This window comes from Lolium perenne, chromosome 4, assembly GCF_019359855.2.
Source record: "Lolium perenne isolate Kyuss_39 chromosome 4, Kyuss_2.0, whole genome shotgun sequence".
Classification (NCBI taxonomy): domain Eukaryota; kingdom Viridiplantae; phylum Streptophyta; class Magnoliopsida; order Poales; family Poaceae; genus Lolium; species Lolium perenne.
The window spans coordinates 256,853,533-256,925,012 of NC_067247.2; the positions used below are offsets into that span (position 1 = coordinate 256,853,533).

Sequence of the window (71,480 nt, forward strand, 5' to 3'; positions counted from 1 at the left end):
ATATAGTTTCAAGGGAGGAACCTGATAAATTTGTCGATGAAGAAGGGGATGCCTTGGGCATCCCCAAGCTTAGATGCTTGAGTCTTCTTGAAATATGCAGGGATGAACCACCGGGGCATCCCCAAGCTTAGAGCTTTCACTCTTCTTGATCACATTGTATCATCCTCCTCTCTTGACCCTTGAAAACTTCCTCCACACCAAACTCGGAACAAACTCATTAGAAGGTTAGTGCATAATCAAAAATTCACATGTTCAGAGGTGACACAATCATTCTTAACACTTCTGGACATTGCACAAAGCTTCTGAAAGTTAATGGAACAAAGAAATCCATCAAACATAGCAAAAGAGGCAATGCGAAATAAAAGGCAGAATCTGTCAAAACAGAACAGTCCGTAAAGACGAATTTTAAAGTGGCACGAGACTTGCTCAGATGAAAATGCCCAAATTGAATGAAAGTTGCGTACATATCTGAGGATCACTCATGTAAATTGGCAGATTTTTCTGAGTTACCTACAGAGAATTAGGCCCAGATTCGTGACAGGCAGAAATCTGTTTCTGCGCAGTAATCTAAATCTAGTATCAACCCTACTATCAAAGACTTTACTTGGCACAACAATGCAATAAAATAAAGATAAGGAGAGGTTGCTACAGTAGTAACAACTTCCAAGACTCAAATATAAAACAAAAGTACTGTAGCAAAATAAACACATGGGTTATCTCCCAAGAAGTTCTTTCTTTATAGCCATTAAGATGGGCTCAGCAGTTTTAATGATCCACTCGCAAGAAATAAGAGTTGAAGCAAAAGAGAGTATCAAAAAGCAAATTCAAAACAAATTTAAGCCTAACATGCTTCCTATGAAAAGTAATCTTGTAAATAAACAAGTTCATGAAGAGCAAAGTAACAAGCATAGGAAGATAGAACAAGTGTAGCTTCGAAAATTTCAGCACATAGAGAGGTGTTTTAGTAACATGAAAATTTCTACAACCATATTTTCCTCTCTCATAATAACTTTCAGTAGCAACATGAGCAAACTCAACAATATAACTATCACATAAAGCATTCTTATCATGAGTCTCATGCATAAAATAATTACTACTCCCAACATAAGCATAATCAATTTTATTAGTTATAGTGGGAGAAAATTCAACAAAGTAGCTATCATTATTATTCTCATCATCAAATATAGGAGGCATATTGTAATCATAATCAAATTTATCCTCCATAACAGGCGGTACTAAAAGACCAATATCATTATAATCATCATAAATAGGAGGCAAAGTATCATCAAAGTAAATTTTCTCCTCAATGCTTGGGGGACTAAAAATATCATGCTCATCAAAGCCAGCTTCCCCAAGCTTAGAATTTTCCATATCATTAGCAACAATGGTGTTCAAAGCATTCATACTAATATGTTCCATAGGTTTTTTAATTTTCGCATCAAACCATCCATGTCTTAAATCAGGAAATAGAATAAGAAGCTCATTGTTGTCCATTATGCCTAACTAGTGTAAACAAGAAACAAAAGGATGCAATTGCAGGATCTAAAGGAAATAGCTTCGAGCACACACACAACGGCAACAGAAAAGTACTTAGTTACCTGGGACCGGAGTATGAGTGCCTTTTACCTTTCCTCCCCGGCAACGGCGCCAGAAAAGTGCTTGATGTCTACGGGTGCTTCTATTCTTGTAGACAGTGTTGGGCCTCCAAGAGCAGAGGTTTGTAGAACAGCAGCAAGTTTCCCTTAAGTGGATCACCCAAGGTTTATCGAACTCAGGGAGGAAGAGGTCAAAGATATCCCTCTCATGCAACCATGCAACCACAAAGCAAGAAGTCTCTTGTGTCCCCAACACACCTAATAGGTGCACTAGTTCGGCGAAGAGATAGTGAAATACAAGTGGTATGAATGAATATGAGCAGTAGTAACGGCGCCAGAAAAGTGCTTGTCAAGGCGTGCGCTTGATGGTAGTAATATTGCAGGAAGTAAAGATGCAAGAAAACAAGAAACAAGCAGCGATAGCGTATTTAGGAACAAGGCCTAGGGATCATACTTTCACTAGTGGACACTCTCAACATTGATCACATAATGTAATAAATAGATAGATGCTAGACTCTACACCCTCTTGTTGGATGATGAACACCACTAACTGTGTAGGATTACACGAACCCTCAATGCCGGAGTTAACAAGCTCCACAATATTCAATGTTCATATTTAAATAACCTTAGAGTGCATGACAGATCAACATAACCAAACCAAGTACTAACATAGCATGCACACTGTCACCTTCACACTACGAAAGGAGGAATAGATCACATCAATACTATCATAGCAATAGTTAACTTCATAATCTACAAGAGATCACAATCATAGCCTACGCCAAGTACTACACGATGCACACACTGTCACCATTACACCGTGCAGGAGGAATAAACTACTTTAATAACATCACTAGAGTAGCACACAGATAAATTGTGACACAAAACACATTGCAATCATAAAGAGATATAAATAAGCACTTCACTATGCCATTCATAACAGCGAATACGTATTCTGTGAAATATAGCCTAAGATACCCACATGGTGCACACACTGTCACCTTTACACACGTGGGACAAGGAGTCTCCGGAGATCACATAAGTAAAATCCACTTGACTAGCATAATGACATCTAGATTACAAGCATCATCATATGAATCTCAATCATGTAAGGCAGCTCATGAGATTATTGTATTGAAGTACATAGGAGAGAGATGAACCACATAGCTACCGGTACAGCCCCGAGCCTCGATGGAGAACTACTCCCTCCTCATGGGAGACATCAGCGTTGATGAAGATGGCGGTGGTGTCGATGGAGAAGCCTTCCGGGGGCACTTCCCCGTCCCGGCGGCGTGCCGGAACAGAGACTCCTGTCCCCCAGATCTTGGCTTCGCGATGGCGGCGGCTCTGGAAGGTTTTCTCTGGTTTCATCGAACGTGATAGGGTTTTCGCGACGGAGACCTTAAATAGGCGGAAGGGCAACGCGGGGGGCCACACGAGGGCCCCACACGCCAGGGCCGCGCGGCCAAGGGCCAGGCCGCGCCGCCCTGTTGTGTCGGCGCCTCGTGGCCCCACTTCCTTTCCCCCTCGGTCTTCTGGAAGCTTCGTGCAAAAATAGGACCCTGGGCGTTGATTTCGTCCAATTCCGAGAATATTTCCTTACTAGGATTTCTGAAACCAAAAACAGCAGAAAAACAAAGAATCGGCTCTTCGGCATCTCGTTAATAGGTTAGTGCCGGAAAATGCATAAATACGACATATAATGTGTATAAAACATGTAGATATCATCAATAATGTGGCATGGAACATAAGAAATTATCGATACGTCGGAGACATGTCATGGTGCTGCCGCTATTCTGAGCTGGTGTCGATTTTTGTCCGTGATCGCAGGAGGAGGTGGTAGGTGGATCTCACTCCTAGGCCCCTGGGGGTTTCTATTTGCTGCTGGAGCATTGGCTATCCCTGCTACTCGCAGCATTGCTTGAAAATTACGGCAGTCCTTCTGCAGATGTCCTGACTGCCTTCTTCCATTGTTGTCGAGATAAAAATGCATCTGGCATGGCCCGTTCATTATATCTTCGGGAGTTACAAAAGGTCTCTGAAACCTTGACCCGTTATTTTGCCTGTTATTCCGAGAATCATCTCTATTGTCGCCTCGCTGCTCGTTACTTCTTTGATATTCATCTCTATTGTTTCCTCCATTGTTTCCCCGAAAACCAGCCTATATTTGGCCGGGAGCATCGTAACTCGAGAATTGCCGAGGAAATCGCCTTCTATTTTGAAAGTTTCGGCTACGGTCCTCCTCTGGTGACCTGTGTCGCTTATTGTGAACAACATCCTCTCTGTCTGCCCACCTGTTTGCTATCTCCATCAATGCTGACACTGTCCTTGGGTTAGTTCTCCCCAAGTCTTCGACAAAATCTCCTCGCCGAATTCCTGCCACAAACGCATCTATTGCTCTCTCGTCAGATATATTCTCTGCCGAGTTTTTGATGATGTTCCACCTTTGGATGTATTTTCTCATCGATTCATCATGTTTTTGTCGATACGATCTCAACTCTTCTAGTGATGCCGGTTTTTTGCAGGTTGATCGGAAGTTCTTGACGAACACATCCTCAAAACTGTCCCAGCTGTCGATGGATCCCGGAGGAAGCTTCTTTATCCAGGATCTTGCGGCTCCGCTCAGGTGTATTTGAATACTCTGCATGGCTGTTGCCCTGGTGCCACCTATCAATTTCACCGTCTCTAGGTAATCAACTAGCCAATCCTCAGGATCTTGCAGGCCATCGAATTTATTGAAACTATCGGGTAACTTGAATCCTGACGGGACTCGAGTTTTTCGAACTCGCCTCGTAAAACACGGGAGTCCACACATATCTTCTTCGGCAACTTCTGGTGAATGCCGATGTTCCCTTCTATCTTGTCGCGCTCTATCTACCCTGGCCTGAGTCGCTGTGTCTCTAACTCCACTTGCTCTCGGTGGATCTTGCCTTACTGTGGTAGGTCGCGGACTATTTTGCCTTGCAGTTCCTTCGGGGGTGTAGCTGCGAACGCTGCTCCCATGGCTCCACATCCTGCCATGGCCATGTTATACAACGCTTCTCTTGGATCTCCGGGAGGTGGCCTGGACGCTAGGATGAAAGCTTGCGTTGCCATGTATCCTGCTTCCGGTGTTTTTGGAATAATATGCCCCCTCGTGTCGATTGACATGAAAGACATATCGAGGTTTTGAATTAAAGTCTCTCTTTCTGCTTCAGGTATATTTTGCAGCCGAGATCTTGCTCTCCTTCGAGCTTCTCTGTGGCTATCTCCCGAAGTTCTTGAATGTTGGCTTAATTCGGCCCTTCGCCTGCTTGACGCGGAAGCTGCTTCCTGCCTCCTATCCAACTCGATTTTCTGCTTCTCGAGCTCCCTTCTGGTACGTGCGAGCCTATATTGATACACTTGTAACTCCTCAGGTGTCGCCGTAATGGTCATTGGTTCTGTACCATCGATAGCTCTTGCGACTCGATCCCACACTGCCTGCGGAAATCGTACCATCTCTCGTGTTCCTGGTCCGATATATTTTGTTCCCAAACCTCGCGTGAGATCTGCGGGATCGACATATGGATTTCCCGCATCGCCGAAAGCCTCCGACGTCGCTGGTTCTGACCGGCTTGGTTCTCCGATTGCGTAGATCTGATGATATTTTGGATTCTGAACTTTGTCGGGTTTGGTGACACCATCATTGAGATTGGTGAAGACCTTGCCCACAATAGTGGATCTGTCGACGAAGGTGAAGCTGTCGATATTGCTCGAGTCATTGCTTATATCAGAGTCCGCAGATGACTCGAAAGACATGTCGCTGAAGATCTTGGCGAGTTTTTCACTTGCCCTGGTGCTGATGAAGCGTGGCGACGAAATTTCTCCTTTGCTTGACTCTGTTGACGATGGTGAGTCCGAAATATCGGGATCGACCGCCGATAATCCCGACGAGATCGGAATTTCAAGACGATATGATCCTTCCTTCTCGACGCGGAAGTGGAACTTCCCAAACGTCATCTCCATGGGCTCCTCCAGATACGCATATGCATCCAAACGGGAGGGCAGGTGAGGAACAAAATCAACGAGACCAGTTTCGATCTGTTTACCTTTGTCCATGGTGTTGCTTGCTACCGACGAAGTCGACGATCTTGAACGTGCCATCGGGATCAGCTCCTTGTCGCCTCTAGATCCCACAGACGGCGCCAATTGACAAGGTATTAACTTGTCAATGCCTACAGATTGTAGACTAGGGTTTTCAGGGAAGTAGAGGGCAAGTAGATCTCGAGGGTTCAGCCGGAAAAGTACTCGACTGCTAGAAAACTAGGGTTGTGTTGACAATGAAATCGATCCTCTCTTTCTCCGTCGACTCCCCCTTATATAGGAGGCGGAGCCGAGGGTTTCGTGATGTACAAGTTACAAAGATCGGGAGACTCTTTGAGTTTGTCCCATAATAGTTACAAGTCATTATTCCTAATACAACTCTATCTTTCCAAACTATCACTTAACTGGGCTTCCCGGCTTCATAAACTTCGGGTCGTGGGCCTTCAGTAAACCCCGGGTACCATCTTTGGCAGGCCCATTGGGGATGCCTATGTCACTGCCAGAGTTGGCTTGCTAGAACTTGTCTTGGCCTTCTTTAGAGGGGGTTCTATGAAGCCCTCATCACTGTAAGCGTATGAACCAGGCAAAATGAGAACTAAATTACAAGAGAAAATCTTGGAGCTGGAGCAGTGGGAAACACTCACAGATCAAATAGATCATCTTCATCGGCAAACCCGCCAGAAGACCTTTTTGAGGGCTGCACGTTCGCCTTCTCCATAGCTGCATCAACAAAGGCAGCACGATCGGCATCATCGACATGGATCGACTCCGCCGTATCACTTGTATCATTAGCAAGGGATTTAGGATCTATGGAAAAAAGCTTCGGGATTCATCGGATCATTGTCTTCATCTTCTGGATTTACATTTTCTTCAGTACGGGATTCTACGGGAATGGAGGAATTTCTCTTTTCAAGATTGTCATTCGACATGTCTTGCAAATGTTCGGTAGCTAACCGGACCTATCGAAAGAGTTAAGTAAGGTTAATGAAAAGTATAAATTTGAGAGCAATAAGATAATGCAAATATAAAGGAGAAATTACCTCGTTCGGCAGATGGTCGGCATCAAAAGGCGATTGAAGGGATAGAAGCGGAATCGAATCTTCTTGACTAAAATGAGTCAAGCGCCTAACTTCATCAAGCAATTCTTTCTCGGACAATTCGGCGACGTTCACTCTGTTCTCGTCCTTGGAGCTTGAATACAACCACATCGGGTGGGCTCTAGACATAACTGGCTGGACTCGATGTTTCAGGAAAACGGCGGCTATCTCAGTGCCTATCATGGTTTGGCCATCGGATTCCTTGATTCGAAGAACTCTATCAAATAATTTATCGACTCCTGGTTTCTCTTCGGGTGACAGAATATTCTTCCAAGATCTCTTGGGCATAGCCTCGAGGACATCGGCAAATCGTGGTAGTTGCATGTCGACTGCTGATGAATCTTTGATACAGAACCACTTCAGCCTCCATCCTTGAACGGATTTCCTCATTGGAAAATTGAAGTAGTTAACTTCCTTGCGGACAACGAATCCAACTCCGCCGGTGACAAAGGACCCATTGCTACAGCTGTATCTTTTCACAAAGAAGATCTTTTTCCATCAACCAAAATGAGGTTCGATGCCCAGAAAAGCCTCACATCAGGTGATAAAGATAGCGAGATGAAGGATCGAGTTGGGGGTTAATTGCCACAACTGGATCTCATAAACATGAAGGAGACGCCGGAGGAATTCATGAGAAGGAAGGGAACGACAACGATATAGGAAAGACAAGAACATCACCGTAAAACCGGCGGGGGGATTGGGGCATGAAGCCGCACCTGGGAGAATGACGTTCCCCTCGTCGGCTGAAATTATACCGAGGCTCAGAGCCCTCTTCTCGGCACGCTTGGTAGTTGTGGAAGCTGGCCAATCACCAGGCACAGGACCAGCCATGGAACTCTCCGGCGCGGGCGGCATAGGAGCTGGGGCGGAGGCATCCGATGCACTCTTCCTTGGTGCGCTGGATGAAGCTTTAGTGGCGGCGCCGCTGGCCGCAGCACCGGCGGTGAGGGTAAGATTCCTCTTCTTCACCATTGTCGGGAAGATCTGAGGAAGATCTAATGAACGACAGCGGCGGTGGAGCAACGGTTTTGAGTAAGAAGGATGAGCGAGGAAGAAGGGCTACGAGAAGAAAGGGTGGAAAGGATAAAATATGCCCTCTGCGGTTATAAACTAAAGGAAGTTTGAGATTAGGTCACAATGTGTCACTGTCTCTAATTTACTAAGGGATCTTTTCCATCGCTGTGCGCGGAAATCGAGAAGATGTTTTGGTTACTGCACAAACACTGGTCATTTCCCAAACTGAACTTCGCAGAAGTAGGGTGGGCCTGTTAGGTCATGTCCTCTCAGTCAGACCGCAGCAGTGGTTACATCATCAGTGATGTCACAAGAAGTATCGACTTCGCGTGAAGCATCTGAAGAAAATTAAAAACTATCGAGTAGATCAGTCCGAGTCTACGCACGAATGCAAGCATCCATACTTAGACTCGGGGGTTAATTCCATCGGGAGCGCTGAACGCGCATCCGATAGAATTTGGTCTCGAATACTTTTTGCACTAGTAATTGCACCAGAAGCATCCGAAGAAAACTGGAATGTTTGAGTGGTTTGGACTGAGTCTGCACTCGGTTGCAAGCATCCGCGCCCAGACTCGGGGGCTACTCCCATCGGGAGTGCTGAATGCACACCCGATAAAAGCTATGGACTCGAAGATTTTTCGCGCGGTCCAGAATCATGCCCGGGGACTTGATTCTGTGTAGGGTAACGTTGTTTTGCCTAACCGTTAAAACCGGGCACATTACTCGATATCCTTTACGTACTAAATCTTGCTTGAAAGTAATAAAGACCGATATAAGGAAATATATCGGATGACCATAACAGTTTGCAGAAAGCTTCGGCAGAGAGAACATCCGAGTAGTACAACTTGAGTCTACACACGGTTGCAAGCATCCGTGCCTTGACTCGGGGGCTACTCCCATCAGGAGCGCTGAACGCGCAGCCGATAAAGAAGATGCTACTATTGCAAGAAAGTCAAGATTTTTTCGGCAAGAACGAAGATTCGAGCAGAAGACACGTTTTTAGTCCCTACCCGAAGTTTCTCCGGCCAGTCACTCGGGGGCTACTGATGTGGGCATTACCCTTCGGGTAACTAGTATTGTACTACCTCTTACGGCCCAGCCAGGGGCCCATGAAGGCACTCGACGACCAGGTGGGCCGTAGCGTCGGTTCCGAAGAAGGATTCTTGAAGGACAAGGCAAGAAGATGAAGAATACAAGGAAAGTTTAGATCTAGTGCTCTTTCTAACCTAGTCGTACCCAGACAGTACTCTCGAGACTTGGCTCCCAATATAAGGGTCAGGAGAGGGGCTGCCGAGGGACACACGCAATCATAGTAATCATAGCCACCGCAAGTCTAGGGCTAGGTCATTACAGAACTTAGTCTCTCGACGAGATCACAGCCGAAACCTTCGGCACCCCATTGTAACCCGATATTTTCATAATCAAGATCAGACGAGCAGGACGTAAGGGTTTTACCTCATCGAGGGCCCCGAACCTGGGTAAATCGCTCTCCCCGCTTGTTTGATAACCGATGTCTTGTGTCAGCCTACAGGATTCCATCTACCCTAAGCCCCATACGGAGGGCATTGCCGGGGAGTACCCTCGACAACTGGGTTTGCCAGTCATTCGGTATGCAGGACTTCAACGATGAAGCCGGATACAAGCAATTTTGTTACTTCTTCTCCGATGATCTTCCTCCTGTCTTCAGCGAATTGGCATAAAGGTTGCTTCACCGGCTTACCGTCCTTCCGGACATTCAGAGAGTGCTCATCCAACTCTCTCCGTACACCCACCAAGTCATCAGTAGACAAGTCGAAGATGTTCCGATTCTCACGGAGGAAGTTGACAAGCGCGCTTTCCTATGCTTCACTCAAGCCGACACCGATACGAACGGTGCGCTCTGGGTAAGCTGGATCCAACACGATGTCCTTTGTCTCCTTTGGTGGCTTGAAAGCTGGTCCGCCAAGTTGGCCGCTCATTGCCGCTAAGTTCAGCTGGGATGATTGAGCCAGCACAACATCAATTTGAATCCTCCTTTTTTCTTCCGCTATGACCATCGATTCGGCAAGATTTGATCCGGCAGAAGCAGTTTCCAGCGAGACCTTATAGTTTCCCACCACAGTTAAGGGACCGTTAGGTGCCGGCATCTTCATATTTAGGTAAGCCGTATGAATTGGCCATGAACTTAGCAAATGCCGGCCTCCCAAGAAGAGCATGGTAAGGGCTGTCGAGATCAACCACCTCGAACAGAATGTTTTCAACGCGGTAATTGTCTTGACCACCAAACATCACATCAACCCGAACTTTGCCCATCGGGGAGCAGGAAAATCCCGGAACTATGCCATGGAACGTCGTGTGAGTTGGCTCCAGCATGTTTGGAGTTATGCCGAGCGTATGCATGGTGTGCCGGTACATGATGTTGATGCTGCTACCATTGTCCACCAGCACTTTGCTGAACTAGACTCGCGATGATGGTCCGTGCATGATCGGATCCACCACCAGAGCATATCCGCCCGGATTAGGCATCACTTTCGGATGATCTTTAAACGACCAGGTGACCTCTTGATCTAACCACAACATATATTTTGGCACTGCCGTTATCACTGCGTTCACTTCCATGGAACGTCGATGCACACTTTGCCGGTCTCTTGGCTCAGTTACGAATACCACGCAACACAAGTCCGGATCGTGATAAACATTCCGGCCCTGTGGTGTCGGAGGCGGAGCATGATTATTGCCCTGCGCCACCTGATGAACTCCTTCTTGCTGTTGCAGCCGGTTCTGCTGAGCGAAAACCAGTTGCGCATTTGCCCCGGTGAACGGTGGCGGCGATGGCAATGTTTCGAAACCTTGGTCTCTACCTTCCTTCATCGCACCTCTCGCCATCAACCTCTTGGTCCAGGAGCAATCTTTCGTCAAGTGATTTGCCGGTGTAGTTGGGTTCGACGTGTGCCAACGGCACGGCCGATCCATGGCGGATTCCATGGTATATTTTGGCTGATCATGCCAAGCTTTTTTCTCAACCCACAGCTTCTTTTGGCCAGCCCAGGGCTGCGTTCCGGTCTTTTTTCCTTTGGCTCCCGCCGACTTCTGCGTTATCTTGCACATCAGCCACTTGTTGCATTCCGTATCTTCTATCCGGAAAATCTTCCCTTTTTTTATGGTGATTGTTCCGGTACTGATCTTGGAGCGGCGGGATTCTTGGCAACGGATCACCCGCAATTGCCGGTTGCATTGGATCTCCCAACGCATATCTATCAGCCACGCGGATCATTTCTGTCAAAGTGGTTGGCATGTTTCTCTGTAACTTTTGCCACAACAGTGAGCCTCTCCAGCACCCATTGCAGAACCAAGCAATTGCTTGAGCTTCTATCACGCCCTCATAGGAGTTTCTTGTCAAATTCCACCGGGTCAAATAATCCTGGTCTTTTTCATTCTCGCGCTGCTGGCACATGGCGAGCTGCTGCGGTCTGTTTGGCCTCCGGTATGTACTGCTGAAGTTGCTTACGAATGCCTCTTCGAAATCAAGCCAGCCATTTATGCTTCCCTTTGGAAAATTGTTTAGCCAAATGCGTGCCGGTCCTACCAGCACTGACAGTATGTATCTTACCGCCCAGCTACCGGTTTCCTCCGCCAGCTGCGGTTCCTCCACCTCCAGCGACATACACCGCTGTAACATAATCTGCGAGCCAATCTTCTGGCTTGGTGGTGCCGTCATATGTTCTTGTATCTCGGGGCAACTGAAAGTTACGCACCGGCGGTTTCTCCCTCATGATCCGGGGCCAAAACATTGCGGACCCGGTGGACCCTCAGATTCAATCATTTCGGACAAGTACACTCTGTCCAGTTTGTGTCGCGCGTCTCGGTCCGGCAAGCATCTTTCTCCGACACGTACTCCCAAAGGATTCCGGTAGTATCCGGCTCTTTCCAATCCGGAATCAGCTTCATCATATCGGTTAGGCACACCGGCATTTCCTCTCGGATGCCTTGGTGGTGGCATTTCATTGTCGGCATACGCTACTCTGGCAGCTCGATAATATTGCCCGATTTCGCCCTTTCCGGCATAACCGTGGCCTGCCCCTTGGCTTTTTCTGCTGGCATCATATTGCCCGCCTTTTTGTTTCCCGGCCAAAACCAGATCATACACAATCATTTGTTGTGCATTCGTATCTTTTTCTTTTCTTCTGTCAGGATGGGGAGACGATGCCTGCCCATGCGACTTGCTTCCGACATTCTTTGCCGAACGAACTGTTTGAGATGCCGCGGCTGCTTTGTTGTTCCGGGCCATCTCAGCATTTTGTGCCTCAATTATATCAAGTAACTCTTTTACCCGAGCTTGCTGTTTTACTATAGCATCACCTGATAACGACTCACATGCCTCTACAGCAGCTCTAGCAGCTTTCAAAGTTTTATCCGGACGGCTGTACTTATGTTTCTCTACCGGTCCCAAAGATACCGACGCGCTTTTACCGAAAAGAACTTCCCGGCGCAGATCCTGGTCTAAGTTACGACCTCTAAGCCGGTTGCCAGCTACCCTAGCGGGGTTTGCGCTAACTGAAGCAAAGCCATGCGTTGCGTTATACTCACGGAGGGTTAGGTTGAGCTCCTGCTGGGCTCGGATGACATCTGCCGCACCGGTGAGCAGCGTTTGCCGGTGCGCTTCCAGCTCAACTTGCGTGGCCGTGACATCGGCGTTGTGTGCGATGGGCGTGGCCAACATGCTCATGGCAGCTTGGAGAGGAGTTGCCGCCGGTGGCACACTGGAGGTGCCGGCGATGATCTCGTCGCGCTCGGTCGGTGGCTTTGCCGTGCGCCCGAACTTGGTTTGCCCAGCGTCCTCTTCTGCGGCTCCTTTGCCAGCGCCTCCTGCGCCGACCATCATCACCTCGACGCTGCCGGCGGCGCGGTCGGTGCGCGTCCCGCGGGCAGCTGCAGATCTTGGTGGATCCAGCGCCACCAGCACCAGCGATGGGTACCGGGGCTCCGGCACAGTGCCGAGGTAGACACGGTGCGAGCCGAACTCGATGATGCGGCCGTTCTTGGGGAAGCGGCCGCCATTGGCGAAGCAGCCGTTGTTGTCGTTGACAAAATCCAGCGAGCCGAGGCGCTGGACGAGGCCAAACACCACACGCTCGCCGGAGACAGTCAGGAGACCCGCCCGGATATGAACTCCAGCAAGCGCAGCTGCTGGCCCCACGGTGGGCGCCAACTGTCGTCGTGGTGGAACGGCAGATGCCATGGGATGTACGCTTGAGGATCCGGGTGAGGGGAAGGTTAAGAGGAAAAGAGAGATCGAACTCAAGATTGTATTGATTCTCAAGAACTTAGCCAAAATGGCCAGAGGTTGAAGAAGGTACGGACTACAAGGTGAGAACCTACAGCACAAGGGCCGATTCTCTACTGAACGATCGATCCCCGCCCAGGGGTGCCCCTCCTCTCCTTATATAGGGGAGAGGTGGCTTACAAGGGAAGAAACCCTAATGGCATCTTTGATGACCTAAGCTACTTTATAAAGCTTCTCTGGCTCCAGGGATGACGCTTCTGTCTTTAATCAGAGGCTGATGACCTCCTCCGGTTTCTTTTACGTCATCCTTAGCTCTGGCGTCAGGGCTTCGATTAAAGCTGAAGTGCTTCGCTCATGTCGTCCTTTAGTCCTTGAGGGAATCTTTGACCGGGGTGCCGACATGCTACAGTTGAGCCTGTGCCGGATCTCCGGTATCTTCACATGTGAGCTCCAGCTTCTTTGCCTTTATGGCTCAATCTCTTCTGTACTCTGGCACTCCGGCATACCCCTCCTGGTATACCGGGCTGTACTAACTTAGCACAGTTAAGCCTAACTCTGAGGATCCGGATTAATCTATAATCCAGTATACAAATGAGATGTTATGGCATATTTGCTATAGTCTTGGCCTACCGGAGGCCATCCCCCCGACATTTATTTATGGTTAAGCCTTGTTTACTGTCATATTTTTTCACTGATATAGCTAAATCTGTAGTGTTGTTACTTAAGTGGTTTGCCTCCACTTGTTCTTGTGATTCAACCGATGACAGGTTCTGGGAACCTTGCTGACAGTTATTTATCCATGTTGCTTACATCCCCTTGCAACAAGATCACCATTGTGGCTTTCTATTTCTTGTTTCTTTGATTTGCAAAGTCTCTAGTCTGAAATAGATTACATGATTTCTTCCTGGCCTTCTGTTGGGGGGATGACCCCCGGTATGCCAAAGGCATGCCAAACCGGATGGTTTGAGCCATCAGGATACCGGTTAAATGTTCATACCGGAGCATAAGATAGGCGTTTGGCTGAGCAGGGCTAAGCCGGTGTCCTCAGGGGAGGGATACCGGAACCGGATAGAAAAGGTACCGGGCTACCGGAAAGAAGAGCATGTCGGCAAGACTGGTCAAAGATCCTCTCCAGAGCTAGAAGACAAAGATGAGCTAAGCAAAGTAGCTTTAAACGAAGGGCTGACGATAAAGAAGAGGATGACGAAGAAAGAAGCCGGAGGACGTCAGCCTCCCTGATTAAAGAGGGTGATCTGGGCCAGAAAACCGCTGGGCCTCGATGGTTCAGATGCCCATGGCTTTGCTTCTGTTAGCGCGCATGCTGCTAGGATGCCGGAAAACCGGCTAAAAGCTCGCAACCTAGATCAGGATTTGCGCAAAGAAATTCTTACCGGCAAAAGTACCTCTGCATCTGTTAGCATCGTGGAAAAACCTAAGTACAGTAGCCCGGATAAAACTATAAAAGCTGCTAAAGCTGCAGTAGAGCTATGCGAGTCGCTTTCCGGAGATGCTTTGGCAAAACAGCAAGAGCGTGTTAGAGAGCTGCTGGAAACTATTGAGCAGCAGAATGCTGAGCAGCTGGCTAAGCTGAACAAAGCCGCGGCCTCAAAATCCGTGCGATCAACAAGGAATGCCGGTAGCAAGTCCCATGGGCAGGCTTCGTCCCCCCATCCGGACAGAAGAAGAGAAAAAGAAGTGAATGCACAGCAGATGACTGTGTACGATCCGGTTCTTGCCGGAAAGCAACAAGCCGGGCAACACGATGCCGGTAGGAAAAGCCAAGGGGCAGGTCGAGGCTACGCCAGAGGAGGCTATGCCGGAAACAATCATGCCGGTAGATATGAGACCGGGCAAAATTATCGAGCTGCAAGGGCAGCGTACGATGAGGAGGAAATGGATCCCCCGAGGTACCGGCAGGCAAAGGCCGCGGTACCGGAATGTTATGATGAAGCTGATTCTGCAAGACCGGCAGCATTCCGGAACCCATTGGGAGAACGCTTGGGAGAGAGATACTTACCGGAACGGGATGCGAGACACCGTCTGGATAGAGTGTACTTGTCAGAAATGATCGAGGAGGAAGGTCCCCTAGGCCCAAGGTGCTTTGGCCCAAGGATCATGAAAGAAAAACCACCAGTTCGCAACTTTATGTTGCCCCGTGACACAAAAACATACGATGGCACTACAAAGCCGGAAGACTGGCTCGCGGATTACGTGACCGCGGTATATGTCGCAGGCGGTGGAGGGCCGTGAGAATCATACCATCGTTTTTGGTTGGACCGGCAAGAATCTGGCTAAACAACTTGCCGGCAGGAAGCATAAATGGCTGGCTGGATTTTGAGGAGGCTTTTGTGAGCAATTTCAGCAGCACTTATCAAAGGCCAAACAGGCCGCAGCAACTCGCTCTGTGCATACAGCGCGCGAACGAAACAGACCGGGATTACCTGGCCCGGTGGAACACTACAAGGAACTCCTGTGAAGGGGTAATCGAGGCACAGGCCATTGCTTGGTTTAGCAGTGGGTGCAGAAGAGGTTCACCGTTGTGGCAAAAGCTGCAGCGGAACATGCCGACAACATTGGCAGAGATGATACGTGTGGCGGATAGCTATGCGTTGGCAGACCCAACGCAACCGGCAGTGCAACCTGAGCCGGAACAGCTGCGCCAAGAGCAACACCGGGATAACCGGAATAATAAAAGAAGAGAAGATTTTCCGGATCGAAGGTACGGTCCGCAGCAAGTTGCTGCTGTGCAGGAAAACTCTGAGGCTAGCGGCAATCAGAGGCAAAGAACCGGATCGCAGCCGTGGGCGGGTCCTAAGAAGCAATGGGTGGAAAAGAAACCCTTGGTCCAGAAAAGAAACTGGCAAGAACCCGCAAAGTACACCATGGAAGCTGCCATGGACCAACCTTGCCGGTGGCACACACCGAATCCGGCACACCCGTCAAACCACCTGACGAAGGATTGTACCTGGACCAAGTACTTGATGCAAAAAGGAATGGTAAAAGATGCACAACCACCACAAGACATGCCGCGGCAACAACAGCTACCGCCACCACCGCCACTTACCGGGGCAAATGCCTTACCGGTGCAGCCAAACCGGCAGCAGTACCAGCAAGTTAACCGGGTGGAGCAAAACGATGATCAACCACCTCCACCGGCACCTTTAGGCCGGAATGTTTACGAGGGCCCGCATATGTGCTGTGTTGTCTTTGTCACTGAGCCAATAGACAGGCAAAGCATGCACCGCCGCTCCATGGAGGTCAATGCTGTGATGCCGGCAGTCCCCAAATACATGCTGTGGTCAGATCAGGAAATTACCTGGTCATTTAAGGATCACCCCAGAATCATGCCGAATCCGGGTGGATATGCTCTTGTTGTGGACCCAATCATGAAAGGGCCGCAAACTCGAGTAAAATTCAGCAAGGTGCTGATAGACAACGGCAGCAGCATAAACATCATGTACAAGCATACCATGCATACGCTGGGCATAACAGAAAACATGCTTCAGCCAACGCGCACAACTTTCCACGGGATCGTTCCGGGCTTGTCCTGTGCTCCGGTAGGAAAAGTTCGGGTGGACGTAGCATTTGGAGGACGTGACAATTGCCGGGTTGAAAATATTGAGTTTGAGGTGGTGGACCTAGACAGTCCTTACCATGCGTTGTTGGGAAGACCAGCATTGGCAGCTTTCATGGCCACAACTCATACAGCGTACCTCAAGATGAAGATGCCGGCACCTCGTGGACCCTTGACTGTGGTGGGAAACTATAAGGTCTCACTGGAAACTGCATCTGCCGGGTCAAACTTAGCGGAATCGCTGGTGATCGCGGAGGAAAAGAAAAGGATGCAAACAGCGGTTGCGCTGGCTCAGTCCTCACAGTTGAGCTTAGCGGCAATGAGTGGAAACTTGGGCTCACCGGCATTCAAGCCGACAAATGAAACAAAGGACATTGTGCTGGATCCGGCTTACCCAGAGCGCACCGTTCGCATCGGTGCCGGACTTGATCAAGCATAGGAAAACGCGCTCGTCAGCTTCCTCCGTGAGAATCGGAATATCTTTGCCTGGTCAACTGATGACTTGGTAGGTGTTCCGAGGGAGCTGGCTGAGCACTCTTTAAACGTCCGGAAGGATGCCAAGCCGGTGCGACAACCCTTGCGCCGGTTCGCTGAAGATAGAAGGAAAATCATAGGAGAGGAGGTGACAAAACTGCTCGTTGCCGGATTCATTGTGGAGGTCATGCACACAGAGTGGCTGGCCAATCCGGTAATGGTCGAGAAGAAAAAAGATGAGAACCTGGAGGCAAAAGCTCCAAAGGTATGGCGCATGTGCATTGACTACACCAACCTAAACAAAGCTTGCCCAAGAGATCATTTCCCTTTGCCACGAATCGATCAAGTGATTGATTCAACTGCTGGGTGTGAGTTGTTGTCCTTCCTGGATGCGTATTCCGGTTTCCATCAAATTCCCTTGAAAAAGGAAGATCAAATAAAAACTGCGTTCATTACCCCGCATGGGGCTTACTGCTATGTGACTATGCCTTTTGGTTTGCGCAACGCTGGTGCAACGTACCAGCGCTGTATGCAAAAATGCTTGTTTGATCAAATTGGAAAGAATGTGCAAGTCTATGTAGACGACATTGTGATAAAAACTAAGGTAAAGAACACCTTAATCGATGACATCCGGCAAACATTCGATAACCTAAGACGGTTCCGGATGAAACTTAATCCGGCAAAATGTACCTTCGGTGTCCCTGCCGGCAAGTTGCTCGGTTTCCTGGTGTCAAGCCGGGGCATTGAAGTCAATCCGGTAAAAATCCGGGCAATAGAAAGAATGACTATCCCTCGAGAACTAAAAGATGTGCAAAAATTTACCGGTAGCTTGGCATCGCTAAGCCGGTTCATAAGCAGGTTGGGAGAAAAAGCTCTGCCACTCTATGCTCTCATGAAAAAATCTGACACGTTCGTCTGGACCCCTCAGGCAGACGCAGCGTTTAAGGAGCTAAAAACAATGCTAGCCACAACACCTATACTGGCTTCACCTCTAGAAAGAGAGCCTATGCTATTATACATAGCGGCAACAAACCGGGTTGTGAGCGTAGTGGTTGTGGTTGAAAGAGAAGAGGAAGAAAAAACCGTCCAGAGGCCGGTATACTACCTGAGCGAGGTGCTCTCCCTCTCAAAACAAAACTACCCTCATTTCCAAAAAATGACTTATGGCGTGTACATGGCCGCCACAAAGCTCAAGCATTATTTTGAAGAACATCCTATGAAAGTGGTGAGTGAAGCACCAATCTCCGATATCATGTGCAACAAAGACGCCAGCGGCCGGATTGCAAAATGGGCAATCCAGATATCACCATACGTGCCGGTATATGAAAGAAGAGATGCCATAAAATCACAGGCTTTGGCTGACTTCCTTGTCGATTGGGCGGAGATGCAATACAAACCGCCAGATCAGAGGATAGAATACTGGAAAATGCACTTTGATGGATCCAAACTCAAAGAGGGTCTAGGTGCCGGTGTGGTGCTTACCTCGCCAAAAGGAGATCACCTCCGGTATGTTTTGCAAGTGCATTTCAGGGCATCAAATAACGTCGCTGAATATGAGGCCTTGATCCATGGATTAAAGGTCGCAAAAGAAATCGGCGCACACCGGATCATTTGCTATGGAGATTCAGATCTTGTGGTACAGCAGTGTTCCGGGGATTGGGATGCGAAAGATGCCAACATGGCCTCGTACCGGTTTCACGTACAGAAGATTGCCGGATTCTTCGAAGGGTGTGAGTTTCACCATGTGCCGCGCGCAGAAAATGAAGCCGCGGATGCTTTGTCCAAGCTGGGCTCATCTAGGCAAGAAATTCCTCCCGGAATAGCTTTGGCTCACTTAAGAGTACCATCGATCAAACCAAGCCCGGAATCGGAATCAATTTTCGTACCGGAATCGCATGTAGTGCCCATGGATATCGATGAAGGAAACTCGGGGACTGCTCCGGCAAGCTCGGGGACTGCTCCGGCAAGCTCGGGGACTGCTGTACCCATAACGGAAGAAATGATGCTGGTAGATAGCATGGAGATAGATGCACCGGTGTTTTTGGTTCGAGAGACACCATCGTGGGTTAAACCTATCAAGGAATTCCTGATCAACGGCACCTTGCCGGATGACGAAAATGAATCAAGGAGAATTCAAAGAAGGTCTAAAGCGTATACATTCATCAATGGTGAGGTGTACAAGAGAAGTGTTACCGGTGTCCTTCAAAAATGTGTGGAACCGGAAGAGGGGAAAGAAATGCTTGAGGAGATTCACCAAGGAGAATGTGGCCATCATGCTTCATCAAGGGCGCTGGTAGCAAAAGTGTTCCGGCACGGGTTTTATTGGCCCACTGCTTTGGAAAACGCTAAGGATTTAGTGAGAAAATGCAACGGGTGCCAGAGGTACGCCAAGCAAAATCATACCCCAGCGTCCGGTTTAAAAACAATACCATTAACATGGCCGTTCGCCGTTTGGTGCCTCGATATGGTTGGCCCATTCAAAACTGCAAGAAGCAGCATGACTCACATCTTGGTTATGGTGGATAAATTCACCAAGTGGCTAGAAGTGAAACCTATCGCAAAATGTGATGGGCACACAGCGGTGAAGTTCTTAAAAGATGTCATTTTGCGGTATGGATACCCGCACAGCATCATCACTGACAATGGAACCAACTTTGCTCAAGGTGAGTTCAAAAGGTTTTGTGAGGACAAGAACATCCGGTTAGATTTGTGCTCAGTGGCACACCCACAAGGCAACGGCCAAGTGGAAAGAATGAATGCTTTGGTGCTCTCCGGTATCAAACCTAGACTCATTGATGCAGTGGAAAAATCACCGGGATGTTGGCTTAATGAGATACCATCAGTGCTGTGGAGTATAAGAACAACTCCAAACCGGTCTACCGGATACACTCCATTCTTCATGGTTTATGGAGCAGAAGCAGTCATACCAACTGATATCATTCATGATTCACCAAGGGTACAGCTCTATACTGAGCAAGAGGTCAAAGAGGCCAGAGAAAATGATGTGGACTTGCTAGAAGAAGCAAGAGAGCTGGCTTTGGCAAGAACAACCATTTACCAGCAAAACCTCAGACGCTATCACAGCCGGAAGGTTAACCCGAGAGTTTTCCGGGAAGGAGATCTCGTACTTCGCCTAGTGCAGCGCACTGAAGGCCGGCATAAGCTTTTGCCACCATGGGAAGGTCCCTTCATTGTAAGCAAGGTGCTTCACAATGATGCATACTACTTGATCGACGCACAGGAGTGGAAAAAAGGAAAGGCGGACAGGTCCGGAGAGGAGAGCAAGCGTCCATGGAACGTAGCTCTGTTGCGTCCTTTCTACTCTTGAAGTTGTGGTGTAAGAAGTTCCTTTTTTGTACCTTAATTCCTATGAATAAAAGATGCCGGAACCTTGAATGACTCTCGGGGACTACCCCAATAAGGTTGCATGTAACTTGTTTATTTTTTCAGTTTACCGGTTGCTTATTGAACGTTTTTTCTTTCCGGTTTAGTAGTGTGCTAAGTCCTACCGGAGTCTTCGACTCTGCTGCTGTCCGCAACCCGGCTTCATGGCAAGCAAGATAAACCGGTAGGGGATAAGCACATGAACTGCGGAGAGGGAGAGCAGGAAAGAACAATCCGGAAAATTTGACTAACCCCGGTTAAACCGGTTTTTTGCAAAATTTCGAAGTTATTTCTAAGTTCAAGAAAATGCTTGATTGGTGAAAGAACCTTGCGCTCATACGCCAAAGAACGCCCAGAGAAGGCAGGCAGAGCCAAGGCAAAAGAACCAAGTGTGCATCGAATTGGATGCGGAAACAATTTGGAAATCTTTGCAGTGCAGGATAAAAGCAAAACCGAAAGCAAATATGCTAAGGCAAACTTAAGATAATTAACTACCGGTATAACTTACCGGCATAAAATGTTGTGTGGCAAACAAAAGCAAACTTAAAGTTTTACATCATACACCCCGGCATACCGTGGTCAAATTTGACAAGTTCTGTTGTAAAGCGAGCAGGAGCAGATAAATTGTTCAGGCGACGGGGGCATCAGGTGGAGCAGCACCGGTCTCGGTGTCTTCAGGGGGAGCAGTGCTGGCCTCGGGAGCTTCCGGCGGCACATCCTCGGCAGCCTCATCTTCATCTCCCTCTTCTTCTTCCTCATCGCTGTGGTAGTCCTTGACACCAGGAGGGGGAGGGATGAAGGTGCGGACCTCGGCATACTCAGCAAGCCGGTAGGCCCGGTCCTACCGCTTCGCGGTAAGCGCCGGATCCGTGTCGGTGGGAGCATCTTGGCGTACGCCTTGAAGAGCATCCAGATCCAGATCCGGGTACCAGGAGCATGCGGACCGCAGCGCCGTGTCAGCTCCGGCACGAGCCGTGGAGCATTGCCACTCGTGAATCCGGCGCCCGGCATCCTTGAGCCGGTGGGCGGTAAGCGAGATGTTTGCCGACATCTCCTCTTCAGGCCACAGCACCTTGAAGAGTTGGATGGAGGCGTCCGGTAGGTCGCCAAGGAGCCGATCGACGGAGCGCATATGTTGGACTCGCGCGGAGAGGGCGACCAGATAGTCGTACCCGTCCCAGTGCGCCTCCATGTTGGGAAATTGCCGCGCTACCCGATCCTCCATCACCTTCTTCACAGCATGGGCCTGGGAGTCCGGGAAATGCTCTACAGGAGGAAGGGAAAAGCATAAACACAAGATACCGGAAAATAGCATGCCGGAAGAAAAAGGAACACGGATACATCTTCAAAAGGAGAAAGCTTATAAGCGAAAGAAGGGACAAGGCAGGGACTTACGGAAAGCCAGCGCGTCAATCTGCATAACCAACCGATCATATTCCTTGTGATCAGTGGTCATGACATCAATGAGGCGCTCCGCTGCCTTCCGCGCTTTCCTTTCCTCCTCCAGCTCCGCCGTCAGTACCGTGTTGGAGTTCGTGGAGTCCTCCACGACCTCCGCCAGCCTGGCCTCAGCTACAACCCGGGCATCCTTCAGAGCTTGCTCATGCTGGAGCGCGGCTTGCATAGCCCCTGTTCCTTCAGCTCCCTCGAGGCGGTCTTCTGGGCGTCCAGCGCCTCGTGATGCTCCTTGATGAGCTGCTCTTTCTCGCCTAAATACCGGAAAGAAAGGTGTTAGCAAGTGGCAATAGATGAAATGAAAAAAGAACGGGTTAACTGGAAAAGAAAGGGTGGTACCTTGAAGCTTGACAACCTGGGCCCTAAGGGCCTCGATGGTAGCTTCCGGAACAGCTGTTAGACAAAAAGATGCATAAATATTAAAGAAGAAAACATTCCGGTGAAAAGATGCCGGAGGGAAAGAAAGAAAACAAACCTTGGCAGTGGCTGTGGGCCTCGGCAAGGTCCCGGTGCTCCCACAGAAGCTCCTCAAAGAGTTGCTTCCGAGCATCCGCGGTGCTCTGTTCAAGGAAGATGGTTATGAGAAAGAAAGAAACAAAGGTCTTAACCCGAAACTCGGGGACTGGCTATGCCGGTTTCGCGCGTTTCTAGTTAAAGTTTCGCGCTAAAAGCTACGCTCTCAACACGAAACTCGGGGACTGGGAGGATAGACAAGATCCGGAAAGAAAAGAAACCGGCATCAACAAAAATTACAAGAGGGTTGGCAAAACTTACCACCACGTTGCTGGTGGCATCGTACCATGCACTGTCAAACTCCTTCACGGCGCGTTTAAGCCGCGTGAAGTGTTCTTCAGTGGACCGAGGCCCAGCAGGGTCTGGCGCTGGAAGGCGGTCCTTCCCCAGGCCGCGGGTAGATGCAGAGATATCCACAGCATTCCACTTTTGGGCGTAGGGGAGAAGGTGCCCCAGGTCCTTACCCACGCGATTCAGCTCAACGATCCGGCCTAGGAGGCCGGAAGGTTTTTCTGGAACAGCAGCAGCAGGGCCGACATGCAGCACCACGGACCGCGAGCCGCCTGAGGCGTCGCCCTCCACGGCCTTGCCCCGAGAGGCCCCGGGCTTGAGGAACTTGGTGATCTTGGGGGTCTCTCGCGGCGCCATTCGCTTGGCCGCAGAAGGTCCTTGGCTTGGCGACGGTGTCGGCATGGTCCCGGTAGGAGGAGAAGATACCGGCGCGGAAGTATCCGGCATGGTGGGGGAAGAGCTTGGCTGCTTCTGTTTTTTCTTCTTCGGGGAAGGAGGAACCAGAGGTTCCGCCTGCCCGACATCTGTCTCGTCGGCGCCGATGTTGCTGGCGCCGGTGTCTTGGGCTTCTGGAGGGGAGGTAAAATCCTCCTCCGCGCGGTGATCAGGAGGTGTAGGGGCCGCGCACCCCGAACTTGTAGTGCCTCCCGGAGGGGAGGCAGAGGTGTTACGGGCACCATATGGTGCCGGACTTGAGTGAGGAGGAGGAGTTGAGATCCTTGCGGAGCCGGCAGAGCCCTCCGGCTTGGAGCCAAGCTCAAGCGCAGGGCTGAAAGAGAGAAAAAAGGAGCGAGTTGGAAAAAAGCAACCGGAAAGGAACTTGATGAAAACGGAGAGGACATAAAAAAGAAATGAAGAACTTACCCGGAAGAAACCGGCATCCGCTTCTGCTTGTAGCGCTTCGTGCTTACCTGCTTCCCTCCAAGGACTTCTGTCCAAGGGCGTTTGGCAGGAGGAGCATGGCTAGGGCCGGCGCCAGCAGCTGGAGCATTATCCTTCTGGCCTTCGGCCATAAGTTTGTCCAGGAACTCATCCCCAACCTCAGCCTGCAGGGGAGCCACGTGTTCATGGACCTGTGGGTTGACGTTGGCTGAGGGAATGTCTACAGAATAACAATAACAAAAGAATATGAGAGATCAAACAGAAAAGCTACCTCAAGCAAGGTCAGGTCATCAGACGAACCAGCTGGTTCCGGCGGGGACTTGCCGAGGCGTGAGGCTGGAGTCCGGCCCATCCTCAGATCCAGCCAGTGAATGAAAGGATCCGGATCGTACTTGTCCAACGGCCTCTTCCGGCAAGGGCCTCGTTGATCTAAGTCAATCCGGGGGAAGCGGTCCCTGGCCTGAAAGCAAAGGAAAAAAGGGGATTAGTCGCAAGTATGAAAGTTACCGGTAAAACGACCCGAGCCGCATAAAATTCTTACTTCTTGGGACGGAGGATTTCTGGAGCTGAGAGGGCAAAGGCCCCACTCCCAGTCATCCGGCATGTTCGTTTGGCATATTTGGTTAGCCTTCAGGACCACGTCCGCCTTGCTCAAGGGCAGGCCGGTGATCTTGGTGGGATCACCGGGGCCATACATCTCGCTAATCTTGTGAGCGCGCTGCTTAAGGGGAAGCACCCGGCGGCAGATGAAGGTGCGGATGATATCGTCAGAGCAAATGTTGGTGTTCTTCATCAGCTTCAACATGAAGCGTACCACCCGGTTCGTCTCGTTGTGATCCGTACTAGGGTTGTAGTTCCAGTTGACCTTGGCGGGCGGCGCCGGGTTGAACGCCGGCAAGTTGATGAGATCGGTGGCGCTCTTGTTCTTCACGTAGAAGAACGTTGTCTGCCACAACCGGCAAGACTCGAGGCCGTTGAACTTAAAAAAGGGGCTCCCTTGACGGGAGCCGATGATACAAGACCCGCATTGTACGGGGGGTTTGGGCTTGGGAATGTCCTTGCCCTGGACCGAATTGATCCGGAGAGAGAAGAAGCGGGCAAACGTCTCGCGAGCGGGACGGATGCCGATGTAGCCCTCCATGAAGGCCACAAAACAAGAAAGATAAAAAACGGCATTGCCGGGAAGGTGGTGAGGTTGGAGTCGATAGAAGTCAAGGAATTGGCGGAAGAAATCGGAGGCAGGAAGGCCGAAGCCACGCTCAAAATGAGCAAGGAAAACAACGACCTCACCGGGTTCGAGCACCGGTTCGATCTCGTCACCTGGAAGCCGGCAGATGACTCCTTCCGGAATTCTCCTGGACCGGTAGAGCCAGTCGATCTCATATTGAGTCACGTCGGAACCCCTCCAGGCTCCGCGTGTCTTACCGGAAAGATCCTTTCCGGAGGCCCGGCTAGATGTGCCGGCCTCTTGATCTTGGCTAGACGCCAAATCCATCCGGGCAAGATCTTCGGTTAGCCCGTCGGAAGTACTACTGCCTTGGTTACTAGAGGTGGCGGCGGGGAGAGACCCTTCGCTAGACATATGGATCTAGGCGACGCCGGAATCTACCAAAAAACAGTTTTCCCTAGAGAGACCCTCGCGCGAAGATCTACGAGTAAGAGAAAAAGCAAAATAAAGAGGGGATAAATACTCTACCGCCCCAAGATCTGGAAAGCAAGAAGAAAAGAGGCATAGGCGTGTCGGGCCTAACCTGAGGCGGCGAAGTTGCAGAAGAAGGGGTTCACCGGAGAGATGGTGAGCCTGCGGCCGGCGAGGAGGTCCGTCGACGGCGAGGTGAGGAAGAGCTCGAAGAAGCGCTAATGCAGCAACCGCGACAGGTGTGCTGCAGAGGCTCCTCACGCGGTGGAGTTCAGCGGTGTCCGGCGGAACGGCAGCGGAAGTCCGTCGGGCGGCGGAGCTTGAACGGCGACGGAGAGGCGGAGGCGCAGAGGGCAAAGGCACTGAGCGCGAGGAAGTGGAGAATGCGAGGAGAGGAAGAAGAAGGAGCAGTTTCGCTTTATAAGGAAGAGGGTGATCTGGGCCAGAAAACCGCTGGGCCTCGATGGTTCAGATCGTGGGCCGCGACGGTTCGCTCCACGGGCCACCACGTGGCGCGCAAACACGCGTGTAGAAAACAGTTTGCCACAAGAAGGCCACACGGATCTGGAACGGCCGCGAGGATCCGGTGTGCCGCCATAAATGCGGGCGCAGAAGCCGAAGGGAAGTGACCCCTGACACTGGCGCGTCAGTCACAGTGCGCATGTCTCTGTCAGGCGCGGGGCCCAAGATATTCTCGACTTCGCCGAGGAGGTGTTTTATGGCTAAGATGCCGGAGGATAAGATACCGGAGAATGACTTGCAAAGAAAGATAATGAAAATCCGGGCAAAGATGCCGGATCCAAGCCCAACGCCGGATGAATTAAACCGGTATCCAAAGACGTGAGAACCTGGCATGGTCTGTTGGATAGGATCCGCCAGACTATACCAGCTTCGGGGACTAATGTTGGGGGGATGACCCCCGGTATGCCAAAGGCATGACAAACCGGATGGTTTGAGCCATCAGGATACCGGTTAAATGTTCATACCGGAGCATAAGATAGGCGTTTGGCTGAGCAGGGCTAAGCCGGTGTCCTCAGGGGAGGGATACCGGAACCGGATAGAAAAGGTACCGGGCTACCGGAAAGAAGAGCATGTCGGCAAGACTGGTCAAAGATCCTCTCCAGAGCTAGAAGACAAAGATGAGCTAAGCAAAGTAGCTTTAAACGAAGGGCTGACGATAAAGAAGAGGATGACGAAGAAAGAAGCCGGAGGACGTCAGCCTCCCTGATTAAAGAGGACCCCGGTGTCATCTATGATTAAAGTAGCTTTGTAAAGTAGTTTGTCTAGTCAAAGATACCATTAGGGTTTCTTGCACTGTAAGCCACCCTCTCCCCTATATAAGGAGAGGGGGCATCCCTCCTTACGGGCGACGCACGGAAGTAGCGACGCACGAAGCACAAACTTGTAACCTGTGAGAATCAATGAAGAAGGTGATCTAGAGCGAGTTCTTCCTTGTGTCTTTCTTCTTCAACCTCTGGCCTTGGCCAAGTTCTTGAGGAAACCATCCGGAAGTTCATCCCATCGGATCGCAAACCCTCCCCCGAATCCGCTAGCGTCCATTCGGCCCCAATCTAAGCCATCCTATGGCATCTGTCTGTTCACCACGACGACACCTTCATAATTAAGTTCAACACTCATCTGTTGGTGAGGCAAATATTTTAGCTTAACATTCTTTTTTTGTTTCATATTTGTTTGTTTGCAGTCCAGAATATAGAAGATAAGAAGGTTTAGATAATAGGTTTTAGATATGATTTTATTCTTTTTGTATTTTTCTTTAGCTTCAATTGAAGCTTGTAACTTGATTGTAAAAATAGTATTGGAATACAAATCATCTTGTCTTCCCTTTGACTATTTTTACTATTTTTATATTGTATGAATTATTTGAATTCAAATTGGAATATAAGATTCAAATTTTCAATTTCGAACTCAAAGAATCAATATGATGTTTATGTGTTTGGTTTAAACTCTTATATGTAGTTGAGATCAAGAACTCACTTTAACACAATCAAATCCCAAGTTTTTGGAAATGCACAAATATCACCATGGAGCTTAATGACTCTAGCATGATAAACTAACACTAAATCATCAGTCATAAGTATCAACTCAATTCATTTAATCCTTCTAATGAAAAGCTCAAATTTTCTCTAAGTTTTTAGATGCATTTTTTGCAAATGCGCAAATTTGACATCTACTCTTTCGTGTCCAACGATTTTTGGGTGTTACACCTAGGGGAAAATATCTAGTGATACCACACCTCATATAATACCATGATACCACCTCATAAAAGTTAAACTAGTAAGTGTCAAAAAACTTCAAAATAAATTTGTGGTTGTTGATAAGATGTGTGTTTACATTCTCTAGATATTTTTGTATTTTTCTTTTTGAAATAAAAGTGAGTTATTTTTTTTATTTTTCTTTAGATTCAATTGAAGCTTGTAACTTGATTGTAAAAATAGTATTGGAATACAAATCATCTTGTCTTCCCTTTGACTATTTTTACTTTTTTATATTGTATGAATTATTTGAATTCAAATTGGAATATAAGATTCAAATTTTCAATTTCGAACTCAAAGAATCAATATGATGTTTATGTGTTTGGTTTAACTTCTTATATGTAGTTGAGTCCAAGAACTCACTTTAACACAATCAAATCCCACGTTTTTGGAAATACACAAATATCACCATGGAGCTTAATGACTCTAGCATGATAAACTAACACTAAATCATCGGTCATAAGTATCAACTCAATTCATTTAATCCTTCTAATGAAAAGCTCAAATTTTCTCTAGGTTTTTATATGCATTTTTTGCAAATGCGCAAATTTGACATGTACTTTTTCATGTCCAACGATTTTCGGGTGTTACACCTAGGAGAAAATATCTAGTGATACCACACCTCATATAATACCATGATACCACCTCATAAAAGTTAAATTTGTAAGTGTCAAAAACTTCGAAATAAATTTATGGCTGTTGACAAGATGTGTGTGTACATTCTCTAGAATTTTTACAGCCAAATTTAAAATACACCAAGAGAAAAAAAAACAAATTTTATGTAAATAGTGGCATTTCATATTTTTGTCTTCATGTGACACTATTCATGTTTGATTTCTCTTTTTTTGTTTCTCTAAGGGTATTTTGAATTTGGTTATGAAAGTTACATGGCATGTAAACACACATCTTGTGAACACCTAAAATTTTGTTATTAATTTTTTTGACACTTACAATTTAAATTTTGAAGAGTGGTATCATGGTATCAAACAAGGCTAGCTATCACTAGATATGTTCTCTTACACTTAGCTTGTTATCTTGCTTAGTATTGCTATGTTATTAGTTCATATACGTTGATCATCTAGAAATTAAATTAGAGTGCATCTAGTCCACAATATAGTTTAAAGTTTGAAGTTGAAACAAAAATATGGTGGTCACCTACTTACGAACGCTCCAGCTCACACCCTTTTGATATATTATTATTAACCTATATACTAAAAATTGCAGTAGTATATTTTCTAATCTCACACATTCCCAAGTTCAAGCAGCCAATAATCTATATCTTATGCGAGTGAGTTCCCGAAAATTCAGAAAAATTAGCAGAACCGTTATTCCTTAGTCAACTTAAAAATAGATTTCTGTTTCAGTACAGTGAAGGTATTCAATACCCGTGCGTACTTACAACAACGGTCATTATTTTGATTGGATGTATTTTATCATCATCTTCATAATAGTTTTTATGATCCAAAAAATTGTTCGATAAAAGCCTCCTATCAAATTTTAAGATCAAAAGGGGGTTCACATGTTTCTGTTTTGAAGGTACTTTGAAAGGGCTAAACCTTGAAGTCGAGACATTATATCCCTAGAACCCATATCAACAACATGTCACCTACAACTATGATCAAACTTCAATAAAAGTCCTCGAGTTTCAATACTATCTTGGTGACACTTGGTCTGTCATTGCTCGAGTACCTTGTTAGTTTCGTCCCTGCTAGTATTTGTGCATGACGAGATGATTCTTATTGCTATATGTTGGCGTGGCTCCTTAGGCATCGTCAACGTCAACCTTTTCTTTTGAGATTTTATAGAATAAGGTCGACGTTTTGGTTTGATGAGCTAGTGCAACTAACTGGCTATATCGGGGTGATGCCCCCACCGATATGCTTGGCGCGATTGCTAATTTGCATCGTAAACAAGGTGTACTATCACGGCGATGCAATGAGGTTTGGTCACCTATCAGTGGCTGGATTTATCGATGTTGTCCATCACTAATGAAAGCCATGATGACCGAAATTCGGCTTCCACTTCACCTAGAATTTTGAGGATTATTATGTTTTTGATGGTAACATTTTCTTTGTTTAGGACCATTCCGCGCGAGTTGAGCTATCGTCTTATATTGTGTCCAGTCCATCTGTTGTTAGGCCAGGTTTGATTTTAAAAAAAAGTGCAGTCCTGTGAAAAAGTAGAGGAAGAACACCACACATTACCTACTGGCTACTGGCTTTATTGACTACCGGAGCGAGTGTACTGTCCAATACAGGCGGCCCCGTAGAAAGCTTTGAGCGCAAGCTCCCCCAACCAAAACCCGCAACGCTCCGATCCAAAGCAGCTCAACCCAGCCAGCCCGGCACCCCCATCGCTTTCCTCTCCGTACCCGTACTCGTATTCATCCTCCTCTGCTCCGTCTCCAGCTCGCCCCCAAAACAGCCAGCGAGCGAAGCCGAGCGAGCAACCACCGCCAAAACCCAAACCCTAACCGCCTCCACCACCACCACCGTCCTCCCCACTCCCGGCCCACCACCACCACCCTCCCGTCCCCGCGCACCGCGCGCCAGATCGGCGGCCGGATCCAATGCCGCGGCTGCTGTAGCTCAGGGCGGCGGGGAGGCCGGCGCTCGGATGCGGCCGATCTGAGCCGGCGAGGAGGAGGAGAACGACGGGATGGCCTCCGCGCCGGCGCCCGGGGGAGCGTTCGACCGCTACGTCCAGCGCGGCGGCGGCGCGCCGCCGGCGGCAAGCGGCAACACGGTGCGTCCTCGCCTGCTTTTTACCGTTTGCGTGGGTTCTTCTGGGCTGCTTCGTTGCGTGCGCGACGGGGGTAGCGGTAGCGGCTCGGCTGGGTTTCGGATTTGGCATCCGATGCTCATGGGCGGGCGGCATCTCGGTTCCGTGTAGCTCTAGAATTCAGAGGGTCTGGGCTGCGCTGCGCTGCGACCGTGCAGTGCTCTCGAATGGCCTCTGCTTCGACGAGTGGTTGCGGCGTCTCTGCTATTAATAGGTTGCCTTGCTCCAGGGAGAGTCATGCCTCTTTTCCAACTCCAAGGAGTTTCGACCTCCTGGGCCAATGACGGCACTGTTGGGTATTTGCAATGCAGCCTGGATGAGGCGGCCATCTTACAGTTCCAATGTAGGATCAGGATAGGACATGGATTTACATTTGTGGAGATTTTTGCTGGTTGCTTGGTGCGGATATTATGGCGAGACAAGTGATGTTAGCTTAATTGGGACAATGTTAAGAAACGACTCGCGGGCGGGAGATTCGCCGTACCGTAAAATGGAAGGAGGAATACCTATGGTTATAATAGCAGACTACATGCGGAGTAGGAGTATAAGAGGCTGATACATACAAATACATTTACTGTTTCAACTTTCACGAGTCCAAAATACGTGAGTTCTGAATGGTATCATGACCGGTGCTGTAAAACATGTAGATTGATGGAAGTGCCAAATGATTCTTGCGTGACACTGTTTGCTACCCACTCCTATAACATTACGACATACTAAATATGCATATAACCTTGTATCAGTTAAACTGAAAACGGTTCAATTACTACCAACTCTAAATAAAGCAACATGGAAGAAAATATCCTAGTGCCACTCCTCTGGAAGTCCAGAATTCAGTATAGCTCAATCTCACTCTTGGTAGCCAAAAGTCCAAAACATGCCGTGTACATAAATATCGTTTATTCTGAGCTATATGATCGATAAATTCCTTTATAAACTTTTCATATGTTTATGGCCACCATATTTAACATGGAAGTACTAGAGTTGAAATGCTAATAATAATCGTGAATTATGTGATGATGCATTTATTCCATTTCATTTTTTCTCATCTTGCTAAAATTCTGGACATTGGTCTATACACATACTTAATCGTGAACTCCACATTGCAGTTTCTTAGTTCACTTTTACTATAAGCTGTGTCCATCTGCAATTTCTGATGTTATAATAACATGCCATTCAGGTTTTCAAGAGTGGACATCTCTTCATATCATCCAAAGGTACTCTCTCTAACTATGCTACTTCACAACATTTAATCAGGGTTTTAATACCGACTCTTTGATTATTTTTAATCGGTTGCTCACATTCTGTATCTAAGTGGGAGAAACAAACATTTCTTAGTTCTCTAAGAAGGAAAATCAAATTTAGCTACGTGAACTTTAAAATTGAAGAAATATCTGATGAAAAGCTGTTCGTGATGATAAGAAAGAATATTGTTTGCCTTGTCGCCAACATATACGGGGAACATAAATATGTTATCAGGTACCGAGTTCGATTGCCATGCACAGATTTGCCAGGCTCTCTTTTGTTCAGAACTGCAACTGGCCGCGGAATCAGCTTACTATATTACTCCTTTCCATATCTGAAAATTTGAATCATGGTCCCAAACAAATTTTATACCACATGCTATGGTGTTTGAGTTCAGTCTCACATGGCTGGTTATGGTTCTCATTTGCAGTTTTTTACTTTGGGTAGCACCTCCTTTTGTCATTGTGAGATATAACTCTTGCATATGTACTTTTCAGGACTTGGATGGAAATCATGGAAAAAACGCTGGTTCATCCTCACACGAACGTCATTAGTTTTTTTCAAGAGTGATCCTGTTAGTATCTCTGCCCTTATGAGTTTCCTTCATTTTGGGATATGCAGTACTTAGCCAGACTGAAACTGTTGTCATACATTTGTATTCAACGTCTAGGTGCTGGTGCCAGACTAGTTTACTTAATATGACAACATAATTACCTTGAATAAGATTTCTCTTGTGCCATCTCGGACCCAATTGCGCTGTACATAAGTTGTTTGATAAATCCAACCACTAGTGAATGGTGTTGCATGTTTGGTGGCCGTGTCAAACAACTTATTTCCATATTGGTAATACTAAATGGGGAGTTCCATTGAACTTTTTGATTATTTCTGCTCTGTATCTCAGTAGTTGAAAAATTTAGGCCTTGTGTGCAAGCTCACATTTCTCCTCACTTCTTGACAAGTTCCTTATGCGGGCATTGCAGAATACTTTGCCCCAGAGAAGTGGTGAAGTGAATGTTACTCTGGGTGGGATTGATTTAAACAATTCTGGCAGGTATTTGTCTCTTCTTTTGATATTTTCCTTATAGGGATGGTGTGCGGCTTTAATATTGTATTAAAGTATTGTTCTTGTGCAGTGTGGTAGTCAGAGAAGACAAAAAATTGCTGACTGTCCTTTTCCCAGATGGCCGTGACGGTCGTGCTTTCACCCTTAAGGTATGGTTTTCTACCTTAATAGTTAGCCCCATAAGAGAAGGTGTGAAGTTACTACTCCCTCTGATCCAAATTTCTAGGTTCATTGAATCTGCGACAAGTAATTTGGATCGGAGGGAGCAATATAATACTATCTTCTAAAATTATGCTTTTGCTTAATGCAGGCAGAAACTTCTGAAGATTTATTTGAGTGGAAAACAGCATTAGAAGAAGCTCTTGCACAGGCTCCAAATGCAGCTCTTGTGATGGGGCATAATGGGATATTTCGCAATGACACTGCTGATACATACGAAGGAGCTACTCCAAATTGTTGGTCCAATTGCACTCTTGCATTTTTCTCCACAGCTTTAAAACTCTGTTTGCAGTTCAATTATACCGTCCCCAATTGCTGGCAGGGAGAGAGAAGAGGCCAATCAAGTCATTAGTTGTTGGCAGGCCAATACTGCTTGCACTGGAAGATATTGATGGCAGCCCTTCTTTTCTAGAGAAAGCTCTGCGCTATCTTGAGAAACATGGTAGGCGCAAAAACTAATGTTAACTAGTAGAACCAATTTAGAAACTGGAAACTCTATCTGTTGCTAAATTAAGTTATCTTTAAACATTTAATTCATCACAGAATTCTTTTCTAACAGGGATAAAAGTGGAAGGAGTTTTGCGTCAGGCTGCAGATGTGGAGGAGGTTGATAAGAGGTTACAAGAATATGAACAAGGTTTATGTAATTTCATAATTTATTTCTTAGCTAGTACAGTTACATGGTTGTATTAGCAGCTCTTGTGTCTTGCTTTCCTTGTGTTGATCAACGTGTGTACTCTATAACTGTTTCTATCTCATACCAGGAAGAACAGAGTTTGCACCAGGTGAGGATGCACATATTGTCGGTGACTGTGTGAAGGTATTTCACTCATTCAGTCATTTTAGTAATTAGAATACCTTCGGTGCTGCACAAAGCATGGGTTATTCCTTCTTTCACTAATTGCATTCATGGAAACATCTCTGCAGCATGTTCTTCGAGAGCTACCATCCTCGCCAGTACCTGCTTCTTGCTGTACAGCATTATTGGAAGCTTTTCGTAAGTTTTCTGTTCATTTCATTCTAAAATGTTTCTTGTGCCATTTCGTGGACTGTCATGTACAAAATCTTGGCGATCAATAGCAATTACTTCTATCCAGTTTGAGAAGGGAGTATAGTATCCTCTCAGTCAATGTTTAAGAAATCGTTAATCGTTAACTTATCGGTCGGCCTCAAAATGGAGATTAATCGCTTATCGGCCGATTAATCAATTTTATCGGCCGGCTATTTATCGGCTTTTTTTTTTTTTGTAAATCCTAATTTTTGGCACTAAGTTTTCTATAATATGCGATGTAAAATAATATTGGAGCATTGAATAGAAGTATTACCTTGATTCCTTGCATTTGAATCAATAAAGATGGAAAATTTGATCTAATGCATAGTTCTGCAAGACAGTAGGACGAAAAAATCGACAGCAAGACCAAATTACAGCGAAATGTTACTGAAAATCGGCAGAAATATCGGCTATCACACGGAAAATCGGCCTAAAATATCGGTGCCAGCGATAAATTAGACGATATGCCGAAATCTTACCGGTTACCACCCGATTCACCATAAATCGGCCGATAAATCGTTATCTCGGCCGATTATTTGAACAATGCCTCTCACAATAGGTGTCACTTTGGCGAGCCACCCACACCTTCATCTGTAGTATGGTAACAAACCACAACTGAAGTATTATTTAATATTATAATTTGTAATTCATTGACATGTATGCTTGGCAGCATCCTTTCTGCTGCCAGCAGCATTCTAATGCTGTCTCCAACTATTGGATTTGAGTCGTTTGACCCAAGAGTACACAAGTGGTGTTGAGTAAACCTTATTATGTGAAGATTTAAACATTCGTGCTGGGAATTGAATTTCTTCTGCGCAATGTATCCGCCATCTTGAAAGTGTATACAAAGTACGTAAAATAGTAACATACTTTATGACAATGACTCCCATATATATTCATTGCTCCACTCAATATATAGGAAAGAATGCATGGGAACAAAATTCAATCCCTTGTATGCACAAATTCAATAAAAGTGCATGCCCACTGAGGAAGTGGGAGTGTTCGCTTGTGAGTCATGCAGTTGTCACAGCGAGGATTAGATGCAGCTGTGAGGATTGATGGTAGTTTCTTGGCTCTTGCCCTTCATCTATCCGCTGGAAAGCTTTCTATTGCCGTTGTGGAGAGGCCCTGATGCCTACTGGAGAAGGGAGATAGACTAGAAACCTTGTCTATTTATTGCTTAACTGAAGGTGATGATATGCCATGCCTTATATTGAGCCAGACCCTAGCAGCTTAATTTAATATTTCCAGCCAATAAGGATAACACCAAATAGATAATATGCTATATTTTTTTTTGTTATGGACAGATATACTCCCTCTGATCCATAATAAGTGTCGTGGTTTTTGTTCATTTTTAGTCAAGTTCGAACTAAAACCACGGCACTTACTATGGATTGGAGGGAGTACCTAAGTATGGCAATGCAATGTAATCTCATGACGGTTGCCGAGGGTGGTGCTAGTGTGCTAGATTACCATGGGTTCTACTCACGTGAACAGTACAAGTGGCCATAATACTACATATTTAATTTACTCCCAAGATATTGTAGATCTGGTGTCTATCATCTTCCCTAGTATGGCATCTGTCTGTCTATTCTGTCATCATGTCCCAATGTCCCATATATGTGCACTGATTATATGTATTTACGCCAAGTTTGAACAAATAGTTGATTACTTGGTACATAGATTTATCATTGGAAATTGTTATTTTAGAAAGGTTTACATATAGGTCATAGCTCAAACAATTTGCTGCCTCTTTTTGGGTTAACGGTTCATATATTCTGCTTTACATTCATAGGGCTGGAGACTAAGGAAGCCCGGGTAAATGCTATGCGTTCAGCTATATCTGAGACATTTCCTGAGCCTAATAGGCGCCTGTTACAGAGGTTAGCCTCACATTATTCTCATAGATTTCAATATTGGATTACATACATTCTTTTGGGGGAGTTCTATTGTTCTCATCTGACTTTTATTGGTCCGCCAGTTTATGTAAATATGATGCACCATTTATTTTGTCTGAAATAATTTAGCTGCTGATCAACCTAAGCATGTTGTCATTAACTTGTACTACCTCCGTTTCAAGGAATAAGGCGCACGCCTATTCCAAGACGAACTTTGACCATAAACATTGAGCAACAAAATTATGATTATATTATATGTAATTAGTATCGTTAGATTCGTGTTGAAAAAAACTTTTTAATGATACTAATTTCATACAAACAATCTTTATCCATTTGAAGTAATTCTTGGTCAAACAAAAAGCTCGTAAAACGAGGACGCCTTATTCTTGAAGCAGAGGTAGTATATGCTAATTACACATGCAATAACAACTACTAATGTGGACTATGTTAGCTTGCCATTTAACTGTACAGTTTTTCTCCTTACTCTAATGTTGATTGAACTTTTCAGTTTGGACTATAATATCTCATTGGTTATCAGTGTCTTATTTGGCATTTGATCAATTAGACTAGCATTCTAGCAACACTTACAATGGAAAAAAGTACTTTCCTCATGGAGATTCTTGTTTACAGAATTTTGAAAATGATGTACACTGTTGCTTCTCATACCACTGAGAATCGGATGACAGCATCAGCAGTTGCTGCATGTATGGCCCCTCTCTTGTTGCGTCCACTTTTAGCTGGAGAATGCGAGATGGATGAGGTATTTGATATGGATGGTGATGATTCTGCCCAGCTTCTTGCTGCTGCAAATGCTGCAAATAGCGCTCAAGGCATTGTTGCAACTCTTTTGGAGGAATATGAGAGTATATTTGATGTAAGGTTCTCTGGTGCTACTAGTTTTTTTACCTGCAAATCTTTAGGTGTCTTCATTTTCTTTCTGATAGTTATCACATGCATTAGTTTAATCAGTTGATTTGATCAGTCTATGTTGCATTACTGTCCATGCTGCTCATGAGTTTTTTCTGTGTGCACTGTGCCAATGGTGATATATGAGGCAGCTAGTGGAGTGCTTTGCCTCTGTGTTATTCGATCTGCCTTCTGGATGTTCCGCATCATTTGTACATGTACCATTGAATATTCATGTTCAATGTTTTTGCAGGATGAACGGCTTGTTGGATCTTCCCCATCACCTGAGTCTCAGATTGAAGATAGTGGCAGTGAAGCATCAACTGATGATGTAAATATGGAAGCCAAAGGTAATGGATTTCATGATGCAGAGAATGATGTAGATCAAGAAATGGACGATGACAATGGTGCAGAGCGTATACTTAGTGGAAAATTGAGTGAGAGCAGTGGATATGCTGGGAGTGACCTCTATGATTACAAGGTTTATTATGCTCCCTGCAATTTACAATTACAATCTCTATTATTTATGTTGTTATATTGTGATTATGGCTACACATATTTGCATGGTTTGATATCAGGATATGTGTCGTAATTGCGATGATATGTCTGCTTTGATTCTTACTGTTTTTCTCCTGATTGAACGTCAGGTTCATGCCGATTCTGATGCTGAGCATTCTGTTGATTATAAGGCATTGGACGAAAAGACAGATTTCAGCGAAGGTCCAAAAATTCATTCATCTGAAAATGGTTCAGCAAATATGGAAATATCACCGAGTGAGAAGAATCCTTCTAACCCAACATCTGGTCACGAAACTCCGTTGTCTATGGGAGAGATCCTTTCTTCTTTGGATCCTGGAATTTCTCTACCTAGTCATGGTTCTGAATATTCTGCAGACAGACACTCAAACAAAACAAATGGGTCTCACTCACATGTGAAGCGCAGTAACTTCTGGGGGCGGAATAATGTGAGCATTAAATATTGTTATATTTACTTCAGTGGAGCGGCTCAGTAGGACTAATGCATTATTGTGCCAACTTTTTGTTCATGTTGAATTGCTGTTACTTCTATAACAACATTTGTCCAATCAAGGTGATATAATTGTAGAAAAGAGAACATATAATTATGAAATCACATCGAACGTCATCATAATCCGAGATGCATGAATCAGTCAGAATTTTGATTTATAAGCATCACCTGTGCAGGCAAGAAAGAGCCATCATCCAGAATCAGTTGACTCGTCTGGTGAAGAAGAGTACGCTCTTATCCACTAAACGCTAATCTTATGTACTCCCTCCGATCCAAAGTACTTATCCTAAATCTGCGATAAGTAATTTGGTTCAGAGGGAGTATTTACATTACTGCTTCACTTGGTGTTGATTTTCCTGTTAGGCTTCTGTTTTACGCCTCCTCCATATACAATCTAGCAGTCCATCTGTTCATCTCTGTAATCCGACGTCCACAAAATTGTTGGTGATGTGGTCATTGTAGGAGGGCACAAAGGGTTGCTCTCTTGGAAGAAAGAAATGGGCAGGAAAAAAAATCTGGGCCAACATTTTCAAATTTCACTTTGTGTGATACAGTCATGAAAACAGTGGATATTAGTTATGGAAATCTCTGAGAGGGAAATGTAGATGAAAGCTGCTGCATTTTCGAATTTAAGTATCAAATGTGACCCCCCACCCTTAAAACTGTAGCCATTTGTATATCTGTAGTTTCTGCTTAGCTAATAATATTGTTGCATTGAGTACTCATTACTTAAAAATGCATGTTGCAAATTAGGTGGTACTGTATATTTTTTAAAACTTCAGTTAGCTTCCTTACTATTTTGCTGCTGAGGCCTGTGCAATTTATGAACAAGCACACCAGTTGCATAGCTTGCCAGTTTTTTCTTGGATGCAAAAATCCAAAGGTCAATTTTTGATTTAAATTTTCTATGGAACAAACTTTTCAGGCTTGCGATTCAAAGGCTTGAAATTGCTAAGAGTGATTTGCAGAACAGAATTGCGAAAGAGGTATGGGAAGAAACTTGACACCTACCAGCTCCTTTTTATTTATTCTTTTCCAGTCATTTGATTGGAAGTGTCTTGCAGGCTCGAGGTAATGCAATTTTACAGGCGAGTTTGGAAAGAAGAAAGCAAGCACTACATGAACGTCGTTTGGCCCTGGAACAGGATGTATGCTTCCCTTGCCTTGTTAATTTTGCTTGGCAACTGCGTAATTATGTTCTAATTTAGTGAAAAAGACATCTTTGGCCCCCAGGGTTCAGTTTATCTTGATCTTCCTAGGTTTATAGTTTGCTACTTGGTCCTCAGGACAATGAGGCGGTTGCCTCCACAAAGAGTCCAAATAAAAGAATGTCCAAATTGCAATATCCCATTTCTTTTTGCGGGAAGACATTTTTTCGTTCTATTGACTTTTGCTTGTTGTTTAAGTTTGTGTGTTTACGACATACCGAATCATCATCAATTTTTATAATCCTTGAAATAGCATGAGAACTTGAGAACATGCCATTGGCCTCTGATTTTAGATACCCTAGTCTTAGCCTGGATTTGCGGTAACCAGCTGACCAGGTTCCCTCTGGGATTTGGAACCTCTCTCTACAGTCAAATTGTCTTATAGGTGAGGCTTGCTTGTCAGTTAATTGGGAGGTTAGACAGGCTTGGTTAATTTATTGTTGGAAGGACCGAATCGGAAGAACCCCTAAAATCTAGGAACCAAAATAAGATAGTGCATGCAGCCCTGCACAAAATTCAGGTTAACTGTATAGTGAAGAGTAAACATAATCCAAAAGTTTAGGGACCACAATTTTACTTTCTGCTTAAAATGTTTTCGTGCAGTTACTGTTGAACAGGTGGTTGAATTATTCCAGAGATAGTTTTCACAACTGTTTATATCTGCAGGTGTCCAGGTTGCAAGAGCAGCTACAAGCTGAGAGAGATCTTAGATCTGCATTGGAGGTTGGGTTGAGCATGTCTTCTGGACAGTTTTCAAGTCCACGTGCTATGGACTCAAAGGTACCTTCAATAATTGCTCTACTTGCTGGACTTAGTTTATGGAGTCTCATTTTCCTCGTTTTTCTCAAGACAAGGGCTGAGCTTGAGGAGATTGCTCTCGCGGAAGCTGATGTTGCAAGGTTAAAGCAGAAGGTTGCTGAACTTCACCTCCAGCTAAATCAACAACGCCAACACCAATATGGCCCATCTCTAGATGGAAATGATCGTTATCACCGTATTCCTGGCAATTTTTCACAGCAGTAAGAATATGAATTCTACTATCTTTTATTTCTCTCTTTCTTTTTTGTCGTCATTGAGGATGCTGCTAGATCTGTGGTTCTAGCACCTTCTGATTTTTCTTTTCGATGTCTTGAAGTTTGGTGGGAGTTTGATGATAGCCCTATTTCATCGAAGTAAAACCTTCTTTAGTCAGTGCCGAATTATGCTACAGCTGGTCTTACCATGGTTTTCTTTTCAGACCAGCTCTAACAAGGCTTTGATTGAACATGTTATATTAGTAGTTCTAGACATAATACTCTGGATATGTTGTGCTCTCAGAATTTACTTATCATGTTATGACACTATTTTATTGGTACCAGAAACTTTGTTCAACCAGGATTCGACATGAAGCTTGCCTTCTGTAATCAAGAGAAGCAAAGAAATGAGGTTTGTTTAGATTTTCTTCATATACAATTACATTCTCAATGACAATACTGAAATCTGTTTAAATTCCAGTTTCCTTCTCTACATGTGTTCTATAGATAAATTACTAACTGTTAGTTTTGGAAATGAACAATACTGCTATTAGTCATGTCTAATTATTGAGGGGACCAGCTTGTAATAAAAAAAAATCTGGAAACATAGTTTGCTTTTGCAGTATATAGTTATTCTGGTTCATCAGTTTATATGGCCTTCGCCTAAGGCCTGTACAATGGTTCTTGATTCCTTCACTAGAAACAATAGTATATTCAGTACTAGCCAAAATTTTCCTGACGACCAAATGACCAGTCAAAGTTTCTTGCACTACATGCGTTTGTAAATGGATGACGCCATAGAATGCGTGTAGTCGAACTTCCTAAACTATGACTATTATTGCATCAAAACTTACTTATTTTTGTCATGTGAAACTTGTACTGTTAGATCTGTAACGAAATTATCTTCATAGTATCAAATTTCATGACATTTTACTGGCATATTCGGGTGAAAAATAACAGCCAAAGTTGCATATTGGAGACCGTGTCCAAGTCCAAGATGTTATTTAACTATAGAATGAGTGTTATTTTAATCCCAACTCCCACAAATGTGCTGTATGCTGGTAGAAGTGGGTACTTTGGCCCATGGATTGTTTAGTGTTATAGACTAGAAAAACTTGAAGACATTCAGAGGAAATTTAAGTGTGCTAATTTAGAGGGGGCTAGTTTGCATTAGCTGACTCCTAGGTGAATTTCTACTGATATTGTATTATTTTTGGCAGGAAAGCTCTGTGGATGCATCACAATGGAGGAACATCAAGCAGCATGTGCTACCTTACGGTTCTTCAAGGCCGCTAACCCGCAAGCTTTCTTTGGATGCGTCTTCAAGTGATTCAAGAGGCATAGAGGCATCAACAAGCATGTCATCAGAGAGTACTTCTGTGGAAATCAACATCCCAAAGTTAGCCGAGGTTAGGGAAATCAAAACACTTTGTTATCGTTAAATATACCATCAAAATTAAGATGATGCATATTTGTTGTATGACAGGGTGTTGAATATGGGAGGCAGCCAATGGTGGCATCCTCCGCTTTGGTAGAACTAACAACTAGGCTAGATTTCTTCAAAGAGCGGAGGTCGCAACTGATGGAACAACTCCATAGTCTTGATTTAGGACATGGTTCTGCTTCTCAGAGTTTTCCATACAAGCCACCTTCCCCTTGGACCAGTCCAAGGTAGGATATGTCCATTGTATATCCTCGGTAGATATTCTTCCGTCTTCATCATTTGTAGAAGTTGGTCGTGGTAATGTAAATTAATTTTCCTTTTTCATCTTCTCTAATATGGGTTTATTGTTTTGTTGTTGCATGAGGTAGCTATTTTGCCAGTGTGATGTTGTAGCCGCCTGTATGTAATGTGTCAATGGGGTGCATCTAAACAAGTTTCCCAAAGATGCGGTGGTATATATGTTTTTTGTGTGTGTTGCGCATAGGCGATGAACCGGTTTGCTTCTTGTAATTTATATCGATGTGTTACTCGGAAGGAAAGGGTACAGGATAAAAGTATATATTTTTTTTTTGTGATTTATGTTACTTGTATCTTCGTATCCATGTCTACTGGAAATTGTTATGGTACCATGCCTAGTGGAAAGGCTGTTGACTAGACACGCACCTCTTTGTTCCATTTGAAAGTCGGACCCAAATTATGCTTGATCATAACTCAGAACAGCCTCCTGCTGGCTGCATAACTATTAAAGTACGTAGTTGTTGTGTTTGCGTAACTATTAAAGTACAAGCTGAGTCCTGTTGTTCTAAAAACTTTGCAAGAATGCACGAACATGCGATAGTATATATTTGCAGTAGAGTGGCAACGCCAGAGTTCCAAAAGATAGACTATTTTGTGTGTTTGAGTCACTGTTATAATTTCTACGATGCGGGATGGAATGGACGATTTCTGTGCTTGGTTCTATGAATCAAAATGTGTTTTTATGAGTAAATCGGTGTATAAACTTCACCAGCAGCTGCTACAGATCAACGACAGAAACTAAAAGAAGGATCTTGTGGCTTGCTTTGGGTCTGAATGAGCCTAGATTAAAATTGCTGGATTGTCTGGGTCCAAAGCAGGCACTAGCTGAACTGCTTCATCAAGATACGGACCAACCTCAGATGCATTGTGCTTCTCCAAAACGTCATGGTGGGGTGGCGATGTGCTGCCGGTGATGGGCATTGCTTGGGACGCAAGCTTTCAGGAGCACAATGTACATGGCAGCCACTTTTTTGAAATGGAGGTTATGCCTTAGCCTCTGCATCAATTATTGATGCATACAACTGTCCTTATTATTTTAATTAACAAAGGTTTAACAAAGATTATACATCAAGAACCTTATATTTTGTCATTAATTTAGCCCACTTGCAGTAAATAGCACATAGATGGCCCATCCTTCGTTTTCTGTCACGCTCTGCCACTGTCCAAAGCCATCACACAACACCTACACCCGATAATGAGTGGAAAACATGCCAACATGGCCTTTGCCTTGAAAACGTGAAACCCCTCATCAACTAGGAGCCGGGAACATCGCATACCCCAAGACACGCTCTAAGCGAAACGGGAGCGCTCATCCGGTATTATGGCGGACACTTAGTCAACGTCTTCCTCAAGTCCGGTTGGACCCTGCCAAACTACTTGCTGATCTCTTCTAGGCATATGAGGGAAGATACTTTGATCAGGCCTGCCTTGGAGTCGTGGTCATGCTACGGTGGAGTCTCGCTTTGATTGTTACGTGGTCCGGTTGCTTAGTACCCGGCCCCGCCTCCTCACCTTCGGTAGGAGATTGAGCAAGACGAGTTTTTGTTGCCGGGTCGTTGTAGGAGATTGTGTGTGTGACGTTCTATCGGCCGTCTTGTCCTCTTCTATGAAATTGACACGTACTCTAGGATGTATCTTTGAAAAAAAAGATGCATTGTGCTTCTGTGGACTTGGTGGAAGGCTAGGTTGGAGCAGAGTAAGAGGATGTCTCCGTGAAGAAAGCCAAACTGTCAAAACAAAACCCAAGTGGAAGGCCCGTGAAGGAGATGTTCTGAAAATTAATACCGCCGACGGATATTTTGATCCAAGATCGAGGAGTGGTGGCTGGGGTTTTGTAGTCAGAGATTTGGAAGGTGAAATGATGGGAGCTGATGCCGGTAAGCTGAGCCATGTCTTTGATGCTTTTCATGCCGAGGCAGAAGCGTGCAGTGATTATTGATGCAAATAGGTCAATATTAGGTACCTGTACCCCCTTTAGTTAAACAAAATGAACTAACTTTTCTGATAACATCATCATTTTCTATAAGAGAATAGAGGGTACCTATTGACCCACTTGCATATCTAGCAGGGATGCACTTCAGGTGGCTCAGAACTGGGGGGATGTCTCGCATTGAGAGTGAAACTGATTCCCAACTTCTGGTTCAGGTGCTAAACAACATCGATGACCCATGCGGAGTACTGATCAAGGAGATTAAAACCTTTTTTTCTTAATTCCATCCGTTTAAAAGTAGTACAATTTTGCCCCAGTGATGAGGTCTAAGACCCCGTTTGTGGCCCGATCTTGCGGTTGACCCGAAATCCAAGGGGAAGGAGAGGGAGAGCGCGAAGAACACGATGAACACGAAGAATACGAGGAACTCACGCACGCACACCTACCCGATACAATCGATACTTACCCTCGTGGCTCGATGGACCACGCCAATAGAATCAACCCGGAAGAGACGCGCGGTAGAATTCCGAGGTGAGAGATTGGTGTTGGAGAAAAGAGATTGGTGAGGGAGAGAGAGTGACTTGCACTAGAATCTCACTCAACAATATCCAAATCAACAACAAGGGTTGCCTTGATTACAGAGGGATGAAACCCTAGGGAGACAAAGCTCAAAGTCATGTTTAAGCTATCATCTTGTCTAAAGAGCTAAGGGGGTGACCTAGGTGCTTATATAGGCACACATGGCCAGCAAGGGCAAACAGGTAAGCGAATGGATAAGTTAAGGCAGTTTGGTGGGTCATTCCCGTCAGATCCGGTTTGGGTCCGGTCTGACCGGGCCTGTGACCGGGCGGTCCGGTCGTGGGTCCGGTTGACCGGGCGCAAACCGGGAATCTGCGAAGTTTCCGGTCGTCGTCCGGTACGAGGGAGCTTCGCCGGTTTGCGCCCGGTTGACCGGGCCTGTGACCGGGGCGTCCGGTTGCTGGTCCGGTCTGACCGGGTCCTGGACCGGCCAGGCTGGGCCTCTTCCTCCCGCCTCTTCTTCCTCTTCCTTCTTCTCTTCTTTCCTTCTTCTTCTTCTTCTCTCTTCCTTGCACCATGGGAGTTCCTTCTCTCTTGGTCCTTGTCGATGTCGGCACCTATAGACACAATGATGATAGGCATGAGGTAGCATACCATTCAAGTTGGTGTTGAGGTCGACCATAGAGAGGAAAGGGTTCACCTTGACATATATGGCGGAGGTTTGTGTTGTTGGTCCACTTGGGGGACTCCTTGGCCATGGTGTAGCGTCGACGATAGGCGGGGCTGCACTTGACGGTCTTGAGGTGGAGGTGTCCGAAGGCCACCCCGCATCACCCAGGGCCTGTAATAGTGTTGCGGACGTTCTCGCCGCCTTTGGTGCAAAGCTTAGGGATGAGCCCCAAGCCTTATGGCCGGGCCATGCTCTTGACTTTGCACTTGTTCATGTTGCCAGCAATCTTGCTGTGTCATTTGAGTAATGGAATGACTTTAAGCTCCGAATGGAGGGGGCTCTGCCTCTAAGTTCAGGCCTACTACCTAGGTTCCGTACTTGTGGTGTGTGCCAATTCATGAAACGTGTATATATACTTTCAAAGTTCAGGACTTGGTTGACATCTCATTCTTATGGTGCTGTGCCAGTATGGCTTCAGTGCCCCAACTGCGAACCCTCCCAGTGTTTGTAAGCAACTCAGATGTAGTATTTTGCTCTTGACTTGCACACAATAGGATTTGTCAGCATTTGTATCACTAAGTTGTGCCAGATTTCACCAAGGCAGTATCCAGCTCTTGTAAATAGTTGATATACAAAGAAAACACCCCGAGGAACACATAAGGTGAACTTGTGCAGTATCATATAAGCGTCGCATGTTAACTCAGGTAAAACATTTACATCTCTGAACTTGCCATTACAAGACACCGCTGTAAGTTCAGTCTTCAGGCGTGCCGAAAATGCGCACGTGGAGTAAAGGATCTTCAAGTCAGCAATCTAAACTAACATTAGTGAATTCTATATGCATGTATATAGCTATTTAGGCATAGCTTGGCATTGCTGCGCTATGCTACACTGGCTGGAAAAAGCACCTGTAGAAAGGCAGCTGTGTCTATTTTGTAAACAAGCAAAAAATGTACAGTTCGACCTGGTTATTAAAAACGCACCGCTTTCCCTTATTTCTACATGAGAGCCAGCCAGCTGAAGTTTCCTTGGAATCTTTTCGCAAGCAGGGTTTATGATTATCCTGATCTCTGAAGCTTCTCATCCAGTGGAGTCTGCTGACTCATGATATACAACAGTACATGTAGAGGCATCAAACCCTGCTGCGTCATGAGCAGCATCATGTTTTTGACAGTTCAACGCATAAATCCATGTCCTTGTAGCTCTCCAGTTTCAAATGTGTTCTCAGATGTTGTCTTCTTGGAACGCTTTGTACACAAAATCTTTAAAGCGCCTGGAATACTGTTTTGGATCTACTGCCGAGATTGATGTCGGGTCGTACTGGAAAGACTTGTATGCGTGCTCAAGCTTTTTGCTGATATCATAATCTTGAAGTATGTCTATAATCCCGAAGTACAATATGACGTCGTAGAACTCCCCGGTAGGCTCACCAATAAGCTGCGGTTCACAGTCAGTCCTCCGTACTGTTAGTTCGGCTTTTGTTGGCATATTCGACCCGAGCCTTATCGTGCACATCCTGTCCATCCAAAGAATATTCTTTATGGTTATGTACTTATGTTAGAACATACAATGCATGGATAGGAATACAGACATACATCTAAATCAGTTTTATAGTATTAAAGGGGGTTATATTGGTATAAACCAATTTCTGGCTATTATTTCTTTCCATTTAGAAAGGAAAAAAAGCTATTTGTCCTTGATAAACATCATATATCTCCATCACTATTTACTATATGAGTGGCTATATATTAGTACCTGCTCCTATGCTATTGAGCACGTATACAGTTAAATCCAACTCAGTCAGCACATATGAAAGGAATGGACAAATGATAGGGTGCAAACAAGTATGGCTACATGTAACGTTTAATCCTCATGGGGTCTGCATGGACATACCAGACAAACACATTGGATCAATAATTTTTAGTGAGGCACAAGTGTAATAATAAATTAGAATAAGGCACAAATGGACCAAAGGCTGTGGCCTACAAGTATTGCGAATAAGAGCTCTTATTTCACCTGTTTGGATCAGTATCTCCTCTAGACAGGTGAGACGATAGGTGGGGTGATGATCCTCTGCTGCTATCACTATCAAAGGAACCTTCAAACAATGACGTTTGTAAGGTATATATCAACAATGCTAAAGTTGTTAAAATATTTTATATTTTTTTAACTAACCTTCAGTCATTATAACTCTTTTGTCTCTAAAATGTACACCGACCAAAAGACTGTAATCCATAATGTTTTCCTGCTCGAGAAAATCGCAGTCCTTGTCGACTTGTCTGCTTCAACAAATTGAACTTCTACATTAACTTGGAAGGTAAAATTGTGATGATTTCTGACAGAGACTAGCCTCACCCACCTTTGGAACTCTTGGTACCAGTGTTTTTGCAATCTAAATATAAAATTAAGATCAAGGTCTTTTAAAATAGTATACTCGTCGATTTCTGTCTGTGGCTTGTCAGTCGTACGTCCAAGGGATGAGCCTTTCAGATCAAATCTCCTATGGATAAAGTGATCAGAACAGAACAGATTTCCCATTATGACAAAACGAACCTGGGTAGTACATCAAAGGGATCATCAGGCATAAATTACAACATTAGCAAGAATATATATAAATAAATTAACTGTAGCATGAAAACCAAATATCTTTTAAGTCCTGACCTTCTTTTGGTTAGCTCCAGCTAACTTGACACAATGAAGACCAAAAAACTTGGTGACCAGAGTGTTCTCGAATGACCGGACATGATTGTAGTAAGCTCGAAGCATCTTCAGAAATATCTACATGATAAAAGAGTGCTCCATACGTTCTGTATAAAACCATTGGTTGTATTTGAAGTTCAGAAAGCATTTAGAGAGATATAATCAGAAGGCACAAACCTTTACTTCAGCTTTCTTCATAGTCTTTATCATGTACTGATCATTGCTTGTGAGATAAAAGAAGCTTCCACTCTTGCCAGGGGATGAGAGCTCCCGGAGAGCTTGGTCGCCACAAAGGGATAACATATAATCTGCTGCATCAACCTTGAATAACTTGCGCAATGTCCTGTGATTCAGTTTACAAAAAATTACATGAGAACTTGCCAATGAGAATAGATAAACTATGATGAAGGCATAACACAAAAGTTAGACATTGCAATGATGACCAACCGGAATACTTGCGGGCAGTAATCTTTCCATTTGAAATCGCAAGAACTGTGAGGAGGGGTGTACTTTGAGCCTTCTGGAGGGAACCTTGTCCATACTTTCTCCTTTGGGTCAAAAGCTGATGACCTGAGATCAAGCGTAATAGGGCCTTGTTTTCCTACAGCGTGTCTGTTCCCCAGACAGGATGATAAGCACATGAACAAATTTATTTTCAAATGTTAGAAAGACATGATGTTCAGCTACATTGTCGCGAGTTATCCACAACAGATGGCTGAATGACTTGTACTATTATGATCCACTACCGTTAGTAGAGAATGAAATGCAGTATAACATGATTTTCCATGGGTGAGCTGTCCTGCTGAAAATCATATGGATGAGATTAAATTAATCTGGAAGCTTCGACACGACGACCACCTCAAACTTTGATCCATGCACATCCCAAGCTTTGTTTTTTGGTCGAATGCCAAAATGGTGCAATTTGAATGTAATGGCAGATCATAAAAATCCTCTGTGTAGCCATCAAATTAGACAGCACTCTGGTTCATATTCACCAGTTACAAGAACATGCATTAGGCTCACCCAGCTGCATTTTTGCACATTGTTCCTTTTTTAAATTGCTAATGTAAGGGCTGCCTCCTTTCGAAAACAATCAAAGATGAATATGCATTAGGTGGATAAACGGAAGTCTCATGCTTTCTATGCATGCAAACAGTTTCTAGAGGAGGAGGGGGAATAGAGCCATATGCCAATGAACGTTGAAATTCTTGAGAACTTTCAGACAACCGTGGGACCTGGATGATCCGAACGGCGGTCATAAACGTGAGATACCCAAAGCCAAACGCAAATTTCTAAGTGTTTTAATGTCAAATGCACAAATTAGAAAAACAATGTCGAAACTCACACATTTTGACGGATGCTGCATTGAGAGATTCAATGAGGAACCGTTGAGGGCAGGCAGGTGGGGGGTACCTGATGCCGAGCTGGAGGTTGAGCATAAGCTCATAGTTCTTGTGGCCCTTGGCGATGGTCTCGCCCTGCCGCCGCGGCGCGCGCGACCTGCCGCCGGCGTGCGGCCCCGTCGCCGGCGACGGCGGCGGCAGGCCCCTGGCCTCGCCGGCGTCCTCCACCCTCACCGTCGTGGCGCGCCTCCCCGTCCTCGTCCTTCCGGTTCCCCGCCGCCGACCTAGCACCGTGACCTCCGGCTCCGCCTCGTCCCCTCCGCGTCCTCCTCCACAATGCCGCACGTGGTGCCCCCATCCAGAGGAGCCCCCTACCCCCTGCAATCACGGATCCTTTCAAACTTTCCTTCTCTCTCTCCTCCCACCCGGAAGTTTTGCTGGGTCTGGACGCCGAGCTCGCGCGCCCGTACGTTCGCTGCCCTGCCATTCCACTTCGACCCCAGTTGTGCTCTCCCGGGGAATGCGGATTTTCTAGCGGAGCCGGTCCGGTACCGATGCTCCAGCCGCCGTTCGATCTTGCGTGAAGATTTGGTCACGCTTTTAGCCTATATATGCAGTTTTTTAATCGTATTGATTGCGATATGGACCAACCTTGGTAATCTACGCCGGTACTCACAGCACGACATACCTACGCAGCCAGCCACAGACTAATGCATGTAAGCCAATAAGTACATAGTTGAAGAATGTACTACTTTTTTAATGGATGACCTACCTTTCATTCACACACTTTGTTTAGAAGCACGTGCTAGAGCTATCTCTTAATACCTCCGTTTTAAGAAATAAGGCGCACACGTGTATTGCAAGACGAACTTTGACCATAAAAATTGAGCAACAAAATCTTGATTATATTAGATGTATATAATATCGTTGGATTCGTATGTAATGATATTAATTTCATAGAAACAATCTTTATCTATTTGAAGTAATTCTTGGTTAAACAAAAAGCTCGTAAAACGAGGACCCTTATTCCTTGAAACGGAGGTAGTACATAACAGCTCACTCACATTCTCTCTCATCTTCTCTTTCATCCAACTAGACACAAATATATTATTTTAATCTTTGTAGCTAGCTGACTAGACCTTATTGTACTTGCTCTAAGGGAACCCCCACCATGACAGACTCCCTTTCCAATCTCACTCTCAATCCCGATCCAAAAAAAAAGCGGGCGGCTGCGGCGGAGCGTAACCTGCGGACTCCGTACTGCGGCGACAAGGCGAGATAGTGGCCAGGACGGTTGCGCCGTGCGTGAGCAGATCTCGAGCTCTGGCTCCTTCGCCGCACCTTCTTCGTGCAGCACCCCTGCCTGGCTGCCTCCTACACGAGAGTGACCAGACGAAGACAAAGTGGAGCACGACACCATGTTCATGTGGAGTTTAGGTTTTGAATTCATTTTCCTGATCTAGGGATTTTATTTTTGTTTCAATCTAGTGAGGATACAGATCTGAAGTGTGATTTTTATGGTGTCTACTTTTGTTCCACCTGAATTTTAGCTTTCTATTCCGTGTCAATTCCAATGCAACCAATTCAATAATCAGTTTTATTTTCTGATCTCTTTTTGGAATGCACACATTGAGAAATCCTTGCCGAATCAAACAAAAATTCAAAATTTTGCTCTAACATTTGAAACGAATTTGATTGGTCTATTTCTCTATAAGTTTCTGAAATATTTGTGGTGCAATGAAATGATTGTGAAATCAGTTTGGATTGTTTCTGAGATTGTGATTTGAATTCTAAACATAATTATGTCTTATTTGGTAAGAACATGTTACTGAAGCTATATGTGAAGCATATAATGATCCTTTTATTGGAATTTTGTTTCGATCTTGGGAGGATGCTAATTTGGAGAGTGATTTTGGTGGTAAAAATATTTCTCATTCGGTCTGAATTTTAATCAAATATTTCGTGTCAAATTTACATCCAGCTTTGTTGGTGGTTAATCCATCTGGATGGTAATTTTCAGCAATTTTTCATTTTCTCTAACATTTAAATTGAATTTGATTCGCCTATTTCTTTATAAAACCGTGAAACTTTTTCGTGCAATGAAATAAATGTGATGTGTGAACAATCTGTGGAAACTGTTTTCTGCATTAAAAATGGATGGATTTCTAAAAAATATATTTGGATCATACACCAATTTGGTGATGTAACTAATATAGATTGTAAAAAGGATCTCTCAAATATCAGTATTATATGTTATAATTTGTTGATATAATAATGGTATCGGTAATAAAAAAAGACTTCTGAAACGTATGTGGATCATATTTTGGGTATGTCACAAATTTGATACAAAAATGTTACTGCGTCGTGTTTGAATGCATCGGCGGCGCCCTGTGAGAAGCTTTTTCTTGAGCCGCAGCTCCTCAACGATGTTGTGGTACGCTCAACGTGTTAGATATGTGAAACTTAAAAAACACAAATGAAAAAAATGTATGAAATGCTATGATCTATTTGTGGCATGTTTCATCTTTCATGCGTGACTAATCTCAAATAAATGTGAAAATTTGTTGATTTAGAACTGGTTTCTGCCTAAATAATGTGATTTATTTCTAAAACAAAATTGGATAACATTTGGTCCTCAAAAATTAGACACGCCATGCACTTCACAATAACAAATTGGAAATGTGTGTCATATGGGATTCGTACCAACTAGTTATTAAAATCATACTTGTCGGATATTCAAGTTAGCTCCCGAGTCTAGCTGCTCCCGCAGCCTAGAACCAATGGTTGTCACCCAGCTCGAGTATATCGGTTGTATTCCTCCTCGAAATAGGCTTTCGCCCCGCTATATTAATATAGCAACCGACCGATACAACAAGCACGCTGGGGCCGCAGCACAACCAAAGCCCAAAAGAACACAAGAGAAAGAGGAAAAAGAAAATAATGCCAACACCGGCAGCTTGACAAGAACAAAGATGACTCCCAACCGCTGCGCCCTCCGGAGAATTCCACCACACTCCAAGCACACACCGAAACGCCGCATATCAAGCAACACCTTCAACAAGGAAAACGACGACAACGCCGCTGCTGCCCGGACTAATCCTAGAGTTTCCCCCGATACGCGGAAGGGATTGGGGAAGAGGGACAACCGACGCCCTTCAGGAAGGTAGGGCGACACCCACAGGCGTCACCGCGTCGGTGTCGGGCATGCCGACTAGGATTTCTCCCGCCCACCAAACCCACAAACCCGGACGATTCGGCGTGCTCCACCTGACGTGCCACCCACCAGCATACGCCACCACGGTCTTGAAGTCATCCTCGCCGTCTCGCTGTGGTCACCGGAGCAGGGCCTAGACGTAGAGAAGAGCAGCAGCCGGGTCGGAGGAAGCAGACACCTCAGCCGCATGGGAGGGAACTACCTCCACCGCGACGCCTTCGCGGTCGCCGACCGGACATGGCAGCGAGGTCACACGGTTGTATTCATCGCAGGTATTTGACCCTTCTTGCTTTTGTGCACAGTACCAATGGCCCACGTGTGTGGCGCAAATAAATGCGGTCGTTGCTGTGATGCCGTCGTTCCTTGACGGTACTTTTCTATGTGGCCGATTCTAGACCGAGACAGGCGCGGATTGTGTACTAGCAATGCGGCCTCCAACCTGCGGGCAACATAATTTTTTTTTTGCCACTGTTTCTACCGTCAGTACAAAGGATGCTAGAGCCAGCCATCAGTGCTCAACGAGGCCGTCGTTCGACAAAGCCAATGCTCACGTGGTAAAGCATCTAGCGCCCCGGCTATCAAAATCGAGGTCAGAGGGCCGAAACCAATACGGCATTTTAGCGTCTCATCGACCAGGGAGATGTCCAAGCTACATACCCATCTCCAGGAGTGCGACGTATTTTGGTCATCCAAAGTGATCGTATGTTTGGGTCGGACCATGGACACGAAATAGGCTGAAAGACCCGAGTGTCCATTTGTGTCTAATGTGTTTTCAGCGGCTCGATGCATTTTTTTGAGTGTTAAGTTCTTTTAGTGGCAATTAATGTCTCGTTGAACCATGCCACCGGCAATCGCACGAGGACGGTGGGTTCCCGCACCGGCCGATCGATTGGCATGCTCGGCCCAGTTTCGAGTGCACGGGAAACCGAACGCTGGTTCTGAATTGGTGTGGCTATATAATGGGTGTCGTTGCCATGACAACAGCAAACCCTACCTACAATCGACATGGACGACCACGAAAGCACCTAGAGCTGCGTTATCGCCATGGCTCACGCCCTTCATCCGGATCTCGTTATCCGGAAGATCCGGACATAGCACATCTCGAGGCACTCGTTGCGTTCGAGGTGGAGCAGACCACCACCTACGCCCGCGAGGGCAAGCTCTACCAGGAGGGCATTGGGGAGACGGTGGAGGCGGCGGCGTGCATGGCCGTTGCATTGGAGGGCGAGCGGATGGCCCTCGAGTTGCTCCATTGTTGTTGGCAAGCAACGCTGATATCCAGGTGGCCAATGACAAGCTCGCCGAGGTGAGGGTGCAGCTCCGGGAGTCGCAGGAAACCATGAGTGTCCAGGCCTCCAGCCTGCGGACTTCGTCTACCTCCACGACGACAACGACTTCTGCGACAACGAGGTTGTCGGCATGACAGACGAGCAGCGGCCAGCGTGCACTGCTCGTATCATTCGAGAGCGCCCGGCGGGACGCCTATCGTCGCCAGACAATGGCCATGGAGTATCAAGCACACTACCAAGCGCTCGCCTCATGGCGTACGTACGAGATATCGGCCCCGGTGGCAGTCCACCGCGCGGCGAGCGAGGACGTGGTGCCGGCGGGAGCAGCTGCGAGTGGACTGGGAGAACCGGGAGCTGGAGGAGGCATCTGCGACACCTTCGTGGCGAAGGACATGGCCCTCTACCAGGGCGATAGGGACGTGGCCAGAGCGGCGGAGGCAGCGGTGCCTAGAGCCCGCTGAGGCGACGCTCTAGCCGAGGGGAAGGCACGCCGCATGGAAGAGGACGCGTCCGCCACTATTCACCATCGGGAGGGCTTCGCCGCCCGCATGGTTGCCCGCCATGGGAGGAGGTCCGACAGCGCCGAGCCATCAGGGTAACCTGGCCATAGTAGGCCGCACAACGACGAGTAGGTACGACTGTCGTAGTTTAGGTTAATGAAAGATTTTTAGCTTACCGAGTCACTACTCGATGGGTCCGGAAAACAGCTAGACGGAGGCGTGAGCTGACTGTGCAGCGTCCCCTCGCATATTTGGGCCGGGCCATGGTTTACGTCCCCGCTGATATGTTGACTAGTTTGTCGAGCCGTTCTGTTGGGGCTAGAACCATTTTTAACCGTTTCGTCCGGCCGCTGAAAATTTCCTTATATATTTTGAGTCTTTGTCTAGTCTGAATTGCCATCGTTCTCCACATCAGGATGAAGGTGCAGACCATGGTTCTCCCTTCCTCCTCCTCTATGGCAGTGTCGACGACATGAGTATATCTTCCCTACCCAAGGGTACCCTTAAGCTAGCAGCCCTCCTGTGTTGTTGTACTGCCCTTCATGATCCATATTAAATATCTCCAAAATACTTATACATAATTAATGAAGATTTCTTAGAGGTAAAAATATCCATTTATCCCATAATAAATATACCCCATATCGACACAAAATGGGGTGATAAAATATCAAGGAGAAACAACAATGAAGACATAAAAAAAACCTGGGGCTGAGGTGAACGAAGAACCGAAATAATACATGACGGCCACTGATATTTTCTTACCGGAGTTGATATGTATCGAAGAGGTCCTCTGGGGGGTTCACAAACATAAATGTTTCATGGATGCTTTACACAATGTGTGAATCTGTATGGCTATCTTTTCTATATACGTAAATATTTACACACGTTTAAAATTTACGCGTGCGACAAGTGTGTCAATAAAATCGAAGGAACCGTAGCAACGCACGGCCATTCAACTAGTGTCGAAGTAACTCACAAGTTAACCATGACATGTATATGTAATCAAGAGCAGGTAAAGTCGTAAACTAGAAGCTAAAGATGGCACCAAACAGGTACAACTGAGTGATCATGTCATATAAACAGAACACCGCTCTTCTCTCTCCCCTCCAGGTCTCTCCAGAAAGCTCCCCCGCCTGGTCTTTTCCAGTGTGCCTCCGGGCTGGACCGGAGCCGCTCCCGCCGGCGTTGCTGGTCGGAGTAGGCAAAGGAATGGTACCGGTAATAGATCTAGTGTTAGTTTTGCCGTAGGTTTACCCTTTGTGGATTTTGAGGGTAGGATGGTGGTCTTCGGCGACCAGATCCACCACGCCATGGATCTTCTCGGCTTCACTGTGCCTCGCCGGTGGCAGGCGGCAGCGCAGGTGGGGCTGCCAGATCCTTGCATCCCTGTGAATAAGGTTGGCCACATGAGCTTCGATCTGGGTGCAGTGGACCACACCCGGGTCTCTGTGACTGCTACTCGAGTTGCGGTGGCGCTCTCTTGGGGAGAGCCAAAGACGGCGACGGCGGGAAGCACTCCTGGCTCCATAAATAAGGTCCGTGTTTCCGGCTTCCTCTGGAGTTTGGCGCCGTTGCTCTCCCATCTGGCCGGCCGTGGTGGCGAGGAGATGTGGAGGTGTGGCGAGGCGGTTTGCAACTTTGGAGGTAGCCATGGAGTTCGTGGTACTGCGCATTTTTGGAGATCATCCTCGGCAGCACATGTTTGGCTGTCGACTCAAGGTGCTGGCGGGCAGCAACTCCAAGCCCTGATGTCGTCGTTGCGTCAGGAGATCATCAACCTCCATCGGAGGCCCTTTGAAGGACTCGTGGCGGCGCACCACTTCCCCACTGTACCAAGTGACCCTATTTCCGGTGCTGGTGGAGAAGGCTGTCGCTTGAGGCCTGAACTCGTCAGCGGTTGCGGAGGACCCGATTGCATTTCACTTTTCCAGTATAGGGTCTGTTCTATAATTGACAAGGGCCTTTTCCAGATTGTTTTACTTTTAGAGGTTCTTTCTGTAATTTGTACCGCACCGCTTCTATATTAATGCAGTATCCTGGCCCTCTGGGGCCATCTCTGTTAAAAAAAAAATGTCATATAAACGAAAGTTGCATATCATAGTCCCTATAAGCTGCCACCCTTGGACGTCACCAGTTTGTATTTTAAATTCAGTCCGGGAGGATGATGATGATGGCTGCTACGACACCAAGCATAAGGCGTCGAAGGAGGCGCGACATCAGACCGGCGCAGCCCGTCAGCTGAAGACCACTCCGGCCGAGCCCTGTCATCTACGAACTTAACTGCTCAGACGGTTCGAAATCAGCTACCGCAGGTATTGCTAAGGAAACCAGAAACTTGCTCAACCTGTGGACGAGCTCTGCTTCTTCCAGAGTGAACCGATCTGGGAACTCAGTGGCCTATGAACTCGCGGTGTTAGGTCGTGGTGTGGGGAGTGATGGTGTGTTGATTGGTTTAGTGTCTCCCTGCTTGGCTGGACTGACCAACGTGATTGCAAGTCTATTGTCATTTCTGATTTGTAATGCAAACATCACACTTTCAAAAACAAAAACAAAAACTGAATCTCAGTTTATGTAGTTGAATAAGTAAAACCGAACTTCCACAAAACCAGAAAAATTGTACAATTCCGCAACAGGATGTTATTTTAGAAAATTAGGCTGCAGCCCTGCTATATAGCAAAGCAACATCTTACAGCGTCTTTCGCTGGGGACCTCCAGCTTAACAAAGAGACACTGCACACAGCAACCTGAAACACCCACCGAAACAACAGGACCCTGACCCTACAAATTCAGAGACACCAACTCCTTGCAGGTTCAGGGCAAAACAACATCAAACGCCCTGGAAACAAACAACCAAAAACTCAACTCCCACAGAACAACACTTAGCAACTAAGAAGTAAGACGTCGGAGAACGAGAAGCTTCTGCATACACCTCTTGCATTAATTGGATAGTCAAAGGAGATAATTTCTACACCCGTATATACAAGTAGATCAGCTACTGCCAACCGATCAGTTACTCGTTCACATCTCTTGAGGGTGGTGACGCTCAATCATGTAGTTGTGCCTACCTGCATACATAAGATAGTGAGTATTCGAATGATAAAATGATCACTTTCGCAAACAGCATATCATGGCTCCTTACTTCGTAAATATGGTGATGTCTTAATCCATTTTAAATCCCGAATTTCTTCGATGATTCTCACCATGTAATCACTTTTATGTTCGAGCACAAATCTTTCCGCAGATTTTCTATCTTGAATGTCACCCTAGATCATGATACAACAAACAAGATAAGTTACATACACATAGCGATTCAGGAGCAACTAATTTGAACTTCAACTAACCTTTGGGCCACTGTATTTCTCCAAAATGTCAGCCTGATGGGCAAATAGGAAAACCCTCAAGAAGTGCAATGATTTATACAGACTCCATTCATTCATAATCGGTGGTGTAACACCTGACAGTTCATTATTTGCTTTTTCCCTCACATTCAACTTGATAATGCAGCTCTGAAGTCCAAGGGGAAGCCTTTCATTGAGATCTGCTTTTAGACCCGGAGCCTTGTCATAACACCAAAATATCTCATGAAGAAAATAAATTTTTGTAGTCAGGTCCCAGAGCCCTGCTTCCCAAAGTAAGTCATCATACCTGTTATGACATGACATGTACGATATGAATGTACGAAAGGAGCGGGTGCATACATATAAGGCAATATACAAATCTGAGATTCTCATTTTCTTTACACAGATACCTCCAATTTTGATGTTTCGTAACAACAAGTTTACACATTTTACAAGCAGCAGCAACAAATAGGGAATAGCCACTAGCTTCCTCTTCCTTAGCTACAGATCATATTTCTGTTAGATATGCGCTATAGCTTTTAATATTACTTTTATATTAGAGGTATCTTGATACAGCACATGTACATGTATTCTGTACTGGCCAAGAACCTTACGGGTATACACAAGTAACAAGTTGTTATAACTAGAATTGCAACACAAGCTTAGAATAACCACTAGCTTTGTCTTCCCTAGCTACATATCATATTTCGGATAGAATAACCTTAGCATCTTCTGTTCTGCATGGTTGAACCTCACTCAAGCTTCATTGAGAAATGATGCCGGTTATTGAGATATAGCTGACATCAACTGCTACAGTTGTGACAAGAAGTTCTAGCCAAAACCATGCGAAGAATTTCCTTAATGATAAGGTTATGTCACTGTCGTCAATGTCCAGTGGTTTAGTGTGTTGGACCCAAGCATTTGGGATTTCAACGAACTCAATATGGAGCTCCAGCAAGAAGATGCCAAGTGCCTGGCACACAAGGCATCCTTGGCATCGGCTACACAACTCCACACAGTCGAAGCTATTGAACTTACTCGTTATTTGCAGAATCAAATGGCTTCCCACCTGCCCATGACGGATAGATCTCCTATAAGGTGTCAACTACTGTGATAGGGTCTTCTGCTACTCAGTCTTGCACAGAAATGAACTTGAATGGCAAGCCTGCTCAGCATTATCTGCGTCGATGCTTCTGGTTAAGAAGCATGACATGAGTTACCATGTGCGTGTGGACAACCACGCCCTTAAGGACAAGACAACAAGGACCTTGATCCTCGTGGTTGAGGAGTGTTGACTTCCTACCGTGCATTCTAGCCGCATGGAAGGGGGCACAAATGCATCAGCAGAGGCTTCATCACCCAGACTACCACATAATCCTCCTGCAACAGGACTAAACACCTTCATCTGATCGGCCTACAGCCTACTACACCCTCTAAAGGACCTTTCAAGCATTTGCTCAAACATGTCCATGTTAGATATGTATTATAGCTGTTTTATGTACCTTATTTTATATTAGAGGTGTACTATATATTTTCCCAGAACCCCATAATAACAAACACATTGCTACTCCTAACATGTTCCAAGTTAATTCGGTTATTGAATTCTGAGACCAGCATACAAGATCTTCACCAAAAAAAAAATTTATTATGATATTTAATTTCTTCACCTTTTCCACATAAAATCAATCAATAAATGCCTCAACGGAAAGTAAACTACAACTTACTTTGCTGCTTCGTTTTTTAGGCTATCAATAAGGTGGGTAACTTCAAAGTTAGCACTACAGCCTGCACAGAGCTGTGAAATGTACTCTCCCATATTGTTCCAGTTTCTGGTGCGTATCTGATGTACATCTGGTTGTTCTCCTAATAAAAAAAATTAACTTGATTCAGAAATAGGGAAGCTAAATGTTCACAAAGCATTATGTCAAAAAGTATCATGCAGAAGAATTTAATTAATATGCTCAATGAACCTGAGGTTCTAGCCTTGGCTTTCGCCCCCCTTCTTTTATGTCCCTTGATGTTTTGACTACTTTCTCCAGTGTCGATCTCAAAATCAGTTAGCAGCACCAGATAGTCCCCTTCCTCTTTCAGTTGAAAGAAAACAGTACAGGCTTCCATTCTCAGAGACTTCAAAGGAAGATAATTCTCAGTCTGAGATGGTTCTTGTTGATAATGATCATTAACATAGTTGACAGCTGACATGAGATCCCTAAAGAAGAGATAATGTAACATTACACCACAATTGTAGGTTACTGAATATTGGCTCACTTTGTGAAAGAAAGTTCTCTAGTAAGTAGTAACAACATATCCATAAACTGAAATGATGAACAAGGCTATTTTTAGTAGGGTGGTGAACAAGGGGCAATTTGGCTCAAAAGAGGTAATTGGCCTTTTAACTCTTATTGAATTGTCCCACAACAACTCCAAACAAAGGTTTACAAGAAAATAACCCAACATTTATTGTCTACACTAAAGTTGCAAGGTATGCGGTGGACTTCATGAAGGTGCCATCAAGGAAAAATTTTAAATCAACATTTCTATTGCAGTATCCACAAAGAGATTTTGAAAGAAAGTCGAGTATAATCAAAAGTATAAGCAATTGGCTGACTGCAAGAGGCTGCAATAATTAGAAGTAAGCATGATAAGTACTACTGATACTCACCACAAGATGTTGAATCCTTTCTCCGAAAATCCGTGCATGGCTGGCTTCGGTTCTAATAGGTTCTCCACTTCAAAAATAACCTGTGTTGGAACTGAGCTGAGTGCTCCATCAAAATTCTGAAAAACAATATAGCCTAACTTCTTAGCTTCATTTTCCCAGACTCCAATTGGTTTTGCAATATTCGGATGAGAGCATGCATTTAGAACTTCAAATACTTCAAAGGCACGCGATCTTTTTCTACACAGTGCAACACAGTTTTCAGGATGCCGGTCTCCATAAAGCAACTTGGCACGGTAAGCTCCTCCTGAACCTCCAATAGTTTCATCCTCTACTATAAGTCTGACAGCTTGTTTTTCAATCTCAGGATGTCCAGAAAGTTTAGCAGGCATCCTGGAAAAAATAAATGACTGATATAAAACAAAGTATATGCATGATACCATCCAACTAACAACCTTTAGCATATAGTGAACGTACATCCGTACTAGACGATGATCATCTGGAAGCGGCTGTTTTCCAGCGGGTTTTGGAGCCATCACGAACTGCTTTCCTTGACCTACATTGTTCATGGAAATTCAGGTTAAAGATGAACGGATTTCCTGCTTGGAGACCTACAATCTCCAGCTTAATTAGTATATCTTATGTATGGTTAGTAGAAGAGCAAAACCATGATCATCAAAGTATGCCGACACAATTGTTAAGAGACAGGGTTAAGTGTTACTGTTATCTGTTATCAACACATTATCAGCTATTTCTGAATTCCTAACGCATGTAGAAACAATTTTCTTACTTTCTAAACTTTGTAAGGGCGATAGATAAAATGAAGCCAGGCATATCACTAGCCTGAGCATTTGACTAAATGCTGAAGTAAGGTTGAAAGCCATACATTTTCGCTGCCATATTGTTACATCGACTACACCAACGACTCTGGTGATGACCCAAGCAAGACTGACAATCCAGGAGTCTGGACAATGTAGACAACACCTCTAATTAAGCTCCAAGCCGCAGTTGGAAATAGCAAGAAATCAGCCAGTACTGAATCATCCCCTTATGTTTCCTTCCACCTGGATTCCTCTACCTTATTTTACCATTCACATGTATTACTAGTCTTGCATCGGTTGATTGAGCAAATACTAACGGATGGACATAGGGCTACAGTAGCAAGTTGGGTATATTGGGGATTCCCCCAGCTGCATTGGCCAAAATCAAGGCAGCAGTGGCTGAATTCCTAGGATACAGAGCCCAAGTGGAATTGAACCAAGGTGAAATAAATAACGAACACGGAAGTTCCTAATCCACATAGTTGGTATGCGCATGCGGCCGAATACACCCTGCGGCCAGTTGGTAATCTGCTACTCTAGGAAATTAGATGCCCATGCGGCCGAACCGCCGAATAAGTGAAAAATACCTCTATCGCGCGGTCGCTGTCCGGCCGTCGCCTGCAGCCTGTTCCGCCTCCCCTGTTGGTCTCGACGGCGGACGGGGATAGCAGAGAAGAAGCCGCCGGAGAGGAGGAAGAAGTGCCGGAATGGACCTCACCACCGACGCGGCTGGCCGCAGCGTCGTCGGCGGAGGTGAGGAAGAAAACTTAGGGTTAGGGTGGGGTGGGTGCGGGGCCTTAGGGTTCCGGGGTGGGAGCTTGCTGGCGACAGGGCTTAGGGCTTTCGGGTGAGGAGGTCGCCGGAGATGAGGAAGATGGGAGGGGGCTTAGAGGGAGGCCCAGGGCGGCGGAGAACCGACTGTGGGTGGCGGATGGAGGCGGGAGGCGGGACGCGGGAGCAGGCGGTTAGGCCGGCGGTGGTGGCGGGGGAAGGAGGAGGTGTGCGATGGTGACGATGATAACGAAGAAGACGTGTCCGCTTGTTGGGCCTGGCCCACAATCTCCTTCCTGCTAGAGTTTTCCCTGGCCTAACTGGCCTGGGGCAGCCCACCGTGCTATTTGGTTGCCCAACTCACCACCGTGAAGTCATTTGATTCTTCCGAAGAACCGGAAAAGAAGCACCATGCCGGGGCGAGGGTATGGGGGGGGGAAAAAAACAGAAGATATTAGGGCTCTTGATGCTTCTCCACACGCCTAACAAGATGTGCCAACCTTGGGATGCTTACAGCATCTCTAGCAAAATTACCTTTTACCTTTTATGAGTTCCACTTAGCTCCATTTCGTATTTTAATGAGAACAAAATTTCTCCTTAAAACACTCACCAAATTCTTAGCAATACAAGTTTTTTTTGCTTCTTTGGTTCTATGGAGGTTGTATTCGCAATTCATAATTCAGAGAATACATTACAAAAAATTATATTCATTTTAGTCTCGGACTTATCCCGTAGTTCGAAACTTAATGAATTATTTTTTACGGTTTCTTAGATGAGTGTTTGTTCTATTTAACTTGCTATGAGATGTTATGTAATATTTCTAACAACAACATATTGTCGTGTTATGTATTGCAATTTTGCAAAACGGACCTTTCACAAAATTTTCTAATGCAGATTATTAACTCAAAACTTGTATCACTTTGATCAAATCGCAAAGACTTGGTTTTTCTTGTTAATTTATACCCTCCTATTATTTCTGAATAATGCTTGATCCCGTCAAGTTATTTCAAATCTTATGTTTATTTTAGTAAATACATATATTCACTAAATTCACATCGAGGTTACAGAACAATGATGTCCATTATGGTTTGTTGAATAATACATCGTTCTTGTGTTCATTCAAATTAATGAGCGTGGTGTTTTATTCATGCGGCATATGCAACAATTCGTCATAAGATTATTCATCTCGTGACTTAGGCGTTTCATCGAGTATGAACAAACGCGATGCCAATGTAAATTAAACTATACTGTCATTATTTTAATGATGTCATTATTATGTAGGATATTTTCGGCGTTACACTATGACTGATAAATGTTACTAATCATCGACAAGATTATAATAAGAATAATTAATCAGAATATGTGAACGCCAAGACTTTATTCATAAAAGCGGACAAGGAGCTTGTCTTTATTACAATGAATAACTTGTATTGTGAGATGCAAGACACTCTAAGTGAAGTTCACTAATAGCGATTACAACTGAAAGAGCAAAGTCTAAACCCCGTGTTTTGTGTGTTTGATGACAACACTTGAACAATCTCACCGTGTGCAAAGATTATCTTTATTAGATTTGGAAGTGCACAGTGACCTCGCTGGACACGTCAAGATCGGAGGACTGAAGCGTAGCTTATAGGTTTTTCTGGTGTTGTGTGTGTATCGCGAGGTGACATGGTTGGAGAGGAAAAGAGGAGAAAGCAGTTTTTGTCAGGCCGGTACTACCGGTACCAGTAGGGGTAGCCCCTACTGGTACCGCCCCACGGTACCGCTCTGGTGTTTTGCGCTGAGATTGTCCCACAGAACAAGTCACGGTACCTTGAGCGGTAGTACCGCCTAAGGTACCGCTTAAGTATCGTAACGGAAGTTACGGCCGTACCGCTCTAGTACCGCATCGGTACCTCTTAGGATCCAGTAAGCTCTGGAGACCATTACGGTACCTTGAGCGGTACCGCGAGCGGTAGTACCGCTATATGTCCACGTGGATAAGTTATGTGGGATTTCGAATCCAGAGCGGTAGTACCACTTACCAAAGCGGTAGTACCGCTTAGGCAAAAACTGCAGATAACGATTGGATTTTGGGGGCCTATTTAAAGGGCCCTTCTTCCCCAACACAATTTGATCTCTCCTCTCTCTCTCCTCCATTGTTGCTGAGCTTAAACCTTGAGGATCTCCCCAACCATCCAACCAATCTTGCCCAAATTTTGAGGAGTGGTGGAGGAGGCCCCGATCTATAATTCTACCAAGAGAGATTTCACCAATTCTTGCTAGTCCTTACTGTATCTTGAAGTTAGGGCTCCTATGGTGGGATCTTGTAGGAAGTGCACCTATGGAGGCTAGCTTGGTGTTGTGCTAGCTCCATAGGTTGTTGGGAGCCTCCTTGTGTTGTGGAGCTCGCCCCAACCTTGTGAAGGAACCACCGCCTCGACCGATGCCATAGTGGAGAAGGGGGAGCCCCTTTGTGGAGCTCTCTCGAGGAAGAAGGTGAGGCATTCCTTCGTGGTGTGGCCGCCTAGCCTCTTGTGTGAGGCTAGCACCTCCTCAATGCAGACGTACTCTCTTTTGTGAGAGAAACTGCGGGAAACAAACCTCGCCTCGTCTCCGCGCCATCCGGTTGTCCCGCTCCTTACTCTTACTATCATACTTGTTCCTTTACTTGTTGCACTTTCCTAGGATCATACTAGGAACACCGCCACCACTAAAGCAATCACCTTTACCTTCTGCACTGCTAAAACTGAAAAAGTCTTAAAATTTGTATAGCGTCCATTCACCCCCCCTCTTGTCCGCTACGATCCATTCAATTGGTATCAGAGCAAGGTTTTCTTGCTCGGGCTTTACCTCCTAAGAAATGGCCGGACAAGAGAAGGTTGTGAATGGGTCACCTTCCCTTGAGCCACTCGCTCCATCATCTACCATCGATAGCACAATGGCTACGTTGGATGACCTCAAGAAATTGGAGTCATCCATCGTTAGCCAAATGAAGGCAATGATGATGGAGTTGGTTGCCCAAAAACCAACCCCTATCAAAGATCCTAAGGGAAGTGCCGAGGATTGATACGTCCAAAACGTATCTACTTTCCCGAACACTTTTGCTATTGTTTCGCCTCTAATTTGTGTATGTTGGATACAACTAACACGGACTAACGCTGTTTTCAGCAAAATTGCCCTGGTGTCTCGTTTTTGTGCAGAAATTCAACTTTCGGGAAAATCCTCGGAATTTATGTCGAAGGGCTTATTTTTCCAGAAGAATCACGGAGCCAGAAGGGCAGACCTAGGGGAGGCCCAGGCCCCCCCAGACACTAGGCCGGCGCGACCTGGAGGGGGGGGCGTGCCGCCCTAGTGTGTGGCCCCCTCGGCTGGCCTCTGACGCCCTCCTCTGGACTACTTAAGGGTTTCGATCTAAAAACGCGAGACAAGAAGTCGAAGTCGCCAGAAACCATCTAGTACGCCGCCACCATCGCGAAACTCCTTCTCGGGACCAGAAACTCCGTTCTGGCACTCCGCCGGGACGGGGAATTGGAGGAGATCATCGCCATCATCACCACCGACGCTTCTCCATCGACCAGCAATGTTTCCCCCATCCATGTGTGAGTAATTCCCCCGCTGTAGGCTGAAGGGGATGGTAGGGATTGGATGAGATTGGTCATGTGATAGCATAAGATTGTTAGGGCATAGTGCCTAGTGTCCGTAATTGGTACTTTGATGATATTGTTGCAACTTGTTATGCTTAATGCTTGTCACTAGGGCCCGAGTGCCATGATCTCAGATCTGAACATGTTATTGTTTCATGATGATATGCATTGTTTTATGATCTTACCTGCAAGTTGTATACACATGTCGCTGTCCGGAACCCGAGGCCCCAAAGTGACAGAAATTGGGACAACCGGAGGGGAATGCAGTGATGTGAGGATCACATGTGTTCACGGAGTGTTAATGCTTTGCTCTGGTACTCTATTAAAAGGAGTACCTTAATATCCAGTAGATTCCCTAGAGGCCCGGCTGCCACCGGCTGGTAGGACAAAAGATGTTATGCAAGTTTCTCATTGCGAGCACGTACAACTATATACGGAACACATGCCTATGGATTGCTTAGTACTTGGAATGTAGGGATTCGTTGCATAGAAAATAAAAAATTTCCTACCGCGAGAACGCAATCCAAGCCAAGATGCAATCTAGAAGACGGGAGCAACGAGGGGATGATCAAGACTAACCCTTGAAGATTTCCAAAGCCTATAAGAGTAGGCTCTTATTGCTGCGGTAGACGATCACTTGCCGCTTGCAAAAGCGCGTAGAAGATCTTGATCATGGTGCCACGATCGGGCAGCACCTCCGTACTCGGTCACACGTTTGGTGTTGATGAAGACGACGTCCTTCTCCCCGTTCCAGCGGGCAGCGAAAGTAGTAGCTCCTCCTTGAACCCGGCAGCACGACGGCGTGGTGGCGGTGGCGATGGAGAACTCCGGCGGAGCGTCGCTAAGCGTGCGAGAGAGGTGGAGGAGAGAGGGGCGGCTAGGGTTTGGGAGAGGGGGTGGCCGGCCTCAAGGGGTGCGGCCAAGCTATGGTTCTGTGGTCGTCAGCCCCCTCCCCTATGCCCCTCATTATATAGGTGGAAGCCCCAAGAGTTGTAGTCCAAGTCTTCGAATAAGACCCCAACACCAAAACTTCCCAAAGGTGGGAAACCTACTCAAGGGGGGAGTCCTACCCAAGGTGGGACTCCCACCTTTTCCTTAGGTGGGGTGGCCGGCCACCATGGGTGGAATCCACCTGGGATTCCTTCCCCTTAGGGCTGGCCGGCCATGCTAGTGGAGTCCCTCCGGGACTCCACCTTCCATAGTGCCATTCTTCCGGACTTTTCTAGAACCTTCTAGAACCTGCCATAAATGCACCGGATCATTTCCAAACTTGGAATATGACTTCCTATATATGAATCTTATTCTCCGGACCATTCCGGAACTCCTCGTGATGTCCGGGATTCCATCCGGGACTTCGAACAAAACTTCGAACTCCATTCCATATTCAAGTTCTACCATTTCAACATCAAACCTTAAGTGTGTCACCCTACGGTTCGCGAACTATGTGGACATAGTTGAGTACTCTCTCCAACCAATAACCAATAGCGGGATCTGGAGATCCATAATGGCTCCCACATATTCAACGATGACTTCAGTGATCGAATGAACCATTCACATACGATACCAATTCCCTTTGTCACGCGATATTTTACTTGTCCGAGGTTTGATCATCGGTATCACTCTATACCTTGTTCAACCTCGTCTCCTGACAAGTACTCTTTACTCGTACCGTGGTATGTGGTCTCTTATGAACTTATTCATATGCTTGCAAGTCATTAGACGACATTCCACCGAGAGGGCCCAGATTATATCTATCCGTCATTTGGATGGACAAATCCCACTGTTGATCCATATGCCTCAACTCATACTTTCCGGATACTTAATCCCACCTTTATAACCACCCATTTACGCAGTGGCGTTTGATGTAATCAAAGTACCTTTCCGGTATAAGTGATTTACATGATCTCATGGTCATAAGGACTAGGTAACTATGTATCGAAAGCTTATAGCAAATAACTTAATGACATGATCTTATGCTACGCTTAATTGGGTGTGTCCATTACATCATTCATATAATGATATAACATTGTTATTAATAACGTCCAATGTTCATGATTATGAAACTAATCATCCATTAATCAACAAGCTAGTTAAGAGGCATACTAGGGACTCTTTGTTGTTTACATATCACACATGTATCAATGTTTCGGTTAATACAATTATAGCATGATATATAAACATTTATCATAAACATAAAGATATATAATAACCACTTTTATTATTGCCTCTTGGGCATATCTCCTTCAGTCTCCCACTTGCACTAGAGTCAATAATCTAGTTTACATTTGTAAAGATATAACACCTTGGCCTTCTGGTGCTTTATCATGTTTTGCTCTCGAGAGAGGTTTTAGTCAACGGATCTGACATGCTCAGAAACGTATGTATTTTGTAATTCATTTGCGTCTCAACGCATTACTCATTTCCAAATGAGTTGGCATTAAATATGTTTGGTCTTTTTGGTGGAACCTTAATTCCGCGGTCTGAAATATGTCACTAATATTGTCACACACAATATAGCTTCAAAGTTCTGACTCTGTCGGAACTACACCAAGTTCTCTAAGAACCTCTTGATTTTAACATCCTTTGTCATTGTCAAAACAATGACATACTCTGCCTTCTTTTTTAGAATCCGTCACAATATTTAGAACTCTTCTAAATCTAGCATAGACAACTTCTAGCTTATTTGTGCTATCTTTTAAACAACACTTAGTCTAATTTGAGATTAAAAATTTTATTTTCATATGTGACAAAACAAATATCGGTGCAACACCTTACAGCGATTTGTTTGTCATTTCTTCATACAAAACTATATATATATATATATATCCTTGATTCTTCTTAAGTACTCAAGAATATTCTTACTGTTTTTCAATGATCATCACATGAATCATTCTGGTACATGCTCATAACATTTTTAAAAGCACATGACATCTGATTGTGTACATATTATTTGTGATCTATAATCACTCATGTGTTTTTACTCATTGAGTGTCAGATACACTCAAGTCTTGTTAAACCTTCACATGACAAGAACATTTTCTTAATATTTCTATATTGAACTACTTCAATATCCATTCTATGTACTTTGACTAAACTTATTATGTGTTTCAATCTATCTTCATATATCTTGACACTAAATATGTTTCAGTCCATATACTTTCATTGAAGTTAATTTTCAATGAAACCTTTTAATCAAGTATTACATCATTTATAACCAACTATATGTCATCTACATAAAGTATTATAAATATATCTTAGTGCTCCCACTTAATTTCTTGCAAATGCAAGCCTCTTCATCGTTTCTGATGAAATCAAAAAACTCTTTGACTATTTCATCTGGTGAAGATTCCAACTCCGTGATACTCACTTCATCCAATTGAAGTTCGTATACCTATCTAGTATTCTACGGACTAGCAAAACAATTGGTTGTATCTTGTATACACCTTTAATACATACTTCTGTTAAGTAGTGTATTTTGCCATCCTACTAACATATCTCATAAAAGAAATATGTAGTGATTACTAGAATAATCCATATAGACTATAAGCATTGCTACAGAAGATCTAATCTTGTCGTAGTCAACTCTTTGAACTTTGTCGTAAACAACTTTTCGACAAGTCAAGCTTCTTCAAAGATATTTCATCCAAGTCCATCAATTTTATAGATCCATTTACTTTCAAAAAGTATTCATCTATCTTGGATTTCATGGCGTATAGCCATTTTAACGGAGTCAGGGCCCATCATAACTTCTTTGTTTGTAGTTGATTTATCATTGTTCAAAATCAATCCTTTGTCCACAAATCATTTATTTGATCACAAAGTAAACCATACCTACAAGGTTCAATATGTACTTTGATCTCCATGGCTAAAACACTTTGTAGTCATGGGAGCCATGATCGTCGTGGCCGCTTCCGGAACCAATTCCAATGTTGCGCTATTCTGATCATTATGCTCAAGTTCATAAACCTTATCAAGTTCTATTGTCCTCCCACTCAAATACTTCGCTAGAAACAATTTCTTGGAAATAAGAAACATTGACAAACACTTTTGTCTTTGTCTCCATAGTGAAAAGAATTCCCAATCAATTCTCTGGGATAACCAACAAAGACATTCATCCGATTTTGGTTGTAAACTTATTTACTTATGCTATGCATACCAAAATTTAATAAAAGACTATTAGGGTTCATACCCATGCCATAACTCGTATGGTGTCATTTCTACGGATCATGATGATGCTCTATTTAGTGTAAAAGCCGTAGTCACTAAAGCATAATCCACAAAAATATAATGGCATCATAATATTTTATCTCATCATTAATCTAACAAGGTTTGGATACATCTCTCGGATACTATATCATCATTATGATACTCCAAGAAATGTGAGTTGTAGAACAATTTCATGACTCTCTTAGATGTTCGCTAAAACTCGTAATTCAAATATTTTCACTATGATCCAATCATAGATATTTGACTTTTCTATTACGATGATTTCCACTTCATGCTGAAATTTATTTGAATCCATTGAAATGTTTCAAACTTCTTCCTTATTGAATATATCCACATATATACTCAATTCATTGTTGAAAGTTTTTCATGAAGTAGAAGAATCTCCCGCACACAACTATGCCCAGTGAACCACATATATCATTATGTATGTTTTCACTAAGTTAGTTGCCCGTTCAACTCTCGGCCTATGAATGGTATTTCAGTCATTACTTTTTAGAAAAGATTTTGCAAGCGCCAAACGATTCAACAAATCAAATGACTCCAAAAATCCATTTGCATGGAGTTTCTTCATGCGTTCCTTTCTAACATTACCTAAATGGCGGTTCCACAAATACATGGAATTCAAATCATTTGTCTTATGGCATTTTAGCGTCAGTGTTATGTATGTGTGTTTCACCATTAAGATTTATAATAACTTATCCATCGTACATGGAGTAATGTCATAATTTGAACAACTCATTGTTTTCATTTGACCAGAGCAAAATAACAATTATTAAGTTCTTTATTATAAATTCTAAGGGCTAGATAGAATGCTAACGACGAACATAATAACACTTTATTTTGTTCCAGACGTGCATTTCTATTATATTCCTTGTCAGTCACTTAGGCCATTGTATTCTTGTATTGCGTTGTTTTGTATGACACTTCATACCAATCAATATAGTACTAATACCCAAGAATTACATAGTGTGACTTAACTAGGAATACAACCATAACATGTATATCATCTATATACACCTGAGCTAGACTTTCTAGTATTTTCTTTTCTTTTTGCCAAAATATATTTTGCAGTTTCTCTTTTAGCTTTCCTCATTATTCAGAAAAACACTTTAACATTATTAACTTCTAGGTTTGTTGGCCAAATACCAATAACCATGAGGTTCTTACTTTAAGTTTGATCATCATATGACAAGTGTTTCAGATTTCACTATAAGTAACTTTGTAATATGATGAACAATTTCACTCATAATTTTATCCATCATATCATGACGACTTTCCGAGACCATGTCTGTACATGCTAGGCTCGTAAAGTTTTAACCTTGGTATTCGTATGTGCAAATCTGGCTTGCACCCGTTGTATGCACACGTAGAATCTATCACACCCGATCATCACGTGATGCTTCGAAACGACGAGTCTTAGCAACGGTGCATACTAAGGATGATAACTTCATGGATACGCGAATATTATTAGTGCCCCAATAGTTGGAGGATTGTGACGCCTGGCGTCTTCAACCTTCATACATTCCCATAAAACTTATGAGTTTATGTAGTCTCACCAAATTTATATTCTATCATCTTGCAATAAGGTCTTAGATATCACATATATCTCATACCTTGATTATTTCTGAAAACTAAATTTTCAGCTCCTTACTTTTCAAACAGATTTGAACTTCAAGTTTCACGGAGACAAGATAACTTTAGGTACTAATTGAAACCATAGCTCTTTGAATCAACAATGTGAGGTTTACTAAAAGTTTGCAATAGGACTTAATCAATTCTTGATTCTTTAACAATACGGTACCAATCCGTAAAGTTTCTTGTCAGATTTTAACAGTATTTCTATCTCAATAACAAGACTAGCGCATGGTAGAAAACGGATGCCAATACTACAAAATTAATTCAAAATACTACTCAGACTATGTTTATGATAATTAGTTTATGTTTTAATCTAATTACTAATGAACTCCCACTTAATACAACATCCCTCATAGTTGTTAAGTGGCACACGATCCAAATCCACTACACCAAAACCGATCATCACGTGAGATGATGTAGCTTCAATGGTGAACATCAACATGTTGATCATATCATCCATATGACTCGTGTTCAACCTTTCGGTTTCCGTTGTCCCGAGGCCATGTCTGTACATGCTAGGCTCGTCAAGCAAACCCAAGTATTCCGCGTGTGCAACATTGCTTACAC

At 45.0% G+C, this 71,480-nt stretch overlaps 3 protein-coding genes across 5 annotated transcripts; 1 reads left to right on the forward strand and 2 right to left on the reverse strand.

Moving 5' to 3' along the window:
• Positions 1-29,858: 29,858 nt before the first annotated feature.
• Positions 29,859-41,945, forward strand: LOC127332174 (rho GTPase-activating protein 7). 2 transcript variants are annotated; one of them, XM_051358441.2, is made up of 22 exons: positions 29,865-30,264; positions 31,481-31,517; positions 32,043-32,119; positions 32,526-32,596; positions 32,679-32,757; positions 32,919-33,063; positions 33,150-33,269; positions 33,387-33,464; positions 33,592-33,647; positions 33,755-33,824; positions 35,674-35,761; positions 36,407-36,650; positions 36,936-37,163; positions 37,330-37,647; positions 37,886-37,935; positions 38,635-38,695; positions 38,774-38,857; positions 39,584-39,697; positions 39,767-39,936; positions 40,276-40,342; positions 41,151-41,339; positions 41,417-41,945. In XM_051358441.2, exons 1-22 carry the CDS (start codon positions 30,178-30,180, stop codon positions 41,603-41,605), a joined length of 2,622 nt encoding a protein of 873 aa, XP_051214401.1. In that variant the 5' UTR covers positions 29,865-30,177; the 3' UTR covers positions 41,606-41,945. The 2 variants fall into 2 exon arrangements, with proteins under 2 accessions (XP_051214402.1, XP_051214401.1); XM_051358442.2 differs by lacking the exons at positions 40,276-40,342; positions 41,151-41,339; positions 41,417-41,945 and having other exon boundaries at positions 29,859-30,264; positions 39,772-39,909.
• Positions 41,946-45,447: 3,502 nt separating this feature from the next.
• LOC127332173 (phosphatidylinositol 4-phosphate 5-kinase 4) lies at positions 45,448-49,202 on the reverse strand. Its single transcript, XM_051358440.2, has 8 exons — positions 48,904-49,202; positions 47,938-48,102; positions 47,668-47,833; positions 47,452-47,568; positions 47,150-47,343; positions 46,966-47,069; positions 46,807-46,888; positions 45,448-46,306 (listed from the first exon to the last, which is right to left on the reverse strand). Exons 1-8 carry the CDS (start codon positions 48,927-48,929, stop codon positions 46,015-46,017), a joined length of 1,146 nt encoding a protein of 381 aa, XP_051214400.1. The 5' UTR covers positions 48,930-49,202; the 3' UTR covers positions 45,448-46,014.
• A 7,248-nt stretch (positions 49,203-56,450) lies between these two features.
• Positions 56,451-61,652, reverse strand: LOC127332172 (uncharacterized). 2 transcript variants are annotated; one of them, XM_051358439.2, is made up of 8 exons: positions 61,242-61,652; positions 60,311-60,389; positions 59,837-60,226; positions 59,145-59,383; positions 58,899-59,037; positions 57,178-57,481; positions 57,037-57,099; positions 56,451-56,901 (listed from the first exon to the last, which is right to left on the reverse strand). In XM_051358439.2, exons 2-8 carry the CDS (start codon positions 60,367-60,369, stop codon positions 56,884-56,886), a joined length of 1,212 nt encoding a protein of 403 aa, XP_051214399.1. In that variant the 5' UTR covers positions 60,370-60,389; positions 61,242-61,652; the 3' UTR covers positions 56,451-56,883. The 2 variants fall into 2 exon arrangements, with proteins under 2 accessions (XP_051214399.1, XP_051214398.1); XM_051358438.2 differs by having other exon boundaries at positions 56,976-57,099; positions 61,242-61,651.
• Between the last annotated feature and the right edge of the window lie 9,828 nt (positions 61,653-71,480).

Excerpts from the sequence above, each read along its gene's own strand:
- LOC127332174 (XM_051358441.2), top strand. The coding sequence starts at position 30,178 with ATGGCCTCCGCGCCGGCGCCCGGGGGAGCGTTCGACCGCTACGTCCAG. Across the intron at positions 37,936-38,634 it reads GACTCGTCTGGTGAAGAAGA|GCTTGCGATTCAAAGGCTTG; the intron begins GTACGCTCTTAT and ends CAAACTTTTCAG. Across the intron at positions 39,937-40,275 it reads CCTGGCAATTTTTCACAGCA|AAACTTTGTTCAACCAGGAT; the intron begins GTAAGAATATGA and ends TATTGGTACCAG.
- LOC127332173 (XM_051358440.2), bottom strand. The coding sequence starts at position 48,929 with ATGCTCAACCTCCAGCTCGGCATCAG. Across the intron at positions 47,344-47,451 it reads CTGGAGCTAACCAAAAGAAG|GTTCGTTTTGTCATAATGGG; the intron begins GTCAGGACTTAA and ends TGTACTACCCAG. Across the intron at positions 47,070-47,149 it reads TGGTACCAAGAGTTCCAAAG|ACAAGTCGACAAGGACTGCG; the intron begins GTGGGTGAGGCT and ends TTGTTGAAGCAG.
- LOC127332172 (XM_051358438.2), bottom strand. The coding sequence starts at position 60,369 with ATGGCTCCAAAACCCGCTGGAAAACAGCCGCTTCCAGATGATCATCGT. Across the intron at positions 59,384-59,836 it reads AAAGGATTCAACATCTTGTG|GGATCTCATGTCAGCTGTCA; the intron begins GTGAGTATCAGT and ends TCTCTTCTTTAG. Across the intron at positions 57,100-57,177 it reads AGAAATACAGTGGCCCAAAG|GGTGACATTCAAGATAGAAA; the intron begins GTTAGTTGAAGT and ends ATCATGATCTAG.